This window comes from Parambassis ranga, chromosome 24, assembly GCF_900634625.1.
Source record: "Parambassis ranga chromosome 24, fParRan2.1, whole genome shotgun sequence".
Lineage (NCBI taxonomy): Eukaryota > Metazoa > Chordata > Actinopteri > Ambassidae > Parambassis > Parambassis ranga.
In genome coordinates, this window is record NC_041043.1 from 6,666,752 (window position 1) to 6,738,157 (window position 71,406).

The 71,406-nt window shown below is 42.2% G+C and overlaps 3 protein-coding genes across 4 annotated transcripts; 1 reads left to right on the forward strand and 2 right to left on the reverse strand.

Annotated features, from left to right (window-relative positions):
• Positions 1 to 437: 437 nt before the first annotated feature.
• On the forward strand, positions 438 to 29,794 carry ino80 (INO80 complex ATPase subunit). Of its 2 annotated transcripts, none has more exons than XM_028397367.1 (37): positions 438 to 597; positions 1,758 to 1,818; positions 2,024 to 2,215; positions 2,493 to 2,650; positions 2,763 to 2,830; positions 3,150 to 3,296; positions 3,406 to 3,526; positions 3,610 to 3,815; positions 3,899 to 3,952; positions 4,068 to 4,271; positions 4,367 to 4,571; positions 4,646 to 4,713; positions 4,808 to 5,029; positions 5,285 to 5,365; positions 5,773 to 5,868; positions 6,621 to 6,680; positions 6,797 to 6,939; positions 7,629 to 7,713; positions 7,832 to 7,949; positions 8,396 to 8,481; positions 9,336 to 9,503; positions 9,591 to 9,730; positions 10,102 to 10,169; positions 10,311 to 10,404; positions 10,560 to 10,782; positions 13,349 to 13,489; positions 13,721 to 13,946; positions 20,419 to 20,546; positions 24,103 to 24,197; positions 24,702 to 24,774; positions 25,113 to 25,271; positions 25,400 to 25,502; positions 25,590 to 25,678; positions 25,833 to 25,988; positions 26,507 to 26,678; positions 27,880 to 28,095; positions 28,263 to 29,794. In XM_028397367.1, the coding sequence occupies exons 3-37, from the start codon at positions 2,064 to 2,066 to the stop codon at positions 28,469 to 28,471; spliced, it is 4,734 nt and encodes a 1,577-aa protein (XP_028253168.1). In that variant the 5' UTR covers positions 438 to 597; positions 1,758 to 1,818; positions 2,024 to 2,063; the 3' UTR covers positions 28,472 to 29,794. The 2 variants fall into 2 exon arrangements, with proteins under 2 accessions (XP_028253168.1, XP_028253167.1); XM_028397366.1 differs by having other exon boundaries at positions 438 to 728; positions 28,263 to 28,471.
• A 1,302-nt stretch (positions 29,795 to 31,096) lies between these two features.
• chac1 (ChaC, cation transport regulator homolog 1 (E. coli)) lies at positions 31,097 to 32,772 on the reverse strand. Its single transcript, XM_028397265.1, has 3 exons — positions 32,148 to 32,772; positions 31,980 to 32,015; positions 31,097 to 31,866 (listed from the first exon to the last, which is right to left on the reverse strand). Exons 1-3 carry the CDS (start codon positions 32,316 to 32,318, stop codon positions 31,483 to 31,485), a joined length of 591 nt encoding a protein of 196 aa, XP_028253066.1. The 5' UTR covers positions 32,319 to 32,772; the 3' UTR covers positions 31,097 to 31,482.
• Positions 32,773 to 36,719: 3,947 nt separating this feature from the next.
• On the reverse strand, positions 36,720 to 44,989 carry dll4 (delta-like 4 (Drosophila)). The gene is made up of 11 exons (XM_028397854.1): positions 44,565 to 44,989; positions 44,154 to 44,414; positions 43,725 to 43,782; positions 42,823 to 43,089; positions 41,078 to 41,138; positions 39,927 to 40,057; positions 39,529 to 39,698; positions 39,205 to 39,424; positions 38,045 to 38,759; positions 37,690 to 37,798; positions 36,720 to 37,197 (listed from the first exon to the last, which is right to left on the reverse strand). Exons 1-11 carry the CDS (start codon positions 44,616 to 44,618, stop codon positions 37,192 to 37,194), a joined length of 2,052 nt encoding a protein of 683 aa, XP_028253655.1. The 5' UTR covers positions 44,619 to 44,989; the 3' UTR covers positions 36,720 to 37,191.
• Between the last annotated feature and the right edge of the window lie 26,417 nt (positions 44,990 to 71,406).

The following is a 71,406-nucleotide window of genomic DNA, read 5'->3' on the forward strand; positions in this document are numbered from 1 at the left end:
ATAATCATTATACTATCAGTCAAAAAAAAATATATATATATATATATATATATATATATATATAAAATTAGTTGAAATTGGCTGTCAATATGTTAAAAGTGAACTGCAGAACTAATTTTTGAGCGGATATCCAGCTGCCTCACCTTACCTAAAACGGAGTTCCCTTATGGTGACGTAAGACGTAGCTCGGTAATCTTCGCAGTGAACAGGCTCTATCAATCGACATCGGGAATGAATCGATGTGTTTGTATTATTTGAACAGATAGACCCCAAAACGCCACACACCGTAGTTGCGCAGCACACATTTAATTAGTGAAAGATACATGTGGATTTTTTTCATTCAGTTGAGTGATCTTGGATATCGTCGGACTACCGTCCGATTCTCTGCGATTGATTAAAACGCCTGCTCCTTGCTGTACCCTCGCCATGGCGTCGTGTCTCTCCTCTCTCAGTAACAGAAAGTGGCCGCCTCTCTGCTGTTGCTGCCGACTCAAAGCTCACAGACTCGCTCGGCGCCTCAAACCGCCATTTTGGAGTCAGAGAACCGAGAGTCGGCAGCAGCGACGAGAGAGGCTGAAAGGGGCATACGGGGCCGAGGTGAGAGACTCCATGGTGGTTGTTAATGGCGAAGGAGCAATGGGGAAGATGGCCGGGAGGGAGAAAGAATTAAAAGATGAGGATCATACGTTCACCAGGCAACAGAGCCTCTGCTCGTGTCCGCAAGAAGGGTACGAAAGGCGCGGGCGGTGGGCCTTGGTGTCGCTGCATCGTGACAGCAAGCAAACTAAAGAATTGTCATTAAACCGATATCATATCTTAATACATTGTTTAGGCAGGGAGGTGGTGGCCTTAAAGAGACAGAGCCGATTTGAATACTTCATATTAATGTGTGAGAGGACGTCTGTGTCAAAACGCCTTAGTATTTGATAAGCTAACTAGCTAACGGTTAGTGTAAATAGCTACATTAGACAAGTGGGAGTTTGGATGAAGTGGTCTTGTTTGGGAAGCTAGATTTTTAGGCAAAATATCATCCCTAATTGGTACATGTGGTAACATAAACCCGAAAACTGTCAGTGTGTCTATAGTAGCTCCTTGACCCAATACTACCTCTAATCAGAAGCGGCTAACGGTCGTTAGCTTGAGAGCTAGAGTTTACCTCTGAAGGTTAGCTAGCAACCCCTCGCTAACGCTAGCTTGGATTTACTAGCTAACAAATAGCATAACTACGAATTAGCCCAAAAACGATTCATATTATTTGGAATAATTTAAGTATAGACCATTCTTCGATTTTAAAACAAGATAATTTAAATGTCTTGTTTAAATTTTAGATTCTGGCATCCTGACCTCCGCAAGGTAGTGAACTCTCAGATAGTCAAGTGACTGTATGGGCAATTAACGTGGATAACTGACTGAACACATGTACGTTATGTAAACAAACCTGTACACAAAGAAATTAAATGAATGAATGTTGATGTCGCCATTGATTCATACTTTTGATAAACTGAACTCACTGATACGAGCGCAGTGTGTAGTTTCTTGGCTGAATGTTATTGTGTTTGATGTGAACAGCAATGAAATTAGGAAAATTACGTTGATTTAATCAGTACCAGAAATTAAGCAGATACAGACAATATGGAGGCATATAAAACTAGAAAATATACTGTATTTAATGCCTGTTTTGTCTCTTATATTCTCTATATGACCTTTTATTAATATCATTTACATATAAGTGTGTGACTTGGTTTCTTTTGTTGTAGGGTTTTCACCTTTGTTTGATTAATCTTGGTATCAAGAAAAATGCCATCTATTACTGCGGAGGTAGGTTCACTGTATAACCTGTATTTTGCAGTATTATAGACACATTTCTGAGACCAGCTGAAAATATGTTGGTTGGCAAATGATGACAAAAGTCAGCAAATGCCATTTAGTTTACTATGATTTAGGTAGAGCTGTACTAATCACATAGCACCCTATGCTGCTCTTACTGACCTTGAGGCATCTGCCTATCCTTTTTTTTCTCCAGTAAAAGTTTCTGCCCTACTGGGCAGAGGTGTCGGTGCCTCATGGCGTCAGGGCAGGGTGGCCGACTGGAGGTTGGGGCATCAGTGATCTCTGGCCTGGCCAAACCTCTCTACCTGCAGCGCTTAGAAAGAGCCCTGAAGTTGGATAGTTTTCTGTGCCAGGCTGATTCCATCTTCAGCAGAGATATAACCAGGTATGGATACTGAGAAGTTAAAGGTGGGCATGTTTTTCTGGACACAAACTGTAGCTAAACATGCACTAAAGTGAAAATGCTTGCATGATTTGATTTCCTCCTGTGCTCATCTGTTTGATTACATCCAGGAGTTTATGTCAATACTGTCTGATGCTTTATATATTATATACAAACATCTGCTTTTCACATTTTCAGCTTCTCTCATGTCCAAAGGGAAGCTTAAATGCATTTGTGGTGGAATGGCTAGACTTACTGCTACATATTTCTGTTGTTGCAGTGATGATAGTGATGACAGTGATGGTGCACTGGGGACAGGACTATCCCTGGACCCCTCCACTCACCATTCAGCTTTGACAGTGAAGACTGAGGAGTGTGAGCAAGGGGATGGGTTGGTGGACAGCAAGCCTCTTAACGGAGTGCTTCTGCAAAATAAAGGTAAGATACATAAAGATACTTTTATTTAACATATTGTATTGTATTGTATTCATACCTGTTTATTGTAATACTGACTTATAATGCTGTATTTCTCTGTGGTTAAATTTTTTAGACCAAAAGGTGGATAAAACAAACCTCTACAATTTTTCCAAACTGAAGAAGAACAGGAAATGGCTCAAGGTACTTATATTGAGAAATGTACATCTGTATTAACCATTCTGACTAGGGATGCACAATGTTACTGGAAAGACATTGGTACAGGCAGATATTGGCATTAAAATGAAATACTGGCTATGCCCAGTATAATAGAGATATTGCAATCTACGAAAAGGAGAACAATAATGGCATATCAGAAACATGCCAATTTTCTGTATGGTGCATCCCTGATCCTGACAGTTATAATTTAAGTTGCAACCCCTTTTATAAAGTGTTTCTACTTGTACCCCTTTATTACAACCATTTTCAATCACCCTCCATATTGCTCCTCTGTCCCTTCCAGAGTATCATTTTGACAGATGACACCACAGACTCAGACACAGACTCTGATGACTCTAACTTCAGTTTGTCCCGGGAGGAGCTACATGACATGCTGAGGCTACACCGTTTCACCAGGCAGCATCAGAGCAAATTTTACACTGACCGGGAGGTACAAATGAACACACAAATCCATGCAGTACTTACTATTAACCTACTAATAATTAGAATTCTAACCAGCTAACTTCTTGTTGTGTCACCATCATATACCTTCCCTGCAGCTCCACCAATATCAGTACTACAGCACTGGACTTCTGTCTACTCAAGACCCTTACTATGAGCAACAGCGTCACCTTCTAGGCCCAAAGAAAAAGAAAATCAAAGATGAGAAGAAATTCAAAGGTAAAAAAAGTCATAACAGCAACAAAGCAGCAGAGGAAAAAACCTGCATAACTAAATCTTGAATGTTTGCTGTCTTGTTTTAGCCAAACTGAAAAAAGTAAAGAAGAAGAAAAAGCGGGGAGAGGGAGAATTTCTGGATGAGGACCGGCCATATGTCAACAAGATCTTTGCTAAGTTTTCCCATGATGCTCCACTGCCTGTGGTGAAGAAAAAACATCTCACTGTTGAGCAGCTGAATGCCCGGCGACGCAAGGTCTGGCTCACCATTGCCAAGAAGGAGATCCCTAAGGTACAGATTACTATAGATGGAGGGCCAGTTTGTATTCATACCCTTTTAAGGTTTACCAGTTCTAATTGTAATAATTTTTGCAGTCTTTTAAGCAGAAGACCTCAGCTAAGAACTTAGTGATGACTAATGCTAAAAAGGTGAGTAAAGCATACAGATGTTATTTCTCTTGTTTTGTCTTATTTTTTTTTAAAATTACTGACTCAGTCTCGTTTCTTGATCATACATGAGTACCTTCTGTTTTGTTTCATCCAGCTGGCTCACCAGTGCATGCGAGAGGTTCGACGTGCTGCTATTCAGGCTCAGAAAAACTGTAAGGAGACATTACCCCGTGCCCGACGACTCACCAAGGAGATGATGCTGTACTGGAAGAAATATGACAAAGTGGAAAAGGAGCACAGGAAGAGGGCAGAGAAGGAAGCCCTTGAGCAGCGCAAACTTGACGAAGAGATGAGAGAGGTGGATAACAGAGGCTTTTCAAATGAAGGCTGACCTTTATAATGCAAAGTTTGTACATCCAAAGTTATGATCAATTTCCCTTTGTCTGCTCACAGGCCAAGCGTCAGCAGCGCAAGCTGAATTTCCTCATCACCCAGACGGAATTGTATGCTCATTTTATGAGTGGCAAAGCCAGTGTGGGGGGTTCAGGTGGAGATGCGGCTCAGGAGGAAATTCTGAAAAAGCTTGAAGACACTGCAGCCCAGAGACAGATAGACATTGGAGGAGGAGTGATGGTCAACATGGGACAGGAGGACTATGGTATGCAAGTCTTACTCCTACAGGAGAAATTTGAAACTCAGTATTGATCATTGACACTTCTGTTATGATTGCAGATAGTGAATACTACAAATCCCAGGCTTTGAGGAATGCCAAAGACGCCTACCAGATTCATCAAGAGAGAGTAAGCAGATGCAGGCACAACATTGTAGATGCACTTATTGCACACGCATTACCCCATCCAGGCTCTGGCTAATCTCCATGTCCCCCTCATGTAGACACGAATGTTTGATGAGGAGGCTAAAGACAGTCGCAGCGCATCTCAACATGCAGCTGGTAGCCTGTCCTTTGGCATTGGCTCCGGCTTTGGAGAAAGCTACAGCCTTTCAAACCCGTCCATTCATGCAGGTGAAGACATTCCTCAGCCCACCATCTTCAACGGAAAACTCAAGGGTTACCAGCTGAAAGGCATGAACTGGCTGGCCAACCTCTATGAACAGGTACTAATGTCTGAGGTGTCTGATTTCCAAGGAAGAACTTTTGTTTAGGTCATGTTCAATATGTGCTTTTTTGTGGTCAGCCACTATCATAACACATTGTTCTCATTTCTGGTCAGCATTTTGTGTGGTCAGCATTAAACAAAACAATTTCCCCATTTTACATTCATTAACACATGTACATGATTCCAAAATATGTTGTTGTTATTCATCCTGATAGAATGATTTATTTTTCCGTTTGTTTTCTTCATTCTGCAGGGAATCAATGGAATCCTGGCAGATGAAATGGGACTGGGAAAGACCGTACAGAGTATCGCCCTGTTGGCTCATCTAGCAGAGGTGAGACAAAGGACTGGGCCAAAAGGTTTCGTTCGCAACACAATTCAAAAGCATGCTGTGGAATAATCTTTACTATTGTTTTGACTTGTGAAAACAGTTAATAAGCAGCTTTTTGTGCACCTGCATCCTTTAAAGATCCCCTAGCATCTGGCATTTTGCAGGTGCCACATTTCATTATGAGTCATATGATTCATTTCATTGCTGTAATGGGTGATTTGCCAGCTCTTTATCTCATGTAGCTCCAAAGGGGAAACAAGTGGAATTCAGGGGAAAATGTGATCTTTTCAGTCAACTGGCACAGGAAGATGCATGCTGGGTTCCTCCTGGGTTTCCTGCCTGCTCACACACACACACAGACGACTTGTTGCCGCAGATGATGTTATTTTCTCTTTTCTGTTTATCTACAGAGGGACAACATCTGGGGTCCATTTCTGATCATCTCCCCAGCGTCCACACTTAACAACTGGCATCAGGAGTTCAGCCGCTTTGTGCCCAAATTTAAGGTGAGAATCCATAACTCAGTTGATTGAGTACACTAATGGAAACATCTGCAGACACATGCCTAAAAGAATCCCAGCACTTTCATCTCTGTTGCTGGGTGTTTCTCTCATCCTCTCTCTGTGTGAAATTCTTTGAGAGCAGACACTCTGAAATCAGAGATATGTCTATAGCTATCCAGTAGGGGGCAGTATTGTAGCTCTGCTACAAAGTTATTTAAACTTTTGTTTCTGTTCTCAGAAAGTCTCTGCATGCCTTAACTGCCCTTTGACAGGCCGGTGTGTAGGCTAAAAAATCATTATCAAACATATCAATATGCCAGCATGCTTAAGAACAAACACATACACACACACTTTATAAACATAGCTCTTTGTTGTTTTCAACATTCTGCTATGTCTGTTTTCTCAGATAGTTTGGAAATAAATCAATCCGAGTTTGTTTTGCTAATGAGGTGTGAAAAGACCCTATTACAAATTTGAAGATAAGCTTCCTGACCACTCAAAGCAAGACTGACCGAAAACAATAGAAAACCAGCTTGTGATGAGTGATGTAATGATGTGTAAATCTTTTCACATAGCATGCTATATCAGCAAGTCAAATGGTGATTCATACGTGACACTATGCTTAAATGTTTCCTCTGAGAACATCATTGTGGCTCTGTTGTTCAGGGAGTGTAGCTGTACGGGTTTTGTGAAGCTTGAAAATGAAACGGCTCACGCCGCTTATGAAACTTTATTATTACTGGTGTGTTCAACAGGTGTTGCCATACTGGGGAAACCCTCACGATCGCAAAGTAATTCGAAAATTTTGGAGTCAGGTAAAGACAAATTTGAAATTTCACATGAACGTAAACACTTGACTTAAAGATAATCATTTGTGAAGATGCACTTCTCCTGTTTCTCTCGCCCATCTCTCCTCTGAATTTGTGTATAGAAAACTCTTTACACACAAAATGCACCATTCCACGTGGTGATCACAAGTTACCAGCTGGTGGTCCAAGATGTCAAGTACTTTCAGAGAGTCAAGTGGCAGTACATGGTCCTGGACGAGGCTCAGGCACTGAAAAGCAGCAGCAGGTAAAGCATTGTAATCCCAGTAGAGTTTTGAGGTCATTTTCAGAACTCGGCCCTGTAACTTTGCTTTTTTTTACATCATTGTGTTGTCCTCCAGTCTTCAGAGGACTTTCAGCTGCTTTACAATATCTATGCTATTATTCTAATTGTAAGTTCTTGTTACAACAATAAAAAGTAAATGAACGGTATTTTTTCAAGAGTTTAAATCAAGGCAACTGGACTCAAGGATTGTTTTTTGAAGACATTTCAAAAGTTCTGCTGAATACTACGGGGAGTGACGAAACATCTTCACAACAAAACAATCCTTGAGTCCAGTTGCCTCAATTTAAACTCTTGGAAATGACTATGACCTGTATAAAGGAGAGCATCAACAGATATAAATGAACTGTAGTACTGACATGACAAAGAGTCCTGCAGGACACACTTTTTATCATTTTGTTATGCTTTTCAGAAACGTTAGGTGAACATAGTTTGTAATATATCAGCCTGAATATGCAGAGCAGCTGCATGATAATGTGTAATTTCTTGACTTCTATTGGACATTAGCCAAAATCTACAAACCCATTACACTGATTTGTGTTTTTAGGTTTCATTCTAAAAACATAATTACTGTGAACAGATAAAGAGAGAAAGCGAGAAAGAAAGATAAATTCGTAGACTAGATAACGAACATAAGTACTGTCTGTTTTCAGTGTTCGGTGGAAAATCCTGTTGCAGTTTCAGTGTCGAAACAGACTGTTGCTAACTGGGACGCCTATCCAGAACACAATGGCTGAGGTGAGCTGTGTGTGTGTGTGTGTGCATGGGCACGTCATTGTGTATGTGTTGGCAAGTGTGTTTTTATGTGTGTGTGATTCTGAGCTGATGACAACTGCATGTTATTACTGTCCCTCAGCTGTGGGCCCTGCTACACTTCATTATGCCTACATTGTTTGATTCCCATGAAGAGTTTAACGAGTGGTTCTCCAAGGACATAGAGAGCCATGCTGAAAACAAGTCAGCCATCGATGAGAGTGAGTACAAACAATAATGTCCAGGCCCAGACATTTGTTTTTGTTTGTTTTAATTTTGATTTCAAGAATTTGTGGATACAGTAATGTTTTCAGGAATCAGGCACTGGTTTTCCAAAGTGTTTCTGTTTTTAATGCATTGCTGCCCGAGGGCCTGAGGATCACATTCAGTGATAGTTTTCAACTTTGCTCCGAGATTTTTCTGCATTCTCTGAGTCTTTTACATATGTACTGTAGATGCTGAGATTATCTGGAATTTTACATTGACACATTTTAACATATATGCAACGTAGTGCATAAATATGTGACCCAATAATTTATTTATTTTTTATTACGTTTTACAAATCCTAATTTTTCTGACAGTGGGGTTTATATTTATAATCTGGGTCCCTGTTCATTGTTGCTGGTAAAATGTTATACATGATTTTTTTTATTTTTGTTTTTTTCAGACCAACTTTCTAGATTGCACATGATCCTAAAGCCATTCATGCTGCGCAGGATCAAGAAGGATGTGGAAAATGAGCTCTCAGACAAGGTATGAACTTCATTACTTATAGTTTCCCAAAGGAAAAAAAGAGGAACAGTATTTCAAAGGTTGGCATAAGAAGTTTGTTTGGATTTTGTTTGAAACTCCAGCATTTTTTTTGTAAATGAATCCCATGTTTTGCTAATGACAAGACACACATTGCTTTTGTGTCTTGATTGACACTACACCCCTCCTTCATCTATCTTCTTCTACACCTCATTGACACAAAGTGTTGTAATAAGACTGTGAGGGAGGCTTGTGCTGGCTGATCCTCCTGACAGATGTTGGGCTCTGGGTCTCCTGCTGTCACAGGCGGCGCACACATATTCACTCATCCACTGTGGGAGTCTCCATACGCAGTCAGAGAAATGGCAGAGTTCACCACTCCCCTACATCTGTCTTTTTCACTTTCCTCTGCACCCACATGCACCCCTGCCATCCCGCTTCCTTTACATCTCCACTCTTGTTGGTTTCTCTTGCTAACTGGTAAAGTTCACTCACAGTTCATGATTGGGTTTTTAGGGATTGTTGCTGTTCAGTTTCACTGCTTTCATCAGAGTGTGACACATGATAAAACATGTTGGTGTGTGAAGAATGTTGGTCAAGCTGGGCATGAAATCAGTACCCATAAATTTAGTGTTGGTTAAGCCCCATGTGGAAACACTGTGGGTGTTCTAATGAGGCCACAGCATAACAAAAAATATCTAAAACACATCTTTTTGTTCAGAGACTTTACTTTCGCAAACTTTTCTATGGATCTGTACTTTTCTCAGTTTTCCATCAACCAGTGGAATAATAATAGTAAAACTAATAATTGTAAAACGTTTTCAGTAAAATATACCTGCTCTTCTCTCTCTGTGCAGATTGAAATTCTGACCTACTGCCAGCTGACGTCCCGCCAGAGGTTGCTTTACAAGGCTCTGAGGAACAAGATCTCTATCGAGGATCTGCTGCAGTCCTCAATGGGCACAGCCCAGCAGGCACATAGCACCACCTCCTCCCTCATGAACCTGGTCATGCAGTTTAGGAAGGTAGCAGCAGTGGCCCTTCTTTAACTACCATTCACCAAAACAAAACCAACAGTTTTATTAATTGTAAACATGTTTGTTTGTGTGTAGGTCTGTAACCACCCTGACCTGTTTGAACGTCAGGAGACTCGCTCTCCTTTCCACATGTCCCTCAAGCCTTACATCATGTCCAAGTTCCTTTACCTTCATGGCCTCCTCCATACCTCTGCACAAAACCAGGCCAAAAACAAGTAGGTTCCTCAGCACATAAATGTTCACAGATATACTTACTATATACACTACTAGATTATCACTAATACATGCTGAATTTCTATGATAAACGTTTCTACAAAGTTTCTACTGATATCGTTTTGAATAGGATTATGTTTATGTTTGAAATTACTGTGGAAATAATGTTAAATGTGTCAGCATTTTGTCTCAGCAAATCTTTGTTCTTGTGGACATTTGCAGATTTTTTCCTCCACAAAGGGCTATTATAGCCATAAATGTAGGAATTTTGGGCGTAGGAGTGAGATCAAATAATCATTCCAAATTCAGTCTCTCTTGCTGTGCCTAACAGTTTGTGGTATAACCTGGTCTTTCTTTCCTTGTATTCCTCTAGATTGCTGAGAGTGTTGTTGTCTCCTTTCTCTCCAAATCACATCCAACAGTCTCTTTTTCACAGAAAAGGTGAGCTCAGATTTTGCTTTGATCCCACAATGCACAAAGCTCACAAAGACATTTAAACCTCAGTTTCACTCTTCATTCCTTCCTGTCTTGGCTGTTTATTTCTGCCTTTTTTTGTTTAGTATTCTGTTTTTACCATTTCAGGCGATGACAAAGGAAGCTGTTTCTCCTTCTTGCGCTTTATTGACGTGTCACCAGCTGAGTTGTCCAATCTTATGCTGCAAGGCATCTTAGTGAGGTGGGCATGAAGTTTTTATCTTAAGATAATATGAGATGATTTGTGGATCAAGAGACTACACCCAATGCACTTTGAGTCCCTTGGCATTTCTGTTGATGGCAAAATTCTTTACCACATATTTCTGCAAAAATATAATTGCATGTTTCTTTTTTCAGGTGGTTAGCCCTTTTTCTGTCCATGAAAGCTGCATACAGGCTCCACTGTCAACGCCTGTTTGACCATGAAGAAGAGGGTCAGGAGTTAGCCAGAGAAGGGAAGGGCCACAGAGAAACAGAGACGTTACAGCCTAGGATCAAGTGTTTGTCTCGCAAGGACCTGATTCTGTGGCTGAACAAACCCACCGCCTTCCCCAACAGGCCCACCAGTCCTGTCCTGCAGGTGAGAAAGACACTCACACACACACACACACAAAATATGTGTGCAAGTAAATCATGAGTAGCCATCTGCAGTACACATTAATGTGTGACAGAAATGTGAAACATCAGTAGGGAGGCATGTGCTGCTGACAATGCTGAAATTTTCCCCAGAGCATCGGTCAGTGTTTGACCACACATCATGCTCTCTGCCCCAGGCTTCCTCTCCCTCCTCTGGGATACAGTGTGGAACCTAATCTCTCTGTAGCCCGGTGACCCAATAATGTAGACTTCCCCCTCTGTATGTGTCTCAAGGGCCTGTGCAGACCAGCAGCTATCTCTGCTCTACTATCAGACATGTGAAGGGAAAGATCTAGGGATTTTTCTAACACCTTTTTATGGCACAAAATCTGAAAGGAGATAAAAGGACAAATGAGCTCCAACAGCCTTTTGAGTAACACATGGAAAAAGTCTTGTTTATTCATGGTGAGTTCTGAAAGCGGTTGTAATTCTTACTGTTCCTTCAAGACGGGCAGTGTCGATTGTTTTAAAGACCCTGGTGGTCTGTTGTAAAATGTAGAAGCAAGTGGTACTTTGTTATTGTTCCGTCAAATACATTGAAGGCTCGGTAAATGTTGGATTTTGCAGCTGTCACAAGGTTTGATGAGACAGAAAATATTTCTTGAGATTTTTGTATTATTTGGCATTATGTAAATGTAATAGTGAGAAAGGGAGACATTTGACATTGTGCAGGTGCCAATTTAAATATAGAAAGTATTTCAGCCATTCTGCTTAGCTAAATGCATTAATACACATCTGATCAAATAGTTCCCCCAGCAAAGATGTAACTATTGATAGAAATGTATTATATCATATTTCCACCTCCACCAGTTCTAACCTGCTGGGTGGAAACCACTCAGGAATAAACTGCTGTTGGGGTAATTCCATCTTCTTGTTCCTCTCCTGACCTCATCACACTGACTTAGGCAGCTGCCTCCCATCTTAGGTTCCCCCCCTTGAGCAGCTTATGGAACAAGTTGAAAAATACAAGAGGCAAATATAAGCAGGAAACTGAAACATGCAGACACCTGGATGCTTAATACTGTACAGTATGTGTACAATAATAGGACCAAACTGACCCCTGACTCCCACTTGAGCTCATAGAAATCACTTATTCCCACAACTTCTTTCAGCTCCACATTCTTCTTCTGAAGCACTGCTGGCGCACAGTGCCACTTCTCTCTGCTTGGCTAATCTCTCTCTCTCCCTCTCTCTGGCTGTGTATTCAATAGTGTGGTCAGTATTGCACTTTTCCTGCTGCTCCTGCAGAGAACAAGGCAACTCTGAATACCATTATGCCCTTAATTATATCCTTAAAACAGTTGGGTACTGCAACAAATTGACTCTGTCTCTGCATCGGTCTCTATCTGTGTGTCCCAGTAGGAAGCAGCTGTATGTACTGTATATGTTTAAAGTTGCTATATAGTGTATGTCATACCAAATGTACTGCAGGTACTGCTTTTATGTTGTTGTATGCAACATTTCCACACCACATTTTTCATCTTTACATCATACCTCATTATAATCTATCCAGCTCCCACACAGGCCGCTCAAACAATTAAGGATCACAAATCATATTGATATTTTTGATCTGGAGAGAATTCTGTCTTCTCTCCAGTAAAATTGTAGTAAATGGGACTTGCACTGTTTAAAGTGCCAAAAAACACAACTGAAAAATGCAATAGCCATGTCTCTTTCCAGAAACCATGACCTACTTACTTAAGAAAATCCACAGACCTTGTCATAAATGATTTTTATGTTGGAACGATTCTCAGCTAAACTACTCCCAGCTACCAAAAGTCATTAATAATCTAGAATATTAAATTAATATATTTAATGAAAGGCCAAAATGAATATGAAAATTGAAATGAAAATTTGAAGGTGTACTCTACCTTTAAGGTGCATTGGTACCAACTGTTCAGTGAACATTTATAAAGAGATTACTAATGACATAAAAAAATACATTATAATAGCTCTATATTTGACTTACAAAATGGATTCGGTGCATTTTTGTTGTCAAGTAATGAGTTTTGCCTGAAAAAAGAAATCACACTTGTCAACCAGCCTTTAGATGGCACTGTTTAACCACAATGTCTCACACACCTCCCACAGTAACACACATCACCACTGCCTTATATGCCCATTATCACTAAAGCCACAGCCTTTGGCCAAATGAATGTATTTGCCCAAATATAAGATTACACGATCAAGCAAACCAATTTATCCTATGCAGTTTAAATCATATAAGCTGCAGTAATCATACATTTTATATAACAGTTTAGCTGAAATGTTACATAACAATTTGGGAATATACAGCCAAAGTGGTTTGTATAAAAAACATGAGCACTGAACTGGGTAACCTTTGTTTGCTCTAATTAGTTTCTTTCAGTTTTGCTTTGCTTGCTTTTTACAGATGTATTTTTACACAGTTCAATGCAAGAATGAATACATTCATAAATGTAACTTCAATTAGGTTAACCTTTATTTGTCCCACAATGAGGAAATTGCGTTGTTTTTTTTTGTTTTTTTAGGATTTGGTGTTCACAGCCTCCTGTCCTGGCATGGTGGGTCATACAGATGTGAGAATCTACAGCAGAAACTCTGCTACCTCTACTCTCCGATCCTGCCGGCCCACACTGCCACCTAAGTTCCTTCTCGCTGCCACACCCAGGGTATGTGCATGACAACGACACAGTGCTCTGCATGTAAGATAGGCACAGGTGGAAGTGAAATGTGGAAACACTGCTTTAGTGGGCTTTTAACAATGAGAAACTCTTATCTGTGTAATAAAACAGATAGGCTGTTAGGCTTCCTCTGCCCCACTAACAAAAAACCCTGCATGTGTCAGCATACTGTATTTGTGACTTGTTCTCATCCATCACACATTATCTTTTGTTTCCTAGGTGACAGCCGTTCCCATGGAGCGTTATTGTGCTGATCGCAGTGCTGAATATGAGTGGCGGGTGACACGCAGCGGTGGAGGCATAATCTTCAAACAGTGCTTTCTGCACGGCTCCCCTGAACTTGCCTCAGATTGGCGTACGAGAGCTAACACCTTCCATCCACAATGCCCTGGGGGTGTGATGGCCCTTTACCCTCGCCATGGATGGTCCTACATTCGGATACCCGGTAAGGGCTGCGTGTGTTTGAGTGCTATTTTTCTTTTTAGCGGGCAGTTATTGCATGCAGTAAGTGCTCAGCTTTACTGTAGCTCAAAATACCAACATTAAGCTCAGAGCAGCAGTCTGCATAGCCTTGAAACAAGAGAGAAATTCTTGCTAAAGATTGGTGGACAACAGTATAACTCATAGCCTGTTTTATGATCATTTGTTTTTGACTGTTATCATCTGATGGATATCCAGTTTTGTAATGAATGGCGACACAGGGGCCTGTGGGAACGTCCTGTCAAGTTACTAACCCCTTATAATCTAACACAACTGCAAGATAAAGGGGTTGTGCAGAGGTTCACTCAGATCCACACATAACAGCAGTTTAGCCATAAGGTGTGGATGCAGGATTATGTGTAATTGTCAGCTTACCAGTAGCTGTTTCTCACATGACTGATGGATGTGCAGGGTGAGAGAGGCCATTACCTTTTTCCAGACAACATGTCCGTTCTCACTGGCCTGCTCAACCCCTGTGCTTATGATAAACCGTCTGTGTCATGTATCTTTTTGTTTTATTGAAGGTTCCCAACACTGAGAATGCACAAATGTGTTCTTGTCTGATAAGCCTCCAAGGCACTAATTTGGTGACTTTTAGTATTCTAAACAACACTTTCACATGATTATTGTAGTGCACTTACAGTTCTTTAAATCTTTTTCTTTATAAGGCTTGATTTTTTTTAACCCATCATGTACTTGTGAGAGTGTTTGTATGTAAAAGTGAGAAACAAAACAAGTATTTGCAAGTCTGTGTGAGAACAGTCTGAAAGCTCTTGTGAAGTTAAACGGAGGCAGACAAAGCGAGGAAGTTTAGCTACTGGTCATTGTTCAAGTGCTTAGTTAGGTAACACTAATAGATGGTCCGTCTGTGTGCGAGTGTGTATATGTGTGTTGTTTGTGTTCCATCAGCCCCATTCAGGGAACTCTGTGGTGTTCACATGGAGCCTGAGGTGTCTCTCACCTCTTCGTTTTCATACTCTCCCACGGTCCGCTCACACACAGGCAGAGAACAAGCTTTACCTTCGTCTCTCTCGCTAACAGATAGGGCGGCACGCTGTACTGAAATCAGTATCTGGCCAAGGGCTCTCAGTCCGTCTGGTCTCCTACTTCTTTCTCAGCCTCAATAGGAAGGAAGTGACCCAACACTCCGGCACCCGTCCTCGGCTGAACGCATTGTTGCCACATCAAGGCTCAGATATGTACAGTAGCTCAGCTGAAGTTTCCCACCCTCCCTCTTCTCTGCACTCCCAGCCCCACACCTTTAGAACAAATGGCAGAGCTGAATAACTGTTTGTTTTGAGCGCCATGGCGTGAGTATGCTGCCCACTGATATCGATGGAGGAATCTAATCAGAGGACTCCTATTAGGAATCAGGCCATAGAGGAGGAAAAAACAATATAGCCTGTAACGGTTTGGACCACAGATTTTTTTACGTGATTGTGATGGCAGAACCTCCCAGAGGGAAAGATATTTTCATTCACAAAAGAATAAATTATCAACCCTGGTTTTATAAGGTTAATATTGACACAATGATCATTGTAGATGCATCAAGGGTGTTATCAGCTAGGAATTTAACCCATGCAGCCACTCAGTCTCAGCCACCAGGAACAGTGGCTGAGAGAACAGTAGATGATTGGACTGTAATTACAGATTTGTTTTTTTTTGTTAACCAAATTTCTGTGGTTATGTCACTCAGCTCTCCAAACAGTATCTATTTTATATTTAAGTGGTTTAAAAAAAAGATTACTTTTACTACATTCCAGTGTGACCCAGAAATAACTGCCTGTGTGGCCCCTGTCTCATTTTACTGTAATTAGAAGGAACCGCTTTACAAAATGATGGGCTTCTCACTATAGCACCAACACTCAACTCTTTTTCTAGCTTTATTGTGAACTGGACTGTGACTATGTTTGCTGTAGACAGTAAACAGCTCGGTGTGTGTTTGTGTGTGTGTCTTTTAGAGTCACTCACATTAGGCTGTGGGAAATGCAGTGCTGCCTTCCTGTCCCTTCAAAGAAGCTCTGCTCTCCAGTAAAATGGCAGGAAGCCTCCGTGGCCCTCTGATAGACAGGCACGAAACAACACAGACGGCAGCACTGACTCTACCCCCTCTCAATCTGCATTAAACTGGCATCAGTACCAGTCTGTGGAATTCACTTTTTTTGCCAAAAAGAAAAAAAAACAAAACAAAACAGTCAGCCAAAGTGTGTAAATGGACGGAGATTTCCGAGTTCAATCATGTATGGCTGTACATAGGACCAGGAAAAAATGATATCAAGAAAATTGATATTCCAAAATAGACTGAAGGGGGAGACATTAACCATATTATTCCTCTATGATGAGATTTTGAACATGGAAGCCAAAGTAATATCAATTTTACTCAATCCATATCCAGCTAGCTTGCATCTGTGGTGTGTCTGAAGTCAGTGCAGGCCAAGGGTAACTAGCAGTAATCTATCTTAATGACAGAGTTCACAGTAGGCCACTGTGGTGCGGTGAGGTTCCCCGGTGAAACTCAGAGTCCTCATCAGACTGTCTGTCTCTTCCCCTGCTTAACAACTCCTAGAGAACCAAAGGGAATGCTCTTGGCAGTTGGAAGGAGGGATAGCAATGTATGCAAACATGTCCCTTATATACTGTATGTACACTTAAGTGCTGTACATAACTCAGACACACAGATACATTTTTGTATGGGAATGTTCTTTCATTTGGCTTCCCTCCAGAGCAAAGCTAGATGCAGATATGTCATTTTTTGTATAATCTGTAAGACTTTACTGACCTAAAATCTCCTGTTTTCTTTGTCAAAATGCTCCTGCTAGCATCTGGCTCTCAGCAAACCTGGTGCTGTTGATGTGAGGAAAATTAAGTTTAAGTCTGATTTTTGTCAATACTTGCAAAAGCAGCAAAGTAGTGTCAGGCTAATATTTCCATTCTCAGCAGTGCTGAACAAGTGTTGCCCATTGACTTATTGATTGCACAGTGTAATGTATCATTATACAGTGAGGGGCTGAGGCTTGGTTCGATCGTTGATTCGACCTGTTCTGTGGCCCCCCATCTGTCTCTCTTTCTCACATAACCATCCATCCATCTTCTTTTACTAACTCTAGCGCTGATGGATCTCTTGTTGTTCAACTCCTGTTTTGTGACATCGCATTTGGCTTTGCTTTTCTGCCTGTTGAGGGCAGACCCACACTTGGCTTTGGCAGCAGTAGCAGCAGTAGAAGGGGACAGGACAGGACAGAAAATTGTAGTGGCGTATTAATGAAATTAGCGGCGTAGTTGGTTTGGGAGTATCAGGCGCCAGGCACCAGGGCTGGGCCAGGGTTAATTAGCTGGCAGCAGGCCTCTAATTGGGTCAGGACCATGTCAGGCCCCTGGCTCTGGCCCTACAGGGATTGGATTACAACGCCAGGGGACAGACAGTAGGGAGAGGACGAGGGGGTGTGTATGAAGGGGGAGAGTTGGTAGTAGTGGAGGAGGGAAGGATGTAGAGGGTGTTGGAGGGGTGCAGTGGATGCAGTAGAAAGGGGGAGAGTGGAGGGACATGGGAGTGTAGCTTAATCTGCCAGCAGGCGGTAAGACAGGAGGAGGTGGGGACGGCTGGCTGGGTGAATACCACTGTTTGACTGGATTGGATGGAAGCGGGTGGGTGGTGCCATGAAACGGGTGCAGTGGGGGTGGGGGGCAGGTGGTGAAGCTTGATATGTGTATCCATAGCAACGACAGAGTGGTGTGACACCACATGGGATTTGCTTGTGTTTTGGGGTGTGGTCTTAATGCAGTCCTTATCCTTGTCCACAATTTCAAAGTTGGCTTTATTTAACACAAATTTTAATTTATAAGATATTTTGAGAAATTTATTTTGAATATCTTCTTGTGTTGATTTTGGATTGTGGGGTTTAAAGCTCATATTGCTGTCAGCTACAAGTCTATGTCATTACCATGTGATATAATGTTTACAGGTTCATAAAGGCCAATACATCAGCTCTGTTAGAATACAGACGTATTTATTTTAATTCCTCATCATTTATGACCAGTGGTCATACATTTCACTCCAGCCACATGTAGCTTTTAATGTAAGCCATAAGTGTTATATTGGAATGCAACAGACCACCAAAGCTCTCCCAAATCGCAATTATTCATTTTTTGGCTTCCCTTTATTGGGTATGGCAGCAGAATTTAGAAACTGGGATTTTCTGTATGCGGCACTAAATGTTTTGAACTCAGCCACCTCTATCTTTGTAAGCCACAGTGCTGGGCTTTAGTTTGGATGGATGCTGCTAGGTTGGGATTTTTTTTTTGTTTAAATCTGTTTACTTCCTTTTCTTTGATTATTTTGCATTTAGTGAGCAAATGATGTGTATATTTAATACACAAAGATTAGACTGTAGATAAATTACAAGTGTATTCAAACATCTCTTCTTAAGGAGAGACCAGATTCACTATTCATAATCCAGGCATAAACAAAAGGATTACCTTAACTGACACGTCTCTACAGTAGTAGTATAAAAATGCTTAATATGGGATTTTCAGATTGACGGTTTATGCCCTTCAAGAATTAGTTTAAATACATGCAACATTTAGTCCTGTTTGGCTACAGAAATTCTCAGTTAAGCCTTTAGCCCATCTTTAAACATGACATTGGTGTCTGGAGGCTTAAAAATAATCTGCTAAACAGAAACAGATCAGTGGCAGGGGTTGAGCAGCATTCCCTTATATGAGCATTTGCATCTCTCGCCAAGTGGCGGTTTCTGTCTGGATGGTTGGCAGTGTGGTCTACAGTGCTTTTTGGTGCCCTTGACTGCGCAGCGCCCCTGGTTAGACTGGCACCTGTGGTGAGGAGGCCCTGTCTGATCTAAACCACAACATCAACGCCGCCACCACTAGGCTAATACCGCCTGACTGTAGCCGGAGCCACCACAAGGACCCCCCTTACCCTCCGTCTGTCCCTCTCTGTCTGAAGCTTTTTCTTTTCTGCATGCCGAATGTCTCACTCTTGCCTCTTTTTTCTTTTTAGTCCATTTACTTTATTGACATCAGGGTCTATATCTAAGGTATTGCAGTGTACTGCATACACACCAGAATAAGCCACAGCAACACTTGCTTCACAATAACTCATACACCAGCTTTCCAGAGGAACACTAATTAAGTAAATTAGACATATATAGCACTTGAACTCAGAGGTAATCCTGTCAACACCTTCCCATGAGCTTTAGGTGTGCGACCAATACTGAATGCATATGACAGGCTGACACCACTTAACTGTGACCTGTAGACGAGCTCCCCAGAGCATTTCGCCTGTTCATCTGTTCTATTAGTTCCTCTTTAACACCTCTACAGGGCCTGACCTTTTTTGGGGGAGACTTACTAAAGGGTCACATCAGGTCAGGGTTCATCCCAAGTACACATTAACATAGAATGGTAGGACCCATGTGGTTTTGTGGGTCCTGTTGGATCATCCAATGCATTTGAGTGCGTGTGTTTATTCCATGTGAGCATTTTTTTCATCTGTGGCAGGATGTGATGTATCAGCACAGCCTCAGTTTAAATTTTCAAGCCATGTGTTTTGAATTAATGGAACGTGATTTTAATGCGGTTGGTTACGTTTCATTGACAAAGCAAGGAAATAAGACTGGGAAATATTTATAAGCCCAGGTTTTCTCTGCACAAAAGGGCTTGGGAACAAGTGTCCAAGTCGAGTGCAAGACGACCAAGCCTGACTCCCATTGGGACTCTCTTGTAACCCTTAGTCGACCCTGTCACCTGACCCTAGACCTAGCAATAGGTTCTCCACATTCGGGGCCATGACCTCTTGGTCAAACACCATAGTGTCCCTGTCACTGGGTCGATAGCAGCCGCAGCCTTTTCCTCATTCTACCATTGTGCCAGATGACGTTAATCCCTCATCAGCTGGACATGGAGGGAACCACTTCACTACAACAGACCCAGAGTCTGTGGTCTGCCAGAGAACACCTGATGTGGCGGCGGCAGTAACGTGACCAAGACCAACTGGCAGGCCTATTTGTTCTTCTTTTGTGCCATTGTGTGAAATGGAGTGTAAATCACTTTTTCTCACAATTTCTCTTTCTCTGTCAATGCCGCTTGTTCATTCTCTCTCTCACTTTCTGGTCTCATCAGCGGTTCAGTCAATAAGAGCACATGCTGTCTTTAAACAATCAGCAGATCAGGAACAGTTTTAGAAGGGTCGGCTGATCCCTCTGCTGAAAGGGTCTTTATTCAGGGGAATACAAATCTGTGTCACTTTGGGAATTGATGAGGGGCTGTTTTTTGTTTGGATTAATACTTTTATACTATAATAGTGTACTACTAACGGAATAAATATTTGCAAAAACGTTCTGGCCATTTCAGTGGTGTTAAGTGTAAACCTCAGCGTCAAGATGTTTGGGGTTTTAATTCTTTGTCTTCTTCTTTTTCAGATAAGGAAAGCCTGATCACAGAAAGTGGCAAGCTCCACACCTTGGATATCCTACTGAGTCGGCTAAAGGCCCAGGGACACAGAGTCCTTATCTACTCCCAAATGACACGCATGATAGACCTGCTTGAGGTATACATATCTGTACATAAGACAGATTGTTAATCATTATTTAATGACATGACTTCTCCTTCTTCTCATATTTTCTCCATTCAATGCCTATGACTATCCATAACGCTTACCTCACACTAATAATGATTGAAAACATGACTGTATCTGTACCATGATACATGGTTCAGTCAGATCTGTTTATATATTTGCATTTATTTGTAATAAGTTGTTAAGTTCAAATAAGTTGTTTAACTGGTCTGCTTCCACTAACGAGGTATTGAGCTCCAGTACCTCTAATCAGCCTGCCTGTTCCTCGTTAGTGCTCTCATTAGACGGCTAATTAACAGGTCAGGACTAATTAGAGGGGTCTCATCTGCAGGGAGGCAGCCAGATGGGAGGGATGACTGAAAGAAGTGAGGAAAAATGTGGGGTGGGAGAAGAGGGGGGGGGGAGATGGGAGTGGCAAAATTGAAGACAAAGGTTGTTGAAGGGAAAATGATGGGAAGAAAAAAATGAACAAAAATATGATAAAGCCCACAAAAACAAAAGAAAAAGGGTGTAAAATATATATTACAGGCAGCAATCATGTCCAATCACAGCCTTGGTGCAGTACTCTAGTGTTGCCTCCACATTTGTTGCTAACATCACTATGGAGCCAAAAGTCTCCGGCATGATGTCATTGGGAATTCCTTCCTCAATCACACAGCCAGTGCTGTTTCCACAGCCAAATCTTTTGATGGCAGATGGACCCGGCCCAGGTGGTTAAGAACCTTCTTCCTGTGTGTCTGGAAAACAGTGGGAATGCCTTGTGTTTAGTGCCACAGTACAACAGCAGTGATGAGAAGATGGATTAGATAATGTAGGCTCACCGTGACCGTCCCACCTTAAGTCCTCTCTTCTAGCTTTGACTTTGTGGTCTAATCAGGCAACATTACTGTGCCTTATGTTACACAGAAGTGTTTATAGGTGACCTCATAATGTAATGGAGGGAGTGAGACGGCATCCCCTCTTCTAATGGGCTAAAGACCACCGCGGATGAAATCATGCATTCACCCAATCTGGCTTCAGTTTTCCTCCACTATATTATCTTTCTCATTGGATGGCCAAAAAAAAAATCAACAGATGGAGTTGATTTCCTGAAAATGAGACGGTGACTAAGGGAAACAGTGAAGGAGAGGCTGATGCTAATCTCTGTCATTAGCATCATTGTTTTCGTCGCCGGTCGGCTGCCGGTTCTTCTGGTGACATCACAGTACTGGCTGATGGATCGTCAAGGTTGGGGTGGCCTAAAGAAAAATAACACCATTTGCTTTCTCTGGCAGCAGCCCATAGTGTAGCAGGACCGCCAAGTCACTGCCCTCCTACTTGAGTTGTGTCTTTGTGGCTGTTGAAACGGCTGTGGCTTACATTACAGTGTTGAGGCAAATGCCCACACTGACAAAACAAAGCACAGATTTTTGTGACACTTTTTGTGATAAGTTTATGGTCCTTTTTTAATTTTATATAATATATATAATATTTGTGCCACATTGTGATCATAAAAATCAATATAATGAAAGAAATTTGAATCTTTAGAAAGAGTTTAGTTTATTGTGGCAGATGGTCTGATGGTTTTTCGAAGCTTTGATCATAATCTACAATCAAGGACATTGTTACTTTTATACTTTGATACAATACTTTGTATTATAAAAAACTATTTATTAATGTAATGATAATATATTCATTGTTTTAAATGTTACCAAATTATAATATTGTAGCACTAACAGTAGCACAGTTAAAATATCAACAAAGCAGCAGCTTAGTACATTTAAATGGGCAATGAAAAACTTTAATTTGCTTTAATTAGTTTCTGTCTTGACTTTGAGGAGTTATAATTTGTGATGCTGAGAACAACTTGGCTGCCACTCCTGTTTCTGATAGTCTTCAAATAAAAATACAATTTGAGGAGAGACAGAAATATTAGGGAGGAAATTGCATCATGCTTTGAAACACGTTTTGTTTTCACATGTTTGTCGACCCATATATCATGTTTGTGATATCTGTCCAGCGAGGTGAAACTTTTTTATTTTTTTTTGCTAAATATCATTTGTAATGGGGTGATGACAGTTAAAGTGAAAAAATAAGCAGTTTGACCTCAACATATACATTGATTTATAACATTTGCATTGGAACACTTTAGACAATGAGTGAAAAGCTGCAGGAATACAGCAGTCACCTATAGTTAGCACAAACCTAAACAGAATATAAGAGAAAATTGCCAGCTGTTGAGCTTTATATTTCAGCACACCACAAGACTACGGTTACACTAATGATGTGTGGTATGGACTATGACATCTCAGGTGCTCCTTTTCTGGAACGTTGATTCTAATTATTTAGACATAGATTAGAAGTATGACTTTCCTTAGAGCAACAATATCTGCAACATTGCACTGGCAGGATATCAAACCTCAATTCAACAAGGTTAGCAGCATTTTGGCAAGCACTAGGCTAATGGTCCCTAATGTAGTGTTCACTCAGAGCAGATGGGGCTGTTGGGAACAGAGCCAGACACTCAAAGAGAGAGATGAGGGCAGACCCTGGTGGGACTGAGGTCCCGGGTGTCTTGACAGTGGTTTGTGAGGGGTCACGGAAAACATAGAGTCAAATCATTGATATCATTGGTAATGATTGTGTGAGGTGAGTTGTGATGTGTGCCACTAATTTTGCCCGTCTTATTGGTGACATGTTTCATTGAGGAGGTCGTGGGTTCACGGCAGTACTTAAAGAGAGATCAGCATGTCACCTCATCACCACTCTTGCTCTGACCCCTGCACTTTACAGCCCCTCCCTATCAACCCTAACACCCACACACGGAACAGCTTACCAGACTTTGGGGGGATAGGATGTCAATTTCTGCATTTCTCCCTGTCTCTCTGGACTGCGATTGTGGTTTCAATTCCAACAAAGGCACATAAGAAATGTGGGATTTTGATATTTTGGACACAAAATTGCCGTCATAGAGAAATTTTTCAAGCATTTCTTGACCCTTGGACCGTAACAAATAAACCTACAGGGCTTATCGGCTCCACAGAGAAAGGCTTAAAGAGAACTGCATGCTTGAGATCTTATTAAATTCAGTGTATAGTTCCTGGTTGATATTCCCTGAACAAACACAGAAAAATAGTTTGAGATTTGAATTTCAACAAGTTGGGATGATAAAAATCTGTTTGAAACATTTGCTGGTTTCAAAATCAGTGGCTAAGGTAATCAAAGAAGGTTCAGTAGTGCAAATCCACATGTTTAAATGAATATTTTTCAGTCATTTCATATAAGACTTGACTCATTTTATTTACTGGATATATTCGAGAAGTACTACCAATTGCAAATATTGTAGTTATCAGCATATACTAAGTGACATTTACTAATTTTTTATATGACATCTTTACAGTAGCAGACTTGAGATTTGCTATCACTTGGTTTTTTTTATAGAACATCTAATGGAGTTTCTGGAACTACTTTAACAAACACTATGATAAATAAGTAGCTACATCTATTATTTATGATTATTGTCTCATTGTTTTCTCTCTCTTCTTTTCAGGAGTACATGGTTTATCGTAAACACACCTACATGCGCCTCGATGGGTCCTCCAAGATCTCAGAACGCAGAGACATGGTGGCTGACTTCCAGAGCCGGTGAGTGCAGGCAGAATAGGATTTAGAGTTTGAGTGTGTGTGTGTGTGTGTGTGTGTGTGTGTGTGTGTGTATATATGAAATCAAGAATCCGTTTGCCAATAACTGTAAATCTGCCTTTTGTATACTGCAGCAATCAGTGGACAGTTTAATCTTACAATGTCCAATTTTGTGTGTATTTCATACTGAGTCTATGTGCTCTGGTTTGCATTAGTGCATAGCTCTCAGGCGCCAGTGTTACTTGAGTTCTTGTCATAGTGAGAGAGTTTATTGAAGCAGCTTTATTGTGCAGGCATTGGTACATATTTAATTTCCTATGCACTTCTCCTCTTAAAGTTTGGCCGTCATACCAGGCTCAAGTTTCCAATGAACGTTTTTCTTTTTAACGTACAATTTAACTGAATTTTCTGCCATGATATATGGGTAATCAGAATGTAAACGATATATCTTTCCATTTTGCATCTCCCTCTCTCTTTTTCCCCTTCCTTCATTTTTGTCCTCCATAGAACGGATATCTTCGTATTTCTGCTGAGCACAAGAGCTGGAGGACTTGGCATTAACCTGACTGCTGCTGACACTGTGAGTCACTGACACACACCACAAAAACATTTTGGTTGATATAGTATCACATTCTAAACATGTCCCAAATATATTTCAAAGATCGTATACTTTTCCTTCACTAACAAGGCAGATAATCTGGGATAACCAGTGTTTCAGCATTAATAATACATTGAGATTAGCACTAAATACAATGAATGGGGGTGGTGAGTTCTCTGCGTTTATCAGCATCTCACAGCATAATCTCTCTTTGTGTCCATCATGCACTGCAATTGTCTGTTTAATGTCAGAATTATTATTTCAGGTTTAGAAGTTGATTAATAACAGGATGTTAAAATCCAGTTGTTTTTTGTCTCCAGGTTATCTTTTATGACAGTGACTGGAACCCCACAGTAGACCAACAGGCTATGGACAGGGCTCACAGGCTGGGTCAGACCAAGCAGGTCACTGTCTATCGCCTCATCTGTCAGGGTACCATCGAGGAAAGAATCCTGCAGCGGGCCAAAGAGAAGAGCGAGGTCTGACACTCAAACACTCTTCATACACTACATACAATATGTTAAGTGTTTTTATATAAGGTTATTTTAATTATATCTCTATATAACATGCTTATTAAAATGACTATATAATAATTTTTCCTAAAAAGATCCAAAGAGTTGTGATCTCTGGAGGCAACTTCAAACCGGACACCCTCAAACCGAAGGAGGTGGTGAGCCTGCTGTTGGACGATGATGAGCTGGAAAAGAAATGTGAGCAATGTCAACATACTAACCCTATGGGGAAAGATGAAAAGTGTTTTTTTCTCCTTTTTAAAAAAAAAATGTTTCTTCTTGTAGTGCGTCAAAGACAGGAGGAGAAGAGGCAGCAGGAGGAGAGCAGCAAAGTGAAGGAACGGAAGAGGAAGAGGGAGAAGTATGCTGAGAAGGTAAAGTACAAGTTGAGCAGTTAAAACCCCAGCAGTCCTTTGGTAGTTCCCTGGCACATCAATGCGTCCTCGAAACTAGTATTATTCATTACAAATTATAACTGTTAAACCTGCAATTTCACTCTGCCTCCCTTTTCCTTTGTCTAACCTGCAGAAGAAAAATGAGGAGTCAGACACCAAGAAGAAGAAGGAAGTCAACCTGGTCATCTCCCATGCTCCCTCAGCCGACAACTCTAACCTGTCTGCAGATGGAGACGACTCTTTCATCAGTGTTGAGATGGACTCGGCTATGCCCAGTCCTTTCAGCGAGGTGAGGCAATCCAGGGGAGATAGAGTGCACTTGTGTTTGTTAGAAAGAGAAATGCCTGAAATGTCAAAGTCAGATCATCAAGGGAAGGGAAATGGATCAGATTTATGTTGCAGGTGATGGTTTGTGGCTTATCCATTATGTTTCTTTGGGCTGCATCCACAAACTCATTCTTTTACTTTACATCTTGTGCATTTTAATTCTCTTACCTCCTCCTTTTTTCATCTTTTGTTTTCCTCTTCTCATCTGATTCGTTCCCGTTCATGTGCTTCTTCTTCTCTTCTATCACTGCCTTTCTGTCTTCTTTCACTTTATCACCTTCCAATCTAATTCATTAAATTCTTTCTTTACCTTTGGCATTCCATGCTTCTTTCTGTGCTTTTCATTCCTTACTTTTGTATTTTGTCCCTCGCACTGTTCCTCTCCTGTTGCCCTCTACTTTACCGGCCTGGTTCCTGACCCCCTGTGGTGCTGACCCCCAGCCTGTGTGTATGTCTGTGTGTGCTCCTGTGCATGGGCAGATCTCCTTAAGCAGCGAGCTGCAGCCTGGCTCCTTACCTCCGGATGCGGATGCAGATGAGAGCAGCAGCGACATGCTGGTCATTGTGGACGATCCAGTGTCTTCTGCACCACAGTCTCGTGCCACCAATTCTCCTGCCTCTGTGTCAGGATCAGTCTCTGACAACATGAATGGTGAGAGAATGATATGATTTTGATTTTTTAATGACAGCACCAGTATGCTCCTGACAGACACTAAAATCCAATACAAGTCTAAGGTTATTACCGGTGGCAGGCCTCTATTTATTTGAACAGTTCCAAACTTGCCAAAAGCAACTTAACCTGTGCTATCATTTGACAGTATTATCATGTTTAAATGTTGCTAGGAAAGCACATCAGTTTGACCTACATGAGGAGCAACACAGAGGAGTCTGGCTTGCTGCAATCTCTTTGCTATCGTGACTTGTTTTAATGGGCTGGAGTCCATTGAGACAAATTGCCTGTTACCTAAGTTTTATATGGTTGTTTTTTTTAGATTTATGAAGGTTTTATTTTGCGTCAGTATGTTCTGTACTCTGGAATCCAGATAGATGGTAAATATATGGTGTTTTGCTTCTATATCTGTACTTTGGATTTGCGGCAATAAGGTAATCCCCACCCTAAATACATGCTGCTTCACTGAAACCCATTTGGGATTTTTGCTGCCTTGTGAAGAGGCTTCTGCCAATAAGATTATTGATGGTCCCTAATCACCAGGCCCAGTAAGCTGGGGGAAAGTCTTCGTAGATGGAGAGGATGTTATAATGAAAGGTTTGGAAGACATGATGGGAGGTTGTGAGTGAAGGAGCAATGGTTAAACTTGGACAGATGAATGAAAAGGGAGAACCAGCGACATTAAGGCTTTTGGGGGGGTGGTGGTTTGGGGGTGAGAGTCAGGGGTTTTATTAAGGGTTTTCATGTGTGGCCGGGCGTTATTGATGGGATAGGCTCATACCCCTCCAGAAAAAGCCCCTACAACACACCACAGCATTTGGGGCAAAACATGCAAAGTAAATGTAGACCAGTGAAGACGTCAGAGAGCGGAGCAGATACTGGAGGATTACTGCTGAGAGGCTGGCTCATATCCTCTTAACAGCATGGAAAATGAGAGCAATAGTGCTGTTTTTTCCTCGAGTCTGTGCCGATGGAAATGACGAGCAACGATTGATGTGTGATAATAATTCTTAAATGCAGTAAAATTACCACAGTGTCTTCGAGAGACTTGGTCAAGCCAAAAGAAACATGTGCTTTATGGTGCTGTGACAATATGAATATGTCCATGACAGAGTTATAGTGTGCTAAAGTAATGATCAAAGCGTTTGGCAAAGTTTTTCTTATTTTTGTTTTATTCTTTCAGGTGTTTCAGCCTCAGACACAATCTGTCCCGGCAGAGGCAGGTCTGGGAGAAGTCGTGGACGGCCCAAAGGATCTGGAGGCGGGGCTAAGTCTGGAGGGAAAGGACGCGGCCGCAAGTCAACGGCAGGTAGTGCAGCAGCCATGGCAGGAGCGATGGCTGGAGCTGCAGCTGCTTCTGCTGCAGCTTATGCTGCTTATGGCTACAGTGTTTCTAAAGGTTAGTAAATACTATATGCTGTGTGCACAAATGCACACCTGCTGCCTGCAAAATCCTTCATTTTCAGTACATTATACAAAGGATTTGGATTGGATGTTTACAGATGTAACTTTGCAGTGAGGCAATGAGGTGCATTGTAACCATTTCCTCCCCATCCTTCCTTTCAGGCACCCTCTCAGCATCCAGCCCCCTGCAGCCTTCCTTGGGCCGGTCCGGTACCAGCCCCGCTTTCAACCCCAGCAGAAGTTCCTCTCCCCAGGCCAAAGGAGGCACCTCTACCCCAAGCCCCCACAAACAGCTGGTCCACAGCCACCACCACAGCAGCCATGCTGCAGTCAGGAAAGGCAAGGGCCCCGGTGGTCCTGGGGCTCGATGACACATACGCGCACATGCACACTTGAATCTGCCCTCACATACACACACACACAAACTGACCCACTGTTCACTGTGATCCCCACCGACACCCTATGCCTAAACTAACAAATAGCGCAAATGGGGAGTACAGTATTTAACTAACTGAGGCTCACTACCCAGTGGACCATGCCCTGCCTGCTGGCTCAGAACCATGCACACACTCTCATCTACCATAATTTGAAGGTACAGTCTCTACCAGCCTCTGCATTAGTCATTTAAGTTTCATTGCAATGTGTCCAGGTCAGTGGACAGAGTCTGCCTTGAGTATTTTTGTTTGCATTATAAACAGGAGTATTTCCAAGTGCTTTGTTGAGAAGACAAACTCTACTTTTTCTTATCAGCGACAGAAAGCTCTTCTGACGAGCAGTCACAGCACAGTTGGAGCAACACGCGTAGCTTAAAGGGCTTTTTAATGTGTTTGCCAGGTTAGTGAGGCGCAAGAAATTTTCTGTCAAATGCACTGAGCCACGTCTTCCTTTTTTTTTTTATTCTTCTAGATGTACAATAGGTTATTTAATTGTTCTGTAGATATGCTCAGTGTGACACTGATTGATGATGTGCATTTCACAGAGCTTAATGTGAAGCCACACCTTTACCTACCCACACTTTACCAAACAATATGTCCAGAGGTTTTTGTACTAAACTCTTATTTTTGTAATGAAGAGAGATACAACTACCCAAATCAACATGGCAGATGTTAACATTTGGAAAGGATTTTGTCCAAAAATGATTCCACTGCAGATTAAAATGAATAATATTTTTGTCCTTTGGGAAATATTGTAAAAAATCTAAAATGAGGGGTGCTGGTTGATACAGCTATGCTGCTAACAGTGTTAATTGACTTTTAATTATTTGGTTGTCTGCTGTTTAAGTTATTTGATTTATGTTTAAAAATGGGCAATTCCTGACGATTGCAACAATATTCAGCTGTAAAACTGTAAATTGTGAATTCTGAAGCCATTTTTTTATTTTTCAGAAATAGCTTTCTGTGATGAGAAGTCTGTGGTTCTCTTTGATGTCATTGATGTTTTAGGAAAAACAAAAAACAGAAAAGGTTTGCATCGATGTCCTGAGTTGAGCACTACATCTGTTAGGTTTGTTTTTTGTGTTTATAGTGTTATTAAAATATGTTGTTCTATATTGATGTACATAATGATGAGAGCGACGTTTCTTCTGGCTTTCCCCCCTCGTTTGCCTGTCTATTTTTATAGGTCATGTGTACATACTGTATGAAAAAAAAATGCTTTGGCCATTTTACTAACAGGGGGATTCAAATGAAAATAAAGAGTGCTAAATTCAGGCAGTTTTGTATTTATTACCTCAACTCTTGATGCATGAAATAAATGGAAAAAAGGACCAACATGTGGGAACTCTTAAGGGAGAATTAGGAGGCCAAAAGTTTCACAAAACAGTTTTAGTTAAACCTCGTATTCCTATGGATGCTCGTATATTACAGGCCCACTGCCAGGAGGAAGCAGCTGAGGAGCACCCTGTTGGTTTCCATGGAAATAAATCATCTGCATGCAGCACAAGGGTGAGAAACAATTCATCAGACTGTTTATTCAGGGGTGTGCACTTTTGCCAAGTGGCTATAGGCACAAATTCCCAGCCCTGCAAAGTATACAATGTGAGAAGTACAGTTATGTTGAACTCCTGGCAACCTATTTATTGTGTCGTTATTCTATCAAAGATACCTGAGAAATCAGGGGTTAGGATGCTGTTTTTCCCTCCATATATTTTTATTGCAAAATTACTGCACATACTCAACATTCATAACTAAAATTAATTTCTACAGCCCCCACCCAGAGATCATACAGTCATGTTTTTTTGTGCTTCTCACAAAAATCAACTGTAGTTGTTCCAGAAGCTGAAGAATTTACAGGCCTGGCTGTGGACAGTTTTTATTGGAACTACTTTCTGTTGAATAAACAGGCCTCCTGAGACAAAGTGAAGTTCTCCAAATGTAGTTATGTAGTGCTATGAGTAGCAAAAACCTAATTCTGTTGGGCAGATATTCAAAAGCCCCAGCACCATAAAACAAACTGTAACTGACCTCTAAAAAGGCAAACGGTACGTCAGATGTCATGACCTCATGAAACATGTAGAAACAGCTAAAGGAATTCTAAACACAAAACAGACATTTTGCTGTGAATCGCACCCGAGTTCACCTGTATTTCTCAGGTTTGTTGTCGAGCCACTAAACTTGCTCATAGAGTAAAATCTAATCTTTCCGCTGCTCTCTGTTACTCTGACCACAGAGTAGATGTTCTTGTTCCCAGTGAGGCATTATATAATGTTGAAAAAGTAGATAAGACTTGAATCACATTCCAGGTACAAGCTGCTCTGGCCCATGTTTGGGAATATCTAATGAAACTTTGTATGTGCGTACTGCAGGAACCTGCTGCAACAACAAAAAAAAAAAAAAACAAACGAGGGTAGTGCATTCTGCAACCTAACTATATCTGCATCTGGCCATATGTAGTATGCTAAAATGTTCCAATTCTGTTTGCAAAACAATTGCCCCTTATAAGGGAATATTTGGGCTATGACAATTTTGACATATACATAAAAAACCCCAACAACAACAGTTCTTTTAGCGTTTTTAATTAGTTGACAGGTCTCCATCTTGGAAACACATCACACCCTCCATCTGGTGAACTGCATTTATATTGAATCACAAGTTATTACCATACCATTTAAATGTTGGACGGAATAAACTGTGCAGAAAGAAAAGCTGCTTTTACAGCACAAATCTTGTTTACAGTATACATTATGCTTGTCCAATTTGCCACAGATGTACAAATGGGCTTAGAGGTAATAAAATCATGCTTCAGAAAACACCCAACAACATGCTTCTTTCATCACTTTATATTTAAATGCACTGGATGGTAGTGTTTAACATAAACTGTTGACTGATGTGAGAGACAAAAAGCCTCGAGTGTAGTGTATTCATCTCTAAGCTAAGGGTACGAGCTACTGGGCAGCTAACATATAGGACACCACGGCCAGTGCGGCGCCCTCAATGGAAAACAGGTGATGGTCTTCTACATGTGGGCAGCTGGTCCTCATGAACTCTGCCAGCCGGAGCAGGTACTCCAGGTTGTGGCCTGTCTTCCCTCTGCACACAGCGATCTGAGCACCAATTTCCTCTGGGCTGGCTGGCCCCAGGTAGAGGGTGTTGTCAGACGTGGCGATGTAGACTAGTGCCTGAACTGGAGGCTGGCTCTTGTTCTCGGGGACGAACTCCACCATCTTTGTGATGTAGCCACCGCACGCCGTCTCACGCACATTGAGGTACCTCAGGGCCTCCTCCACCTGTGAGCCCGTCACCTCAAACGCAACACCCCAGGTGCTCTCCTGTAAGAAGATTAAACATGAAGTGTCATTTTATGGGGATTACACTGACTTTTCATCACGCATAGAAATTCCACTGCAGTCACTAAGCCAATAGGAAACAGATTTCCACTCACGTCATCATCTTCAATCAGCGTCACCACTCTTCCGGGCTGCAGAAAGAGGAAGAGAAATAGGTCACGTCACGGGCAACGCCTGATGGTGTATGTCTAAAGCACCTATAGTGACCATCACACAGCAGCTTGTCTGACGACATAAGTAAACATACACATCATCCAGCTTACCAACTCATCGTTCCCACGATGGAAGTTGTCTCCGTGCCAGAAACGTCTCTTGTAGCCGTTAATGTAACCGACCTCGCTACTCCTGTACTTGAAGTCAGGCCTCCACACCAGTGACCCGTACCCGAAGATCCACAGGCTGGTCTTCCCGGCGATGATGTCTTGCGGCTTCATTTTTGATCGGTGGTGTTGATGACGTTCAGATGAATTCAATGTATTTTCGGATAGTCGATACTAGCTAAGGTGACTAGCTAGCTAGCGTTAGCTTCCTCCGGTCCAGAAGCAGAGGTACCGGTTGGCTCGCAGGTATACCGCGGACGGTATTGGAGCCCAACTGCTTGGCAGTTGTGAAGATGGAATAACGCTGTTGATTTTGTTTTGCCTGATGCATTGCCATTGCATTAGAGGTGCCGCATTATGCCTTAAAAATCCATAGCAACCGCTTTGGCTTGTATATCAATTAAGAAAAAGAATAAACCCGTGTCGGCCAGCTAGTACGCTGGCCGGTGACAGTGTTAATTAAAAGAAAAAAAATGAAGATCGAGGTTTCAGAGATGCTGTCGTTTAAAACACGACGCCGGTTGTCTGTTCTTCTCTGCTAAAACGCAGAGCGTCTCTAATGCGCTTCCTCGACAACATGGCGACGCGTCAGTCGTGAATTTATACACTCCTGAGAGGTGGGCGGGACCATGCCTGTATTTTTGACCAATGAAATTCAATGACATTTTCCCTCTACAGCATCTTAACCAAACAGATTTCGGTGCGCCCAATAGGGCGGGGCTTTAAACAAACCCGCCTAAGTTATTGGCTAGAATTGCACTTCATACGCACACCCATCTATTAACGGGATTGGCCAATAAACTGTCATTCAAGCTGACTGAAATTATGATTGGTCGCTTTCGTTGTCAATCTGTTAGGCCTGATCTGGCTGATGCAACTCCTCACAGCATTTCAGGGCCGAAACAACATACCAAGACATTGCATCAGATGTTATTTAGGGGAGACCCACAGTTGTGTTTGTGATTTTATATAACACATGTCACAAAGAAAACAAAGCAAACATTTTAATATATGACAAACGTCAATATTAGTAGTGATACTAGTATTAGTATCTCATAAGATAACATATGATGACACAGGGCTAGCTAAACACAACTTGGCATGTGAGGCCGGTCAATCTACCTTACATGGATATTTACAATGTGACACAGCATGTGAGAAGTGAAATCTATAGTCCCACAGCTCAAAGATCCAGCACCAAGACACAGAGGTGAGCAACTAGGATCCCTGACCTCCCTGTACAGCAGTCTCTTGGAACACGAAGGAAGAAATGAAGGTATTTCTGTCCTCAGCAAATTAATCAAGCAAGGATGGTCGCCATGTCATATCAACATGTGAATGCAGTGGCTCTGTAAACACACAGATTCTCAACAAACATAATTCTTTGGTGGCTAAGTCAAAGAAGGGATGGGTGATGTGCTAATCCTCCATTGTCGTGTTTAGACTGATCAAATGTGCCAGTATGCCCACCACTCCTGGTGTAATAACAGAGGCTTATCTGTGCTCAATAAATAGATTATCTATAAATAGCTGGCATTATCTGTCTTGATAAGAGGCAAGACAACTGTATCAGCTCTTTATAAGTCTAAAGCAACAACCCTTTGTCACACAAGCGTCCATCCCATCATGCCATGGCCCACCTCTCAGACCCACTGCTTCCAAAGATACTACTGACAATGCATCAGGCAAAACAAAATTTGTCATTGTCTCCTAACGTTAAGCCTTGTGTCAGATGTATTTATGTTGTGGTTCAATAGGCTCTAATAATAACATGCATTTCCTGTTACTGGTCCTTGAAGAGCAAGGCAGTTCTGCATAAATCACTTCAGAGAAGAGCTGGTTTTGCTTTCAAGTATGGTGCAAACATTCCCTTGAAGGTCAGAAACCTGAGTCCCAGTTACTTGAGTGAGTCAGGTCTAAAAGTAGAACATTGCACAGAACGTGCAAGGAAATATCTACAGACCGAGTTTATTTTTATTATAAAAAACTCGATCTGTGCTGCGGGTATTCAAACTAACAGACAATTCGACATGTAATGATCACTAACTTCCTGTGTGTGAGTTTCTTACTGACACCTAGTGTTAATTAATGAGACGACTACATGTGCAGGACTGGACGAGCCATACTGACTGGCTAACAGCATGTTTGCTCCCTACAAAGCACTACAGCCCCTGTTTGTTACGATGCATTTAATTAAAGTGGGAGTTTCAGTTATGAAAGGAAGCTATGGTTAATCAGCAGTGTCAGATGTTTGATTGTATCTGAGCAACACAGATGTCACATTCCTCACCAGGAAATGCTGGAATTTAATATCTGCTTTGCTTATGACATGGATTCATGATTTTTCCTTTTTCCGGCTCTGAGGATAAATACTGCTGATTAGCGTGTTTGTCTGCACTCTCACTTGTTTGGAGGTTGCTTCCTGCAGGTTGCGAGTGCACAACGAAGAAAACGATGCGTGAGAAAAACAGTTGGCCTGTGCCGCCATGTTCTTTCTTTTTTTTTTTTTAATCAGAGAGGAAACAGGAACTGATGTCACTAGGTCACAAACAGGATGCTGTGATTATAACACAATGAAAATGCCTCGCTATGTTATGGACACCCAAAGGCCAAAGAGCAGAGCCCTTCTAGCTTGTGTGAATCAAGTGCGTCTGCTTAGGTGTGAGTAGCATGATGGTGGGAAGAAACTCTTTAAGTGCTGGGTAAGGTAACAGACCCAAGCATGAGGGGACTGGATGATTAATCATTGTGCTAACATGTATGTTTTTCCTGAGCCAGGCCGGAAGCTCACTTTTCCAAACTTTTTTTTTTTTTTTTAAAGCACACACAGACAAAAGATGCCTCGGTCAACATGCTGACAGGATGTGTGTGAGGGGAAAAGCCATCCAGATTCTCTGCTGAGTGTTGATTGCTGCTGATTACAGGGTGTTGACTGTTGCAGGATTTCTGTTAATTGGAGGCAGGAGAGGCTTTGATAATGTGGATGACACATTGCCTAGACAACAAAAAAAGCACTAAATTTCAATCACACTGCTGTCTCTTATATACAACCAGTTTTCCAACACACAAAAGGGCAAAGGGCATCAACTTGCACTCACAAGTCAACTTTTTCCATAATAGAGATCTTTTTATTTATGTGTATTCTGAGGAGATCTGCTGACTCCCATCTGGTTTCACACTCCTCTCGCCATGCCAGGTCCTCTCTCCAGCTTTTGTCTGCAGGAGTGGGTGGTAAAGAACCGAGCATTGAAATATAGCTTTAACCCTGAAGGGGGAAGGCAGGCAGGCAGGCGGTTGGGAAGCCTGCGAGAGCCTGAGTGTATTTTTTTATGGGTGGAGGTCTGTGCACTCTGTGGGTCATGCACACGGGGCGAGAGGCCTGGCATATGCTGCTGTTTTTATGGCACTACAGACTCACTCTGTGCGCTGATTGTCTGTGTGTGTGCGCACGCATGAGTGTGTGTGAGCATTATAAGGGGTGGTGTGTATGTTGTGGTGGGAGGGGGGGCGTTCCTCTTTGCCCTACGCCTGGCTTTGTTTCACCATTTCCAGCTTGAGGGGGTGGTATCCGTGGAAACGGATTTGAATTTCAAGCCAATTTAGGGTCGGAGAGAGAAGGGGGGGGGGGGGGTTGAGCAGGGTTTGGAACTGACAGTGTTTCCAGGAATTACTCGAGGTAGTGATGCTACAGTTAAGGGAGCTGAATCATTAGTTTTGCTGTGTATTCATTTCCTTCGTGAATTTATAAATAAATAAAAAAATAAATACAAGACACATTTGATCATCATTTGTAGTCATTATTTTAAAAACACCTCAAAAATAATTTTCTTCTGTATTTAGTGACAAACAGTTTTCAAGGAAGTTTTATTCTTCAGAAGTTTGGTCCTTATAAATATGCATTATATACAAAATAATATTATAAAACATATAAAGAGCCGTGTGTCATATTTAAATTAAACTCTGGAAATAATCATTTAAAAAAATTACATTATTGGTTCTGTACTTTTGAAATTTATTATAGGCAGGCAGTGGTGTGACAGTCTTTTCTCCTTGTTTTGAGTCTGTTTTCCTCAGTTGCATAAAAAACAACACTTTTCTATGCGCACTTATTTGACCTTTTCTTGGATCTTGCTGGCACTGCAATGACTATTGCGCTCCTGTGGTTTTCTCTTCAAATCCCTGCTGATTAAAAAGTGTTTTTTTTTTTAACCACTGTTGTTTTTTCCCCCTCCTGTAGTGCAAATGATCCAAGAACTGACAAGGGCACAAATTTACCATTCAAACCCCCTCTTTTTTTTAAGGCTTCTAGTGAATTTTGGGCTGCATACAATCTTCACCCTTGCATTGACAAGTCCAACCAGCTATTTTCATGTGATTGACAGTCGAAGATTAATTTCAGACATTCATAACTCCCAGTGGTGGTGAGGTTGGATTGTAACAGTGGGTGAGTTCACTCATCTCGACCCTGAGTCTTGCATAGCAGGCGAAACTGGCAGGAGTGAGTGTGTGTGAGTCGGGTGAGGGGATTTGGACGGTCGAATCTTAGGCACCTTTTTTTTTTTTTAACTGATTGGTTGGCTGTCACAGTCACCATGATTATCACACAAGGCCGGGTCAGATACAAGGGGCAATGATCCACCTTCGCCTCGTTTTTTTGTTACTGTCCAGGATGGCTGAGATTATAAATAAGTATTTCACCGATGCTCTGTGAGTCTTCACACCAGTCTGTTTAACCGTTGTCACAACTGAGAGGTCCTTCACTGTACATGTTTTGCATACAAACACTCAGTCGGCATAAAGTTTCTCAGTTTTTTTTTTGAGGAGCAGAGTTTTCTGCCCTTCCCAGTTCTCAAGTGTTTTAGAGCAGCAGTGAACATCTAAAACAATCTCCAAGTCTCTTCTCAGCATGTGTAAACAATCCAGAATATTACATTCTGCCTCGATTGTGTCTTTATCCTCGTTCCCTTGCCTTCTGACCCCTCACAGTTTATACCTGTTTGAAAAAACAGGAAAAAATGCGTTAAAATATAAAACTGGTTACTTGAACAATGTAAATAAACAACAACATAATAAATGTTTAAAAAAATGTTTCCAAGTGCTCCATGAACTCAAATGCTTCCATTATATTTAGCTTGGAAATAAACGTCTTAAAAATTCCACTACATGCCACAGCAGTAAAACATAGCACCTCTGAGACCAAGTAGAGCCAAACATGTGTGAGGGATCATTATAACTTCGGACTCATATGGCCAAGATAAAGAACGGCCGGCATAATTTACAGAAACCAATAATGCATATGATTGGGCTTTCTTCCTGCCTAGCTTCAAACACCAGACTACAATCTGTCTACGAATAGCACCATCCCCTGTCAAAAATTGTTGGTGCACTAGTGAGGGATGGAGCACTCGGGGACGACATAATGCATTTCAAATGAAGGCTCAGAGGAAGTCCTGATGAAGACGTGAGATTTTTTTTTCTGGCTTACCTCTGTTGCTATGACGCACTCCCTCCTCTCCTCCGCTATAACAAATACCGACTGGTACATGGAGTCTCTTGAGGAACATATCGTAGATATCCTACACTCTGGCTTTTCACTGCAAACACAAATCACACTTTGTGTTAAAACATAAAGTAGAAGCACATGGCAGAGATATGCAGGGGGGTGGGGGTGGGTTTACACATGCATCAAAGAGGACGGGGCAGGTTGGAGAATGTATATAAACTGTGAGTGAGAGCTTTCTTTAGCAGGTTTCATATACACTTCTGTTTGATTATTATGAATGGCAAAGAAAAGTGTGTAACAGTGAAGGCATGTTGACATACAGGGTGACTCTTCTTACCTGTACATTCTACTCAAGGGAAGTTTATCTTCTAAACACTTGTCGTAAATAAGACTTTTATCCTCTTGCGACTTTTCATCTTTGAACTCCTTTGATTTTGAGTTGTAAGAGTCCAAGTGATAGTTTTTAAGGATAAAATTTGATTTCTCTGAATCACAGTCTACCTCCAGGCTGATTTTCTGGTTGGTGTTTTTCAGCTGGGACGCTGGGATCAGGTTGTCCTTCTGAAAGTTGGACAAGTTGTTCATAGTCTCTGTTTCTTGTCTCTGCCTTTGGGCCTGCCTGTGGATGTGCCTCAAAGCCAGGCCGACCATACATAACAGTACAAGCAGCGCCACCAGACCCACAGCCAGAGAAACGGCCGCCCACTGGAAGCCTTCCTCTCCAGAAGGTGGGAAGGTATCGCACCGAGGCCCAGTGAAGCCAGGAAGGCAGATGCAGGTCGCTGGAGGTTTGCCTGGGCCGCCGCCTCCAGTGCATAGACCCCCGTTGAGGCAGGGCCGAAGAGAACACTCATCCAGGATTCTGTCGCAGTTGCGTCCGCCGTAGCCTGCCGGACAGGTGCAGGTGTAGTCGTTGATTCTGTCTTGGCAGGTGCCTCCGTTAAGGCAGGGGTTCCCCGCACATTCATTGATGTTGATTTCGCAGCGCTGGCCGGTAAATCCTGCGCGGCAGCTGCACACACGCATGCCGCCGTGGATCAGACACAGACCACCTACGAAGAGGAGTGCAGTCAGCATCAGCAAATTCACATCATGAAATAAACATCATTTTAAAATCAGAAAGAACATGATCTCCAAAAGCCCTCCCACGAGGCCCCCCTGAGTTCACACATCTCCATCAAATCCACAGTGTGACCACAGCACAGAGCATTGTTCTCCTCAGGCAGAACAATCCCAGAGATCTCTGTGTTTACAAGAAGACAGAAATTGAACTGCGTTGGATATTTGTCCCCTTTCATCAACAACCGCAGCAAGCTGTGGTGACATTTACAAGCTGCTGCTCTGAGCTGCCGAGTGTTTATATGGAGGACAATAGACACCAAGTTCCCACCAATTCCTGTTGTTCCACAGGGCTTCCAGTTGCAGGAATGTGAAGGGGGGAGAAAGAGCGAGGGGAAGTTCAGAAAGGGGGGAGCAAAGAGGAGAGGAAGACTGTACCATTAGCGCAGGGAAGCGACGTGCACTTGTCCACTCTCTTCTCACAGTTGAGTCCGGTGTAGCCGCGGGGACACTCACACACATAGCTGCGGCCATTGTCCTTCTCCCAGCATTTGCCACTGTGAAAGCAGGGGGAGTCGGCGCATGTCAGCAGGCTGTGCTCACAGTGGGAGCCCTCAAAATCTTTGGGGCACGTGCACAGATAGCCGCTCTCCAGGTTCTGGGAAAAAAAAAACACACACACACACACAGAAAACAGAGATGAGTCAGCAAATCAAAAAAGGAAGCATGTGATCATCAAGTGCCATCCTGTATCCAACTCACTGTGCATAACCCTCCATTCCTGCAGGGGTTGCTGTCACACTCCTGCATTTCCAGCTCGCAGTTGACCCCTGTGAAACCTGGCAGGCAAGTGCATGTGTAGCTTCCCTGGCCTGTGTTCATACAGGTGGCGCCGTTCACACAGGGATGGTGATGGGTGCAGAAGTTTAGGTCTGAGGAAGAGAAGAGAAGAGTTTGTTTACAGGCTGCCTGCAGGAAGAACAAAAAAAATAAAAAAGCCATCTACCCCCAGATGTTTATACACTAAGAACAGAACACTTCAGAGGAAACCTAATTTACTAATGCTTTCAACTTAATTTAAATGAAAACAGTACGCAAGTAATGTGAGAGCATCTTTTTAAAAAGGGAACAGCAGCAGTGGTCCAAGTTGTCTGGTGTACCTTGGTCACATAATAGGCCTCCCCAGCCCTCCTGGCAGTTGCACTGCCACGGCAGCTGGCAGGTACCGTGCTTACAGGCCGGGTACTTCTTACACTCATCACAGAATATTCCCTGCCAGCCTTCTCTGCATCTGAAAGACAACAAATTACAATCTTGTATTAGTCACTCATATTGTAATAACACAAGTTATCATTCAGTTCTATCAATCATCCCCCTTTGATCAGAGCAGACAGCTATGCTTTACAGCCCGTTATGGATTAACAGGCTTTACTTTAGGAAATCACTGATGTTAGATCACTCAAACATTAATGATGTTTTTTTACACCATTATATGTTATTTATCATAACTTAATCAATGAATGTTCTTTTTGTACTGATCTTGTGTGGAATGTTATAAGCACTGCCTACATTACAAACACTGTGAAGTAGTAAAGGTGTTCCAGGGTTTAAATCATCTCAGGTTGACTACACAAAATACTGGCAACCAAAACATAGATGTTATTAATAATAATAATAATAATAATGATGATGACTGAGACTTTTTCACTTTATCATCATGATAAAAATACTTTCTCATGCTTCTGAGAGAAAAAGTAACATCATATTTTTTTACAGTGGCCCAAATCTGATGTAAAATACTTTTATGTGTGACCAGAATAGAAAGAACTTAAGATGCACTTAAGTTCTTTCTATTCTGGTCACACATAAAAGTATTTTTTTTTTTAATAAGTGATCAGACATATGGGACCAGCTGTACTGTGCTGGGTATGTAAAGGTTTTAATCTCAAATCGGGTCAGTTTTAGTGGTGGGAATGATGGATTTGTGTCTAAAAAGAGGGCAAAATGTAATTCAGAAGGACTTTCTCACAGTGTGTGTGTGTGTGTGTGTGTGTGTGTGTGTGTGTGTGTGTGTGTGTGTGTGAGTGATAGATTGAGGCAGGGTAGTGACAAGAAGGGAACATGGGAAGCAGAAGGTTCAGCAGTGCAGGACTGAGGGCACAGACTGATGTTCTGCTGAAACTTCTCAGATATTTCAGTGAAACACGACCGAGACTCTCCACGTGGAAAGTAACACTGCTCCCATATGTGTTCCTTCTTACACAACAGCCAACACATATTTCAACACTTCATAATTATTAATAATACTCACACACACTCGCCAGGTTTGGAGCAGTTTCCATTCCTCTCACTGCAGCCCTCCAGACAGATAGCTACAGGAAGAAGAAGAAAGAACACACATTAAACCTGCTGCTCTTTTTGTTCGTGTCCCACTTCAACAAACTGTTAAAAATAAACCACAAGTAAACACTCCATAACAACAACCAAGGCTGCAGAGGTCTTGTTTTCTGGAAATAGCCAGCATGTTGGGAGTGCCTGAGGCTCAGGCTGCCTCGGCTTTCCTCAGAAACCTTCATTTGATCTAAACCTGTCTGCCACACCCCCAGCTGGCCCGGCCTGACACTGTGTTTGTCCTGCTTTAAGTGTACCGGTCTTGCATGACACTGATTCGCAGGGACCACATATCAGGCGACTGACAGTAAGCGGCCGGTTTAGTCCAGAACAGATGCTCGCTCTCAATAGCAGACAGCTGTCACTATTGTTGTTTGTGGTCTGCCAGAACCATATTTGCAGCTGCTACTACCGCGCGCCCAACAATGGAGGGGACTAAACATCGGTGGCGCGTGGCGGATAATAATGCCGCGATTAACCTTGGCGCGTGCAGCCGCTCGGTCTCCTCCTATCAATGCCCGCGCGCGCACTCACTCACCCACCCACCCCGCGCGCTTGGCGGATTAGGTTACCGGGCACGCGCGGTACGGAACAAGAGTATGGTTTTATGAAACACCAGGTAAACGCTCACCTGTGTATGACGAGCTAAAGAAGCTAATCATGTCACCTTGCGTTAATTAGCCATGTGTTAATTAGCATTCATTTAAGTTCTCACCGCCTCCTTAAATGCATACTGGGCTCAGGCTTGTTTAAATTTACGTCTGTGTGAGAGAAGGGAGAAATTATGGCGTCTGAAAGATGATCAATCTATCTTCCTCATGTATATTTTCTGTAGTCACTGGCGATGGATGTGTCTGTAATTGTAACACGTGAGCCCATCTGGTTAGAATTTGGCGGCACAGTCAAAATAGCACATGCCAATTTCTCTTTCACCACCAAGCGACATGGATGACAGATCCGCTGTCACCCATGTGGTCACATATCCAGCACATGGTAACTATTACTCTCACGGTGCCTCCTTCCAATCTACTCTTTGATTAATTTGTTTTCGGTGAAAGGGGCCCTTGGTTTTGTGGAGCCAAATGGCACCGGCCCTCCTCGTATATAGGCCATTCAGAGCTTTCCAAATCATGGGAGTGTTGGTCTGTGACTGGGGCCAAGTGGGTTTGCACAAGTATAATGTGCCTGTTGTCATGCTAAGCCGTCTGTCCCCAAACCCATATTCAATTAGTGTTCGCAAACCCACACACAAATTACACACCAGAATCATATGATTACAAGTTATAGGAGGCAAGTTGAAACTCTACATCAAAATCGCCTGTCAGACATGACAGATGTCATTAGGTCATGTCTTCGCAACATCCTGCAGCCTTAATGATGATGACCTCAGAGTTACACGTGTTGCACGCTGATATCTGTCCTCTCTCTCTCTGTTCAGGATCAAGCCAGGATAATGGAGGTCAAAGTGGAGTCAGGCTTATCAGTGCCTCCGAGGACTAACAACTTGTTTAAGGTAAGGACTTATCATAATTAGCCTAATCAGATTTCACTATCTACTAGTCATTTGTAAATATCTGCATGACCTCACATTCCAAAACATCACAGCCCACAAGCTCAGAGCAAAAACACAAGTTAGAGCCAACATCAAAAAGTGAGCCAGCTTACGTTCTTCGCAGTATTTCCCCTTCCATCCAGGCAGACAGGATAGCTGCCCGTCTCTGGTGCAGGTGTAGTGGCCAAATCTGTCGTCCCTGGGCGTGCATTTTTTAGAACAGCTTTCTCCGTAGTAGCTTTCGTTGCAAATGAACCGGTAAGAATATCTCAGCTCTGTTTCTGGCTTTCCGGCCTGTGTATCCTGAGACCAGTCTGTTCCTACACCCAGCTGCCTCTGAATGGCGAAGAAGCTAATCAGAAAGTCTTGGTTGTTGGTGTCTGAAAGGAGAAAAATAAAAGAGGAGGAGGAAGTTAGAATTAATGAAGGCTGTCTAATGTGAAAACCTGCTCAAATGCTCTTGGTTGATTAGGATTTTTTATGTCAGGCCCTGCATCATAAATGGCTTGCGGGTTCAAAAGTCATCCACTTTCGCTTTAATAATCTGCCCAGCACCAAGCTGCATCCCTTATCAAATCCCATACAGCTTAGATGAAAGATAAACTCAGGTTGAAATTTCCTCTTTCTTTCCGTCAGCAAAAACATTCCCAGGCCCAGTCCCCTCTTCCAAAGGGCGGAACAGAGTAAGGTGTAAAATACAGGAAGATGTAGTCAGGGGTTTTTGGCAGGCACTGCGTATTCTCACCAAAGCCCACAGCTCTTTCCCACGCCAAAAATAAACTAGAGGAAGTTCAATTGTATTGGGTATAAGAATGAAAAAGGTGTTCAGAAGTTCATAACAAAGCAATGAATAGGCGTGAAAATTGTCTGAAAGTATGAACAATTAACATGAGGTGGAGAGCATTGATTAAAGTGCATTTAAATGCTGATTTTGAGAAAAAAAACAGCCTGTGGAGTCTCATATGTTAAATGTACAGACAGAGCTCCCTCCTGTGGTAACAAATGTTGCACTTACCTACAGGTAGATTTCCATAAGGTGAATGCCAGGCTTCAATTATTAATGAAAATGACCCCTGAGGAGAAAACACATGCAGTTCATAAATATCACTTTATATTTAAAACCGTTCTGAATTAGAAGCACATCTTAATGTTTATTTGTTGCTTTTTAAGAGCTGCTAAATATTTGATTGGATGGATTTTAGTTACACTTTAGTGTGCATGAAAGAAAAATGTGTAAAGACTGCATGGCCGTTTGGATTTTGAATGAACGACGTCGCAGCAGCCCAATCTGTTTGTCCGCAGAGTATTACCTAATGATATGGATTAGATGAGCTGACCAATAACCGGTGCGCTCCCAAAATGCATAGCAGCTCCCTGCAAACAACATAATAGCGGTCGCTGTGATAAAAACAAATAAAGTGGATGTGCTGTTCCACGCCCTTACCGGCCATCCAAAGTTGAAGGGTATTTGAATCGGCCTGGGTAAAGTGCCACTGTCCTTGGCGCTGAAAGAGTTTGTCCCCAGCACCGGTGTCATTGTACTTCCAAAGATGCAGTCACCTGGCGAGACCACAGCCTGATAGTTCTTCAAGCAAATTTTAAAATAAGTCCTGCAGTTGGGTTTGCATGCGTTTCCGTTTGCAAGCAAACCTTTATGATTTTTAAATTCGTGCAGATCAAGCTCAAAAACTCCGGATCCAAACACCTAAAAGACAGAGAAATATTATTTAAGAAAACGCCGTGCGCTTACACAAAGCTTATTTTGTAGCGGGGGGACATAAAACAACCGGCTCTCTCCATCTGTTTTGGCCGAGGTCTCAGGGACCACCGGGGAGATGTAAATCCTCCTTCATACCTGTGATATTAACGTGGTGCTGAATGCGATGGTAAAGGTGAACCAGGCTGCCATCCTTCTCTTTCTCCAAGGCAGCCGCGTCACCAGCCAATAAAGCAGCTAAACCTTCTTATTCCGAAGTATTTACACAGAGGTAAACAAATGGGAATAAATCTCTAAAACACGTATAAATCCTCCACTCCGCGGGAGTTCTCTGTAGCTCCTTGTTGCTGTGCGTCAAAAGCGTCCAAGAGGAAGAAGCGTTTCCAATCTCCAAGTTATCCAAAGGTGAAGGAAGACCAATATCCACACGTCTTTCTGTCAGCAGGCGTCCTCTCCTCGCATGGTACTGTACTCCACAATGGTCACTCCGCTGCGTGTGCGCGGCTCAGAGCTTGTTTTGGTGCTGAACTCGGTGCGTCAGTGCGCCACGGATGTTCATCACTCGTCTTATTACTAGTGAATGAACCGTAGTGTGTCTCCTCCCAGATATATAGACTTGTACTGCGCTCCTCATTACATAAACTGTCAGTCACCCAGCTGACACCGCCCACTTTACATATTCAACCCCCCCCTTTCCTTCCACCCCAACAACAATTATCCAGATTTTAATACCCACTGGCACTGTGGTGACTGACCACCATGGATACTGGGCGATTATTAACAAGCCCCAACATCTGTTGACTTATTTTTAGCACACAATGCGCTGGATGAACATTTACACATCACACACAGTGAGAAATGAAAATGCAGGAGAGGAGAAACTTCGAGAGGAAAAAAAGCAGAAATTCAATTACTGTCTTTCTTCATGCACCATTTTTGCCCTTGGTTCCACTCAATTGCACGCCTAATTAGCCCTTACTATGACGTTGGAGCCGCGCACACTATCACCCTCCACTGTGGGGTCATATGTGCGTCTCCCTCGGGATGCATCACAAACAATGAAAGCAGAAATGCGATTAAAGGAAAAAAAAAAATATTTTCAGTTGTTTTAAGCTGTTGATGCTGAATTTCACTTTCTTTATGCTTAGATTTAATGCGCTTAACCAAAACCAAATGCTCCCCAAAACGCGCCAGCGCAGATACCTTAATGCTGCAACAACCAGAATTAACCCACAAATGTAATTTAACTTTAATTCCGCTCATCAGCAGTAAACATAAACACGGGCTGCCCGGAACACATTTACTTTTACGCACGGGCTCACAGGCCTACAGCGGGTGGAAGCGTGCGTTTTATTCTCTCGTGTTATTTTGGGAGTGTTTCATCTTGTCGGTGGCGTGTGCCCCTTCATGCCCACCCATGCATTTTACGGTTAATGGCAGCGTGCCTCCTATTGTTGCGGCGCGTGTCCCTCTCTCGCCCTCATGCGGGTGTAATGTGCGGGACGGGAGACACAACTATTCAGCTGTATGCAAATGAGCTCTCTCTCTCTCTCTCTCTCTACGTGTGTGTGTGTGTGTTTCACAAACACTCACGCGCGCTATCACCTGCGTCCATAAAACTGGTTTATCTGCTCGTGGCCTTTAACATTTAATTGGAATGACGTGCAGAGGTTTCCAGGATTGAAATAAAAAATTTCATTTAGTTAATCAGTGGATACGGTCTTCCTCCTTAAATACCCACGTGACACCGATCATTTTTCAAAATAATAATAATAAAACATTATAACAAGAAAAATAAAAATATAGACCCAAATTAATTAATTAACTAATTTATTTGACATATAAATGTATTTTCAAAAGAGAATGCAAATCTAGACCTTCTATATGCTGTGGTTTGGAAACTGTATTGGCCAGTAGACACATTTTCTCAATGTCTTCCCCTCTGGTTGTTTTTGATCATCTGATTGGTTGTATTTGTTATTCGATCACTCGTGTCTCTCTCATTTACCATCTGGTAGGAGACTGGCAGCCCGACGCACCATTTTCTATCGTCTGTTCACGGAGGGGACAAGCCAATTTCCTCCAACCTGTCTGTTTGTCTAAATTCTGTCTAGCTTCAGTGGTGCATTTCTGAAAAAGGAACTGCAGCAATGGTGTAATAAGTGGGAACATCACAAAACCAATGCAGCAGGCTTCTGTTAAATAATCAGGTCACTGAAGGCATTGCTATATAACTGTCAGTAGTGTTGAACACATGAAGTGTGATGTCTATTTTCTTCACTTAAAATGAACAATGTAATGATATGAACACCTGCTGTTTATAAATGAACTCCAACTTAAACATGTCAATCTACCCATTTGTGCTTAAACTGCTGTTTTGAGACTTTGTGGTCTCAAACAAAAAATCCGAGTTTAAAGAAGACATGCTGCTTTTCCTCCTCCTGTTATGAAGCTGGTGTAAAAATGGATTCTTCCTTGAACTCTGTGTGATCTCAACATGTCTGCACTTCATCTGTTGTTCTCGTATGGGAGCTGTGTGCTGCTGAGAGTGAAAATGGAGAGCTTCTATATTTATTCAGTGTTTATATGAGGCATACATGGTGGATTGGTTGAATGCTTGTCATATTGACACACCTGTTGTGTCTCCAATGGGCCCACAGGGACACAATGGCATTGGCTTGTCGAGTTGTGTGCTGTGCAGCTCCTCTCTCTGTCTATATGCCCTGATGCTGTTAATGTTGACATAGCAGTGCTGATGATTCTTTGTTATTTAATGAGGTGACATTTTGGATCGAACACAATATCTTTTCACTGTTTGCGTGCTTTGTTGGAACTGTGTGGATGATTTAAGTTGCAGTTCCAGGTTTGCCTTTATTACTGCATCAAATATCCTGCCAATAATGACTTCTAATGGTGAATATTACCCGTCTTATCTCTTTTTATAGCCATATGTCACCAGTCCAGCTCGCATCAAACAGCCATAAAAAGTAAAGGCAATTGCACTTTATAGTAGGTTTAACAGGTGGGCACAGCTGATAAAACAAACTGTCATCACTACGAAGAAAAGTGAATGATATTTGGGCCGTATGTTGTTTTCCACAAAGCTCGGCAGCTATACCTTATCACAGTGCTGCTGTCAGATGGACCTAGCTTTTATTGTAGGGGTAGTGCTCCACACACACACACACACACAGAAACACACACATGCATATTGATTTAGGCCTGTTTACTCCTATATATTTTGTCAAATAGAGAAAGTTTGTTTAAACAGTAGTGCTGAAAGTGTAAAGCACATTTTATAAAATTCAAACACGTCGCATGATAACTGCAGTCACAAACATTTCCAGCAGAGGAGCTGAGGCTGAGTTAAGCTGCTGTCAACAAATGCTTTCTGTGGTTTTATTTTTAACATGCCTCGCTGAAAAAGCATTGTATTCTTACACTCTTATGCAATGCCAGGCAGCAACTGGAGCCTGCAACAAACCAACTGCTTTGGTGTGGCTCATACCGGAGCTATTTGGACCCGTTCTCTAAACCACAAGCTGGGACCCTGCATGTATTAAGATGTTGCATCAAAGCTTTTTGCTTTCCAGCAACGCAGCAGGGTCTGACTGACCAGACTCTGGTTCATGCTCGATGCCTTCATCCGACAGCTTTGATGTGTGCATGTGTTTGCGACTACGAGCTTGTATGTGGGTGTCGTGGAAGTTGAAGAAAGCGCTCACTGTAAGCTCCTGTCTCCTCTGCTTCCCCTGGCGTCCCTCGTGCTCTTCAGTGAGAAAAGCCGTGGGTTTGCTGCTGCACTTCAGATTGTTGTATGTGCTGGTCGGATCGGATGCCTTTCCAGTTGTTTGTGGATTCGAGGGACACTGTGGAGAAAGCCGCAGTTCCTGTTCTCACCATTCTGGCCAGTTATTATGAATAAACTGTGATCTGACAAGGAAGTGTAAACAGGTTGATTGGTCAGAGAGCGGACAGGAGAATATCTATTGTTGTCAGTGGAATGTGAAGAATGCCATATTAAAAATGAAGCAAGAATGCCGCCATGACGTCAGCCTCTCCTTCTGTCACATGTCTGCTTTTTCATCGGAAGGAGTAAAACCTTCTGTATGTGTGAACACAAACTCATTTTTTTACATGTACAACACTGTTTTCCAAAAAAGCCATATGTGGTCATTTAGGTACTGAACAATTGTTAAGCGACTTTTAAAAAAAAAAAACAATTTTATATTGCCAATAGTAGTTATTATAGGGAAATATCATGGCTCAAAACAGAAACTTTCACCCTAACCCTTACTAGGACTCTTGCCTACCATGGTAACAAGACCTAATTTCATAGGCATATACCTATATTGGGGGCAGCACTCGCATCAAGAAGGTTCCTGGTCCAGGTTCACGTTCTCCCTGTGCCTGCGTGGGTTTTCTCTGGGTGCTCCGGCTTCCTCCCACATTCTGAAGACATGCTTGTTGGGTTAATTGGTGACTCTAAATTGCCCTTAGGTGTAAGTGTGTCCTGTGATGGACTGGTGACCTTTCCAGGGTGTTCCCCGTGTCTCACAGGTAGATAGCTGGGGTAGGCTCTGTTCACACAGTGTGGGGTTAATGTGCCTCATGATGATGAAAGGAAGGTGAAACATGGCATGTTTTGTTCTACCTCTAAGTCAGAAATAGTGGTAACACTAAATCCACTGCTGTGGATGCTATGGTATGTTCCATAAGATGCAATGCTGACATGGTCTTTGAAAGCATCATTATGCTGGCTTCATTTAATGGCAAAAGCAGAAGGCAGAACAGCATGAATGTGAGCTAATGTTTCATGAACATAGTGTCTAAGTTTGTGAGTTTAGAAAGAATCTGGTAAACATTATGCAGATTTGTCAGTACAGTGTTGGGCAAGATGAAGATGAAATATGACGTAATCTTTCTGCTGAAGCTCTAAGTCTTTCTCTCAGTATTAAGGACACAACAGATTTTATTTTTACAATGGAAAATTAAACCACATTATATTTTTTAATACTCCTCTTTAAAATACAGAATGTTACTGTTTTAGATGTAGACATAAAATGCTGGGTTTTACAGTTGTAGGCTGCAGACAGTGAGGAGCAGATTGAAGAGAACATGTGCAGTCACTTAAAGTCTTGACAGTTTTACATGTCTTCACTGCAAATCGGACTTGTTACAGAAAAGACCCACGAGTGCGTCAGGTGAAATACATTTAGACTTCACATTATGGCTTCATGACAGCAGGCGGAGTTGGTGTTATACAGCCTTCTACACACATGTACACGCTCGGTCATATTCTGATCTTGTAAAGCCGGCTGATGGTGCAGCTGTTATATTGATCATCAGGAGGCCCCGGCTATATTTGCTGTCCTCAGTGCAGCTCATATGTTTGAAGTCCAGCTGCGCTTTATCGTAAATGTAATATAAATTTTGATTTAAGTGAAAGGAGGCCAATATGTTGTAGCAGATTGACAGTGACGTCGGCAGTAAGACCAGAGGAGGAACTCAGATTTACGACCTGCCCTTCAGAGGCACAGCTTCAGTTCCCAGCTGTACACTGGGTCCCTCTGAGCCACACCTGGAAGAGCTCCTTTTAAGGAAATCACTGGTGACCTACCTAAAAAAAGAAAAAGAAATAAGATTTGAGCCTCTCTGGATTTCTCATTTTCTTCAGGTGAAGGAAATGACCTGCAGAGGTCAAGCAGTTAAAATCTGTTGCGCTATTTTTTTTGATGAAAGTATATGCAAAGATTAAAAGCCTTTGTTTTGGATATGCCTAAACATTTTCTACTGCTTAAATATACAACAAGGAACAAGTGGATCATTTTGTTACTGGCATGTGGAGTTCATAGAAGCATAATGCCCCTTACAGCACAGCTCTGTTTTGGAACTTTCTTTTCCTTTCTCTGACTTTTTGGTGTTTACTACAAACAGCACTATACCTGCACTGACCTGGCCTTTTGACAAGAACACTGGCAACATGAAGCAACTGGGCTGTGTTTAGCTGTGTTGCAAACTACAGGGAAAATGTCGACATCGACCTCAAAGCTCACCTTTTCTGAGAACATGTTGATCAGAGAGAGAGAGGGGGTTGGTGCAAATGGGGGTACAAAGGTTTAGATCATTTGAAGGACAATGTGGGAAAGGTGAGCCGAAGGATATAAATATAGAAAAACAGTGTTTTTTTTTTTTTTTTTTTTTTTTTTTTTGTGAAATATATTTATGTGGAAATGTTCTGTAACATAAGGCCCGGGTGGACAGACACACACACAGGCTGTGGCATGATATTAGAGTATGTAGATTGTATAGGTTTGCTGCTTTCACCACACGTTAACTGTTGTAGCCATGGAAACACAGGCTATATATAGGCTAAATATAGTGACAGCCGCTCCTGAAGTTGATAAAAGCAGAGGACATCATTCACCACAAAGAGAGCCTTCATTATTCATTCAGATGAGTGGAAGGACTCCACTCAAAATTTATCTGGATGTAGTCCAATATCAAGATCAGAATTTAGTTCAGAATTCTGCAGTGAAATAACACTGATGCAGGTTAAAAACAGTAACTAGATGTTTATTATAAAAAAATTGTGTGTGATTTGACACACTTGTTTATTGGTATCTTTCTAACTCATATGTCAGTCATTTAAAACACAAATCAAACCATGAGATGAGCAGTGAGCGGAGAATCCACTACATAAATCCCCTCCTTGGGCACGAACGTCCCAGCGGATTGGTGCCACAAATGCGAGTGTTTGGTAGTGAGAGTGAAGTGGGTGTACACACGGTCCTCCAAAGCCTTAACCACAATGAGATTAGTGTCAGTCGGCAGCATTAATCCCAATAGTCTCCCAGCAGCAGCATCAAGCTGGCCCACCGTTAGCCGGTAGAAAACACAGAGGGGAGACTGAAGGGAGTGGGCTGGCTGGGTAGAGACTTAACCAAATAATGGATTAATCAGATGCAGCCACAGGAGGAGACGTCTTTCTGCATAATATGTAAAGCAAAACAAATGTCAGCGATACAATGGTGTCAGATGGAGCAGAGTGGGTGATATCATAAAGAAAGATGGGCTGGTTAAATGTTTGGTTTAATTTGAAGATGCGACCCTAAAGTAGGATTAACAGATCCCACTGACACAGATTTTAGAATTGGTTGCTCTCTAATGTGTTTTTATAAATATATCGGATGCCCTCTGTGTGCTTCTGTGTGTCTGATGACAAGTTTTGCGATGATTAATTTTGACAAAGTAATGTATAAATGGAGAGTTTTTAGTTGTGTTTCTTTGCCTTTATCAAACACACAGTTCCTGAAGAGGGCTGTAAGATGCATCTAAAACCGCTCATGGAAAGTGTCGGCTTCCGCTGTGACCTGTATTGTGTTCCTACACCTATATATGTTTTCAGAGATTAAACCTGAGCTGCTCTTTTGGCAAACTCTTTGGCCCTCTCTGTGCTGCAAAAACTCAGTTCTACCCACTGATTCCCCACCAGAGACATCTCCTGGCTCCCGTCCCCTCCCTTCCCCTCCGACGTTGGTACGATCCAAAAAGCCAGCGGTTTGTTTGCTTGGGAAAGGAGAATATCCTCTGAGGTCAAGTCAAACAGGATGTGCTAGAGTGTGGTCCTTCGCTCCTATTGGCTCTTTGTAATAACGCTCTCTGTAGGGCTAACACACACACACACACACCAAACACATATGAACATGTGCACACACACACACACAGAGAAATGGCACTCCTGACAAACAGAACCTTAGTTTTGGAAATGACAGGCTGACAGTTGTATTTACCTTAAAAGAAGGGTTTGTGATTAAAGCAGCATGCTTGTTTGAAAAAGATGTTGCGTTGGGAAAATGTCAAACACTTAAACTAATAAACAGAAACTGCAGCACACGAAGACACCACTCAGTGAGGGAGTGGGACAGCATAATCAGAGGAACTGCTGCATCAGCAGAGAGTCATGGCTTACTTAAGTCCTTTTTTTTTAAACAGAATTAATCAACAACCTTAGAGATGTTTGTAAGACCAGCGTATCCAAGCAAACATAAGACCGAAGTACTCTATGAAGCAGAAAGTATTTCTTTATTTTAGGCGGAGCGCCAACAGAGCAAGAGAAAGAAAGGACAAACAAATTGCATTTGGTGTTTATTTTCGGCAGCAGTCTAGTCGGTAGCAGTTGCTGAAGTAGCAGAGAATTATCAGATGCATTTTGCTTTTTAATAAGGTGAGACACTGCAGACAAAATATTATTCCATGTGTTTGATTATCTTCATGAAGTTGTTGGATGCAAGTCAGCACACATTCAACGAGTTAATGTTACAGCTGCAGACCTACGTTTTGTCAGACCAAAAAATAATGATTGTAATCAATTTAATAATAAATATAAAGTAATGAATTAAAAATATGTAATTAACCTACCATGGTCACTTTTTCTTAACCTGCACTGATAATGAATAATTATGCAATTTAAGCTGCTGAAATACTCAAAATAAGAACAAATACAAAGAGTTTAATTGTATTGCTTGTGTTTATGTTCACACAAAAATGGGTCAAACTTGATTTTTTTGTTTTAGCATCGGTCTCACGTTCCTACGGTTGAAATTGATCAGTGATGAAACAGTCCTGTTGTTATTGTGTTGTCAGATGTAGATTAGAACTGTAAAATGCAGTTTTGAGTGCTAATCACTTGTGCATGTCTCTGTTATCTACCCGGTTCCTGCCTGGTTGGACAGTCAGCCTGGAGCCTTGCATAGGCAGTGCCTAAAGGCAAAATAATGGTCACATGATGCATGCCTCTGGACAGTCTGCAACTTGTGACACATAGTTTGCTGGGCGAATGGTCAAATGTGTTTATAGTAATCTGATTACATAAGGAGGCATACATAAAAGCCATTGCACCCAGTTTTATATGTTTTGATTATGTAATTACAGTATTTAAGACCTTAAATCTCTGCATGTATGTGCTCATATGAACTTTTACTTCACTGTTGGCAGCTGAGTACCTAGATGACCTATATTTTGGATAAAGCTTTGTACAACAGGTACACAAAACAGATGAGCAGGACAGATGAGCAGCTACATAAGTTGCAGTAGTTTTGAGCCAATGAAGTTATAAATATACATAGTGAAGAGATACCAGGTATGCACACTATGTAACGTCTGCAGTACGTTGTGAACAGACATGTATTTAATATGTGTTTAGACACATTGCATATTAGCATAGCAGTGATGCCACAACATAACAGTGATGACACAACAACATATTAAGCATATTATGTAGGACAGTTTTGAGTTTCTTTATGTCATAAGTTAGTTTAGGTAAATTTGAGACAACACTATTATTATTAATCCACACTGTGTCTTTTTCCCCTCTGTTTGCTGACCCACATTTACTGGGTCCCGCCTGAGTTCAACACATGACGTCACTCAAAGGTTACTTGTGTCATTTAAAGGTTGTGGGCATTTCACAATTATAGAGAGGGGAAGTATGCTTATAACTGACATCACATGTAGATGGGTGGGAAGACAAAGGTTAGTAACACAAAGTCAGTTCTCCCCAAGTGGACAGCATGAAAATGTGTCCTTTTTAGGAGACAAAAAGAAAAGGATGTTGAAAATGAGGTATTGGTCTATTAGAACATCCTAATAGGAGACCAGTGGCTTGAAAATTCAATCAATTAGGAAGGAGAGGTCAGAGGAAATGACCCCAGGGTCAGTGAACTCCACCTCTTAGCCACAGAAAAGCTCTGTCACAGTGCATCCACTGGACCTGACAACTGGGGATGAACCATTTTGCAGGTTTATAGAACTTGTCTGATCCACCTTGCTACCCCAAACCAAAGAAGAAAATATCTAAAAACCAGCAAGACAAATTGCTGTCTGGGTGTCTGCTCTGCTGTGGGGGGACTCAGTAGTTCCACTTAGCACTGATTAGCTCAGGGCCCTTCCTGGCACGGTTTAGAAGGCAGGGCAGATAGATCTGAGGAGCAATCATGCTGGGCAGATAACAAAAAGCCCAGTGACTACAGCGAAGGCTTCCTTGATTGAGGTTGAGTAGCCAAAAGTGGAGTTAAGGAGCAGAGGATGAGACGAAGGAAGCATGTAAGGAAAACTCCTGAGCAGGAGGATGAGACTAATGATATTTCTGTTTATCTGCGGAGATGGTTGTGGGGTATTTTTGGATGGCTGCTGTTTTTTCCTCCGTAAATTCCAGGTTCCGGCTGTTTTTCCTTCTCCTTGTTCCCAGCCTGTGAATGCAGGGCCGCTTCCTCTCCCTCCTTCCTATTCTGAGCCTCTGATTGCATGGAGGTGGGGGTGGTTAACAGGATAGTGTGTGTGTGTGTGTGTGTGTGTGTATATATATATATATATATATATATATATATATATATATACACATATATGTGTGTGTGTGTGTGTTGTGAATGTAGAGGAAGGAATGTTGCAGTATGTATTTTTTCTGTCAGTCAGTTTAAACTAATGAAAGCGTGTGTGTCTGAGTGTCTTGGGTGTTGGGTGTGGAGGATGTAACCATTAAAGAGATCAGCATGTCAACTGTTCCCCAAGTGCTGCTTTCTCCGATCCAGCTGGCGATGGGAGGTGTGCGTGCATGTGTGTGTGTGTATGCACTCCATGCCCTACACGCTCCTCTCAGCAAGGAACAGACAGATGGATCTTTGCTTTTGGCCAATGTTGTCTGAGTCTGGCTTCTGATCTAACTGTACAGTCGCGCTGCGGGCCAAATTACTCTGCATCTTTCATTAACCCACTTTTAACAAAATCGACGGAGCACTGCAAACACACCAGAAGAAAAGGTTTACATTTATGCAACATAATCAAAACAAGTGTCTGCAGCGATGTCAAGCAATGAACGTCAGAATAAAGTGTGTTCTGTTGCTTTTCTATGACATAAACTTACAAATGCATTAATGCATTAATGTTTGTAAAGTACTTTATTGGACATCTTGGAACAGGAGGGTGGTATTCTTCATTTTTTTCTGGTTTATAAACTCTGCATTTCTGCAGCAACAGGAGTTCAGATATCTGAACTTTTTTTTACATTTTAAATTTCATCCTGCTGTTGCAGAGTGACCTTGGCTCTTGATTGCTAGATGTTAGTGTAAACATTCGAAAAGTCAGAAACACATTTGGAATCCAAAACTCGTGAGCTTGGTTAGGATTCATCTGGCCCTTCAGTATCGGCTCTGTCTCTGCCCTTTTACAGCATATAAACAGATGGATACTTCGTCTTTGTGCAGCCCAAACATAGCAATACACGATTCACAATTATCATAACATCAGACAAAGTACAGCTGAATTTGTGTTGGAGTTTCAGGGGGACTAAACCAGAAGTGTGACTTGAAAACGGAGAAGTACAGAAATTAATAGATTCATTCATGTCAATACCAAAATCTGAGCGGGGATGAGTTTCACAGAGAAGTATAACCATTTAAAATAACTTTATTTTGCTTTTCAAAGGCTAGATGAGAACATTTGATGCATTTCCTGCCATATATGAAACAGATGGCTTCCTTAGCTTTAAGACAGAAAGCAAGTGTGCTTCAGAAGCTCAAATTAACCCTTTATGTTCTTTCTACTTCAGATGGAGACACTTGCAGGTTAAAGGAGAAAGACAAAAGTGTGTGTATGTGAGTGTATGTGTGTCCTCTGGTCCTTTGAGCAAACAGCTCAGTGTTGACATAAAAACAAAGGCACGCTGTAACCGTCTCTGTTTATTGCACAACAGGCCACCTAAACTACCGCCATATTGGATTTTTCCTCTGTCGTTTTTAACTTCAAGCCAAAGCAGTGTTGTTTAATGTAGGGTGTAAACACACTGACACACACACACAAACACACAAGGTGTGGAAAGTACTACGTCAGACTTGCTTAATTTATCTTTTATTTTCTCCAGACTGAACTTGAGTGTTTTACTCAGCCTAATTTATAGATTGATGGATGCCTCCGTATAGGATGATTTCCCCTTAGACCAGTGAAAAACAAAATGGCACAGCGGTGATTCCATTGTCCTGCTTTTACTTATCATTTGGCCTTTATATTCAGGAGAGTGCACGGTGAATTTGTAAAACAATTGTCTGTATCGTTGCCATCTATCTCACACAGTAAATCTTGCGTTTTTTTCCCCTCTTTATCTGCTTCCTCTCAGGGAATTTGGGGGATATTTGGACAGACAGCTGAGATGTTTGAACTCTTTCATTCCAGTTATATCTAGACGGGAGATAAACGCATTTTCTGGGGATTATGAAAAATGTTTCTTCCCTGGACAGACAAGAGCTTTCTGCTTCAAAACAGACTCTTATCCTCTTTTGCTATCGAGCAGTTGCCTGGAATTTCCAGCTGAAAGCAAAGAGATAGGGGTGGTGTTATCTGTGTTTAGACTATAAATGTTTATAGGGGGATATATTTTAGAGTGTAGCAAAAAAAAAAAAAGGTGCACAAATGCCAGGCTAGAGATGTCTAAATAGGCAGCTCATCACTGCTTAGGTTTGTTTTACTGGGATAGAAGGAATTTGTCTTTTCCTGGACTCATACATCAATATGGCAGATGTTTCCTAAAGGATGGATCACAAGGCCTTTCAAACGGATTCACAAACTACCTTAATTGCTGTTTGTTTTGTCTCCCTCCACCCGCTCTACTCTCAGTCTTGCGTCAAACATCTGAGGAGCATTTTCAAGAACAAAAAGGAACTCATATTGCCGCTGTGAATTTGGCTCTCGGACACACAGGGAACTGGGTATTGTTTGTGAGCTTTTATCCGTGCACATTTGATCTCTGCTCCCGTCCGCAGTCTTAAAACGTGCTCAAGCTCTGTCATTTAACCAGAATTATGAATCCCTTTCCCATTCATGATCCTCAGGGTGTTTTTCCATGCCCGAGATGGGTATTGGGTGCTGATAGGATATCAAGCACACCTAAGTGCTTCCCTTTCCTCCCTCTCTTTATTTTCTTTCCTTTTCTCATCGGCCTCTGCCTCTCTATCAGGCCCCCCACATGCTCCGTGTCACGTCCTGTAGCGAACAACAGCCCTACCTTCCCTGGAAGGCAAGATGAACCCTGCCAGAGATCAATCGACTACATGTGAACAAAACTGATTGAAAGCTTGGAAAAAGATTTATTATGGTCATGTTTTTAGAAGACAGCAAGAATCATCATGTTGTCTCACTCTCACAGTCTGTCCTGCTCCTATTTAAACAAATATAGATGCACTTATATTCAACTTCTTTTCAGTCATCAAATTAATGAAAGGATCGGCTAGCTCATTTCAACTCATCCTGTGTGTTTGTTGACCAGCAGCCATCTTTTAACCATCATCATCATCATCATCATCAGGATCAGGTAGAACTTTGTTTGTTGATGTTGTCATAGTAACAACATCAGTTGCCAAGAGTCTTCTAGCCACTGTAGAAAGGATTAAGACCCCCTCAGTTCTGTGTTTTATTTAAAAAACAAATTGTCTTATAAGAGGAAACACAGGAGTGTCGTCACTTTTGCACATTATCCTGAGAAGCCGTGTTTGCCATGACACATGAGCTGAGGGAATTGCCAGGGACATCAAAGCAGGACAAATTCCATCCCTACCTTGGTTAGGGAAGAGGAGGAATGACTTCATGTTAAAATGACTCAACAGTTATCTTAAGTAATTCTCTAGGTGTAGCAGAATGTCAGTGAATGCAGCACGATGATGAAATAATGACCCAAATGATGCAGTGATGCATGAGACTAACCGGCTGTCAAAGGGGAGAGATTAGCTCATTGCATAGTGAAAAGAATACTGAGTAATTTGATTATATGTAAGTCAGGAGTGTAGTTTATAGTTGCTGCCAGCCCCTCGCCCTCTCCATGGCAGCCATGATTCATGTGATTGAGAAGAGTGTGGAAGGTGGAGGGAGGGGAGGGGGAGGGGGGAGGGGAGGAAGAGAGCCAGGAAGTAGGGGGGAAAAGCTGGTCTATCAACGAGGCCTGATAATGGAGACCCACAGGAAACTGCTGAGGAGGATTTTCCACGATGTCGAACAGGAGTGCTGGCACAAGGGCCGACTAACACACACACACGCATTAGTTTACCCCATCCCCCTCTAATCCCACACAAACACGGCCACCCACACCCACACATGGGTGTCGTGTAATACAGCAGTGTCCCCACAACAAAAAAAAAGCTTCCTCGCATCACCTCTCTCAATCAGTGTTTTTAAGTTGATCGGCAGATCTGTTCTTCTTATCTCCCAGTCTGGCTGCACCTGCTCCAGTGGGGCACTATGCCAGCTCCCATCCCAGCCTTGTTATTGGCTGGCAGCTCTCAGGACCACAGGGTATGTTGGCCAATAAACAAGATGAAAAGCAAGTGTACACAGAGATAGACGTGGCCCTCATCTTCTTCCTAATCTGAAACTTAAAGCACGGGACGCATGAGCTGAGCTGCACTGCGGCGTCTCATCAAAACACACCAGACCACAAATAAGCACGGCGAGGGAAAGGTGTCTAAAGGGAACCTGGCTCCCCTCCAGATCAGCCCTTAATGTGTGTATCTGTCTTAATGTGTGTGTGTGTGTGTGTGTGTGTGTGTTGAACATGTTTGTCCCATACTCGGACAGGGAGGGGTCCTTGTTTTCCTTCTGCTCTTCCCTTTGGTTACACTGTTGTTTCCCAGACCCCCACCTCCCTCTTCGCGGTATACAACACATCCCATTAGGAAAGCTGCTGCTGAGACCTCCTTCACACTCACAAACACATGCACACACACACACAGACCCAGGAGGAAAATCAGCACTGAGAAGTCCTTGCTTCTCTTCCTATGGTGCAGTCGTTAGGGAAATGGAGAGGTGGTTCCATCAGCGGACTCCTGCTGCTAACGACATCTTTAACATCTTTAGGCTCACTGACACTGCTCAGCTGCTGCGACTGTGTTTCTGAACAGCAGCCATGGTTGGAGCATCAGCCATACATTTTTGCCCTCATTAACATAAACAGCTGCTTTTTGAATATCTGCCAGATGGAGATTTAACTGTTCCAATTCCCTAGTCATTAACTTATTGATATTTAATGTCTGTTTTGATGGATGGGACATGTTCCTTTCTCATCTGTTAATATGCTTTTATTTTAGCCTTTAGGGGGATTTGGTTGATCATCTGTGTTTTGTTTTTTCTTTCCCTGGCCTGATGTGGTGTGCGACCCGTCCCCTGTTTGAGAAGCAGCCATTCTCAGGACGTCCTGTCGAGTAGCCCCCCTCTCCTCCTGCCCCCACCTCGTCTTGCGAAAAAGAAAAACACACACACACACAGACACAAACAGACACAAACATGTACACACATACTTCATCTGAGCGATCCCCCCACCCCCACCACCACCACCACCTCTCACAGCTCCTGCTCCTTATCTTAAGCATCCAGACAGCTGTGTGTTTGTCTGTGTGTGTGTGTGTGTGTGTGTGTGTAAAGAAGGGGAGACAGATGAAGTGTGTGTGAAAGCACCCTTGTGTGTAAGGCAGAGAAATAGGTGTGAAGTACAGTCACAGAGGTTGCCTTTCAAGTTTCCTTTCGCTGTGTGGCGGTGGTCAGTATAGTCGCAGATGGGAAGGAACAGGATTAACAGCTGCGCAGGCTGTCACCCATAGATGGAGGAAGGACTGCTCCAGTCAAGCTGCATCAAATCCAAAGATCATCAAAGGAGGAGGAGTCCAGAATCAGAATCAGGAATACTTTATTGATCCAGGGGGAAATTGCTTACATTCCAGGTGCTCCATGCATGATCAGAAATAATAACAGGTTGGAAATATAAAATAAGGAAACGTAAAATAGAAAGTGAATAAAATAAAAGGAGAATGCTAAACAACAATAATACAGTTATACCACATGAAAGCAAAATATAATAGCGACAAAGTGACTTTTCTCTAATTCTGTTTGGACAGAAAACCTGCAGTATAGTGTAGTTAGTTGACACCTTTTTCCAGCACTGCTCAGTCACAGTCCTTTTAACCATCACACATCAATCATTCAGCTTTGACTGAATGTGTGTATATATATATACAGAGAGAGAAAGAGTATGTATATAAAGCCATAACATATATACTGACCATGCAGGTCATGTCCTGCATCCTGAGGTTTTATGAGTAAAGGTTTCCAGCAGCGAGGTCATACACCTCGCCAGGAAAAACACAAAACAAATAGGCAGACTTCTGCTGGTGGCTGAGAAGGACTATGTGACATGTTTGCTGTTAAAACTCCAGACAGCCGCTCATGCATAGGAAGCGGCCTGTTTCACATCTGGTTTGACATTTTTACTAGGGGTACAAGAGCTGATGTAGTAAACAAAAATAAATGACAAAATGAGATGGCAACTAATTTATTGGTTTTTCCAGAGGTGCTGATAGATAAGCAAAGGAGTGAACCATCTCACTTCCTCCTTGCTACTAGGCCTGACATTTGAGAGGAGGAAGCAGCAACATTCATTCATTCATCCAGCCATGGGCGAGAGTCGGGGTCCACTCTGGACGGGTGGCCAGTCCATCGCAGGGCTAACATACTGTAGATAGATGCTCACACTCACACTCACACCTACAGGCATTTGAGAGTTACCAATTAACCTAACTTTGACCTAAGTTGCAATTTTGCAAGCAAATCTGTAAAAAAAAACACATACAAGTCTAAGAATAGCTCACATCTACAAACATGTTAGCAGTGCTGTGAGGCTGCATTTAGCAGACACCCACAGTAAAAATGCCTCGATGTTGAGCCTCACCAGGTATAAATGTTGCCAAATGCTAATATATAATAGGCATGCTAAAAGCCGTCTTAGCTTTTAGGTGCAGGCAGTGGGCCTTTCATATCAGAGTTTATTGCACCTCTGTCTTGTTGCTACATCTAGAAAATGGGTGATTTCATACAGCAAGACCAGGCAGAACACTGATTTCTGCATTGTAAAAAAAAAAAAACATGAAGAAGTGGATCAATCTGTGCCGAGAGAAATGGTGTGTAGATGGTTTCTGTCAGGTTGCTGTCATGCACAGAATGAAGAAAGTCCGGGACTCCCTGCAGTATGTTCCTATCTCTGTGTGTTTGTAGTGCATTAAAACACTGGCTCCGTCTGTTTACAGGCTGAGCGATAGGTTCAAAATGGATTTATGGGCCTTGACACAGATCGGGTGGCTGAAAAGGGAGTTTCACTGTTGAAATGAGGCACCGAGGCCGCTGCTGGGTTGAAATAAAATAGAAATGTGAAGCTCCAGAGTAATATATTGTGAGGTCGGCTCACATTCTGCTTCTACAATGTTTGTCACACTATCCACTGTTTATGCCTGTTGGTAACATTCCCTGCACGCATCTCCAGTTGTTTCTCCATGTCTGTTTCTGTGTTTGGTGGATTGTTTGGGTTTACAAGCCTTTGATTTTGGGTCTTGGTGCATCCGATGGTCTCTTATAGCTGCGAGGCTCCCTGCCCGGCTGTGGGCTGTTTGTGTTTCTCTCGCGTGTTGCTTTCTGGGGATGTTGTAAGTTTGTGTTGGGTTTCGGGGTCGCTCATCTTTGTTATCTGTCACTTCGTGTCTTGCGGTGATTTGGGATTGTTTGTCTGTTTTTTGCTGTGATTATTATGGGATGCAGCTTGCTGCTGAGCCACTTCCTGTTTATTGCCCTCATCCTGGCCCCGGGATCATCACTGACATCACAAGGTTGTTTACAATGTGGGAACCAAGGTAAGCTAAATTTACCAGGAGTGCAAAGCCATCTCTTAACCTTTGACCTTATGAAAGACAGCTACTGTTTATATATACACACATATTAAAGCATTATGGGTAAGAAGAAACGTGTCTATTCAGCAGATTGTGCAGTATGTTTTTACAAGTGTGCACCACATTTCCATGCATCATATATAATACATCTATCATTGCTCGGAAACAGTCAAAAAACATGTTTTCTACATATGAATCTTGTTTGTGCCGCTGTTACTCTTATAATTAATTATTTTTGTTTACATCAAAGACTGCAGTGCATTTGTGCATCCCCCACATCCGTTTATTATATAATTATTCTGTGCAAGTATTCTCCAAACATGTAGTGGGAGGTCCACCAGCTCATGTGTGCCAGAGCATGGCGTGTGTGTGTGTGTGTGTGTGTAAAGCCAATATTAGAAAAATACAGATGATACTTGTTCAGTCTATTTTTGTGTGTGTTTTGATTGATTAACCAAATTAAAGGTGTTAAACAGTGCAATATATTTAAAAAGCAAAAATGTGCTGACTACACTTTCAATTGAAGTTTTTCAGCTTTGAATTTATTCTAACGGAGTTTGTTCTGTTTATGCATCAACACCTGTTGAACTCAATTCAATGTGTATACAAATGTGTCTGCAAGTTAGACCCCACTGAGTCTATGATTGTTATGATCTAATAAGACACAAACTGACAGGAGTATATTAAAAAAATCAGTTCTTACACTAGTTTTGACTAGTGTTGTGTGGAGTAGCCATCTTGTATTTTTGTGGTTGCCATTGTAACGTTCCTCTGACGTTCCAAGGCAGAAATCTGACTTAAGGGGATTGTTGTTTATATTTACTTACGAACTTATAATGCTGTAAAAAAATAAGCACGTTTTCCCAAGGTTCCTAGCAAATGCTTTAAAAATAAAACACATTTTTTTACATTTTTATATTTAATGCAAAACAAATATTCCACATCACTGATTGGATTAAAAGAATAAAAACAAAGTACAGAGGTGACAGTTTGTGATCAGGGGATAAAAGACACATAAGCTAAGAGAAAATAAAAATTGGCACTGCAGCTTCAATTCTGAGTCACAACAGAGGGTGGAGACCGTTCAGCTGCATCTGTGCCAACCAGGCCGAGCGCACCGCTGCCAAATTCTGTTAAAACAAAACAGAGGAGGGGGAGGGGGGGGGGGGGGGGGACACAGGCAGGCCCCCCACTTTCCTCCCCTCCTTCCTTAAATGTTCTGCTTTCATTCCACACCCCATTTCCTCCAAGATCGTGGCCAGCTTCCTCTTTCATCTCTTGCCTCGTCCTGATCTCATCCACCTCTGCGTGTAACGCTCAGGGAGAAACAACAAAACCCAGACCTAACTGGTTAATTGTTTTGTCTGAGAAGGAGTGGATTTGTCAGTTCAATTCTCTTGGGCAAAATATGCTCTGTCACATAAACAGAACTGCCCTTTAAGTGCCAGTCGTCCTTGAATTTAATGAGTCAGTGTTCAACAAGTCCAAATACCAAGTCACCCTCTGACATTCCTTGATTGTGCCACCCTTACTACCCATATTATTGTTCTAATCAGCATGTTTCGATGTGTGCCTCTGAAGCGTGGCACTCACCATGGAAGAATAATTGTAGAGATGTGGATTCTGATTCTGTATGCAGTAAATTACACAGATTTACTTTACCTTACAGTCTCTCTCCACCTTCCTGTTGTACTCAGCACGACATGTAAAACAACACCTCATTCGACGTAAGTCATTCTAAATTTCTGACAATCATAATTTTAATCTTTAGTCTATAATGCATGTTTGGATGCCAAATCATCCCTGAGAGAGCCCTGAACGCACCGGGCCATGTTTTCTCTGAATGCTTTATGATCCTTCTACAAGCCCAGCACTGATTTTACTGGCCTTTTATGCAAACACTCCAGGTTCACAAGGGCTTATAAAACGGTTATTATGTGGAGGCAAGCAGCATATGCTGCACTTGGGATATATTGTTACTGGCAAAGCTATTAAAGCAGCACAACCACATAGTTTTGTGGCTCCTGTAAATGAATTATTGTCACAGGACACAAATGTGCTGCTGCAGAACACACGCTATATGTTACATTTAATTTTAACTAAATCTTTGGGAGACGAGGGATCAATACTTTCCAAAGACACAGACCTTTAGTGACTTTTGAAACATATGACCTCAGAGAACACCTTCAGGCATGTTCCAAGATGTATAAATCCCCACAGAGCTGCACTGGAAGATGTAATGAAAAGAGGAAATTCTTTTACTGAGAGGAATGTTACATTACTTTGTGCATCTCAGACTTAAAATGAGCTTTAAAAAGAATACATATATTTTCAACTACGGTAGTCAGCTGCTGATGTTGCCTTCCCATCACCTACACTGAAGGTACATTTGGAACAGACCTGGAGCAGAAAGTAAGACTTTTTACAGATGAGGTCCTATAATCTAGTGCAAACCTTGAACACAACACAATATTTTGTGATGCATATCCTTCTAAGATTTATTGTTTCCACGGTAGTGTGTGAAGACTGAACGGCTTCCATTCACAATTTAAGGATGCATTGTTCTCTTACAGGGTCATTGTCACTCACACAGAACACACAAAAACACACAGGGCTCCTATGTGTGTTTCTGAAAGGCTTTCTGTCATAGAAATCTAAATTGGAAGTACCTTGCACCCTTTTTCATTCAGAGCACAGTGGGTTGACATGGCACAAGATTTCTGGAAAGATCTGAAACTTTTTCTCACTATAACACCATGTGTGGTGTGGTCATGTTCATTAAACAGTGTAGATCATACCAAATCTTCTCAGAGAGCCATTTTTTAAGTTGTTTTTTATAGTGCATGTACATACAATGTGATTGCTTGTGTGCAATCAGTCCACGCAGTCACAAATTTGTTGGCTTCCTGTAAAGGTTGGCTTTGATTAGACTGCTCACCCATATTGATTAAAACGGGGAATGTGGAAAGCTTGCACAGTAACCATTGGTTAGGCTACAAATACAAAGGTTTGCCATTTGGCTGATCATTTTATCAGTTTCCTTTGTTTTTCTGGTGCTTTTTGGGTTTAAAAGAGAAAGTTTTGTCGAAATCTGTTTTTCCACGCTCATTCCCATAACTGAGAATAACACCTTGTTTCCATTCCACTGGCTTCTTCCAACATCTACCATGAGCAGTAAGCTATTTTATGGCTTTGCAGCTCTATCAGGCCATTAGCGTGCCAACCTCACATCTTCTTTTACAACAGCTGATAAGTCTGATTAGTTTTTATACAAAGAGCGGGAAGAGGCAACAATGTAATAATGAGTAGGGGAGTGAAGTGAAAGCAGGCTGGGAGCGAAGGGGACGCCTCTGTGACAATGCAAGAAGTTGAATTTGTAGTTTACTACAGTTCACCTGCACTGACTCTACTGCCAGCTTGATGATGTGACAGGCTGTAGGGGGACGCGTGATTTTGAAGCCACACTTCCTCTCTTCCATCTAACTAATCAGCTTCAGTCACCATGGTTACAAATGCTCCTGGTAGCACAGGTTTCCTCTCCCCTCTTACCTTCCCTGACATCCCTCTCTCACCTCCCCACCGTCGGCCCTATACCTCTAAGCCTGGGAGCGGAATTCTGGGAACATTTTTCCATGTGAAACAGCGAGGGTCAGTGCAGGGGTGTGACGCCACGGCATTGTTCCCGCTGCGAGGAGAGGAACCGTGCGCCGTGAGGCCAATTCCTGTCCGCTCCAAAAAAACAGCCACTTTCTCACACTGCTTTCCTTCCTCCGCCAGACAGCTCAAAACAATCCCAGAGTGTTTGTGGGTACGAGGTTCGGCAACGCAGGCCGCAGAACAAGGGATCAGGAGAGAGCTATGAAAAAAAAAAAGAAATTAAAAGAGGAGGAGGAAGAGGTCCTTTTTCAGTTGGTTTATCCAGACTGTTTATGGGCCATTGAAAACAAACAAAGGGGGAAAAAAAAGATCCCACTGTGCCCAACTGACACTCGCTCAAACAAACGGCAGGCTGACATTATATCACTCTAAGTGGGCTCGAGCAGCCGGCTGTTAGCCCGCCTGCCTGCGTCTCAGCATAATCTGTTTTGTTGTAAAAACAATGAAACATTCTTGTCATAAAAAGTGATTGCTGCTCCCCCAGCCATGATTTTTTTTTCTTTGACCAACCCACTCTTAAGAACTCTTCTGTGTGTACTCAAAAAAGTTCAATCTTGGGCTTTAATGTGCATGCATGGCTGTTTGCAGGGGAATAGTTAAATGAAGATTTCTAGAGCAGCATCTTCAGATTTTTTGGTGACGGCCCCCCTTTTGCTTGTGGAAAACCTCATTTTGGCCCATTCCACCATAAATAGTTCCTGAAGAACCAAATGAGGGGTCTATAATCATAATTTTGGCGACATCACCATGAACCAAAGCAAAATGACAGAGCCCTACATCTGTAAACAGAAAGCTGTTATTAAAGCTGTGCAGATGACACACTAACAAAGGGATGCACTTCTGTTATCATATACAATTAGTTAATTTCCTATGATTTTGTAAATTGCAGCATTGGTCTTTTTTTTCCACAAAGCTGCAGCAGGAGGACGTCTGGTCCAGTTTAGATTGGAATGAGCAGCCGCTTGTCTTTGGTTGCACCCCTCCTCAGGTCAGAAGTTTAATAAGTTCCAAATGTCTCTTTGTGTGCATATTTAATAGGCGAAACACAGCCTTGCATACGTGCACCTATTGGCACTGAATCAGAGTATCTCTCCCACAAAACCCCCACCCCCACCTTCGTCCCTAACCCCAACCGTCCCCTCTCACGACCCCCAGAGAGCTGTGATGGTCCCATTGTTTCATTCCACCATGCAATCTGCACGTATGGACACCTCACAAGCCGCATTCCTTACCGTCTTATCATTCACCGTATAGTGCTGATGCAGACTGACCTGGCAGACATCCCAAACTGTGTATTCCATGTATGCTTTTCCTGTAGACACGAGGAAACATGATAGGAAGGATGAGCCATGCAAATCCCTCTCATACATAAAAAAGGAGACATTCCTATTTTGGTGTTCTAGTTCCTTTTAGTACTTTCTTCAAGGTTTATTTGACTTTTTCATTGTGCTCTTGTTTACATTTCTCCACTATTTTTTTCCTACCTGTTTCGACCAAAATGGAAATTGAGAGCAGGGAAGAGGAGAGAAAATAGCAGCCGCTGCTCTCTAGAGTTTCCTGCCTGTTGTCAGGCTTGTCTGCGTGCGTGCCCTGTCCTCCGTCCTCCTTGGCCTGCTTGTCCTCCCTACCCCACCCCGCCTGTCTGAGGATGCATGCATGTGTGTGTGTGCGTGGGCTGGATGTCTGGGAAAGCCTCTGACACAGCTGAGGGAGGAGATGAGCAACAGGCCTAATATAGTATGCAAGTGTGTTTGTGTGAGTGTGATGTGTATCATTAAGGAAGCACCTGTCCCGTGTGACCGTCAGTTCTGTTGCATTTATCTGACCCCTCTCACATCAGGTGGCTTCCTGGTTTGCGTCAGATGCTGCTCCCCAAGGTCTGCTGCGATTGGTCAACATAAGCTCCTCCCGTTCTTTTGCTGGTGCTCATTGATCTTTAGAGGGCTGTTGCCTCCTTCACACTTCCAACACTAAACTCAGCTCAGAGGCTAGTTTTTATTGAAACTTCCATACTACAACCACTGGATTAATAGTACATGCCTGCATTATATTGTCTATGGAATAACTTTTAAGTAAAGGCAAATCTTCAAGTTTTAGATTTCTGAACATGCAGTATGGAAACCAGACAAACTCAGGAACTGATTTAATTTGCCATGGTACAATGCATCTGTTCCTCCTGCTCAAACAGAACTTCACTTGGCCTTGCCCCTGGCAGGCCAATAAAGAGACACAATGACAGAGGACTATTGTTGAGGCAATTTTGTAAACCAAAATGGCTCAGTCACTCGATTTATTACGTTTGAGTGGTTGCAGGTCCAGTTTGCACTGAGAGGAAAAATACAGATAAATAATATGATCAGCATAAAATATATCATGACTATCAACACACCCATTCCACTAATGAATACTTTTATATCTTTTACTACTTTATGGTCTGTGTTTGGTGTCCAACTTTTTTATTTATTCATTTATTTCAAATCATTTGCTGGGCTTTTGGACAAGCGTTTACTAGACATCATGTTGTTTTTACTTGTGGTTGGGGTTAAATTACAGGTTTAGGTAGGTTTAAGCAAAGTTCAGGGCTTGGGTTAAAACGCATTCATTCTACCATCCCACACTCAACAACAAGTTGTCTCATTTTACACATGGTGTTGACAGGCTGGTCAGTATCATTCCTAACATACAATCCGTCACATTGTATGAGATATTATTATAATATTTTGGTATTATCCACATCTTAAATGCATTGTTTAGTCTGTTTTAACCATGACCCGGCTTATTATGACCCAGTCTTTACATTACAACCTTGTCAGACAGATCAGACCCAGTGTCCTGTTCTCATCCATGTTATTGAGCCTTGCTGGCTCATTCCTAGAATATGCCTTTCTGTGTGATGGTACATTTTGATTGACAATTTGTAATGCAGCTTGGAGGCCCTGTCCTCCTTATCTTATAATATTTCTTGTTGTAATGTCATGTTGATTATCATTTGCAGTCTTTCTCAGTCATTTCTTATCCTCTTCCTCTCGCTCTTTCTCTCATTGTTGTATCAGCCTTGGACACATTGATCCATGAAAGCCACCGCAGTTCTTTAAATTAGGCCTTCATGCAGCAATTCTCTCCTGTTTTTTAACCTCCAGCCAGCAAGGTTTTGAACTCTGTTTGTTTACCAGCAGGAGTCTTTTCCTTGATCCCTTCAAAGGCGGCCTACTGTATTCTCTGATCCCAGCCCAGGACGAGACCAGCTGGGTTGCTGCACACATCGCTGGGGAATTAGATGATGGTGGGAGCACAAAAACAGCAAACAGAGTCAGCAGACCTCCTGCTATACCGCTTTTCCTTGTCTATCCAAACCCCTACCCATCTGAGACAATCAGGTGCTTGTGTGATGGTATTCATACAGTCTGCTGAATAATGTGAAACATTGCTCCAGATAAAGCTGTTTTCCTTAAGTGCAAATAAACCCATTTCCTTGAAGAGCAGTCAGATATAATATAAAGGGTTTAAAAGAAATACCTCATTTTAAAGTTGCTTTTGTTTGAACACGCTTGCATCATTGGTTGTTTGCCTCCTTGTAGCTGTCAGCTGTCAAGGTCAGACTAGGAGAAAGCAGCAGATGTGAGAAAGACAGCAATAATAATAATTTGATTGAAAAAGCACCTCTTCTTCACCGTCCTTGCACGGACAAGGACAAATCCACCCCATTCACCCACCAGAAAAGAATAAAAAAATCCCCATGTGACATTATATTTGAACAATTACTGTTCACATTGCTAAATTATACCTATTGTCATTCCTTAAGAATATCCTGACTGCCCCTCTGACTTGATAAATGGACCCATAGGACAGATAACCTAAGTGCATTTATGAGTGGCAGTAATCGAATGTGGCTTAAAGGAAGGGATTCAATTACTTTTGTGTGTGACACAGCTTGCCCCCCCCCCTTCTTCCTCTCACTCTAATGGTACGGTGCCTGTAAAGAAAGCCAGTCTGTCATTACACTTACGGAAGGCAGAGGGATCTATATTTTGGAACCACAGTGTGCTTTTCAATTGTCTAAAGTGCCCTCAATCTTGTCTTTTCTTAGTGAAAGGAAATTTCTTGTGAATATTGATCTCACCATATTGACACATTCTACACACGTGTTTATGTTCTGACCACACTGACCAGAACTCAATGATTATGCCTGTACGTACACATATTCTTTAGACACAGCAGTAACATAAATTCAATATTTATTTAAGCTTCTATTTGTCCACTTATATGGAAATTGCCTGAAATGGCAACTTACATACAGTTTCAACTTTATGGTTATGCATAAATCATTGCTGCCATGACCGGTCACTACTGGTATCACCCACCCAGCCCAGATAGAAAGCAAATGTGGCCCACCTCTGGCATTGATACGGTACTCGTGGCCTTAATCTGGCCCTGATTAAATGGATGTGAACCTCTAGTGGTTGTAAAACATGTAAAAGAGCAAATATGGTTGACAATTTCCAAATGTGGGTGTCTTTTGGCTAAGATGTGGCACAGTAAGCACTGGGTAATCTGTCTGTGAGTCTAGTGGCCCAGACCTGGGCCAGTTGCAGTTTATTTGTTTCTCAGGTGGCGATGTAGCTATGGTCTGGCCTGCTTGTGGCTCAGATGTGGCAAAATGATGTGGACCAATATAAGTGGGCCATAAAAAAGCGCTGAAGGGAGCCAGATTTGGGCCACACCAATTTTCCTATCTGGGAGCTAACCTCCACCACCACTCCACCTTTTTGTCCTTGTTTGGATTAACTAGTATCAAGCGCTACCAAGATGGCACCACTCCCACTTTCTTGCAGTCATTTTTGTAGATGTATAGACATGTTTCCAACAAAAATGTTACAGTTCCACCTCGGTGTTCTTATTTAGCTGCTGTTTCATTTTGCACTATGATAATGTTGGTCCCAGACAGCTCAGTGCTGTAGATAAGACAGCATGACATGTTTCGAGCAGAGCAGACTGAGCAGAGCCTTATCACATCTTGATAGATGCTGATGTTGTCACTATGCAGTCTGCTCTGTAACAAAGACCCACTAAATCTCCCATCACAGTCACAGAGGGCTTTGTCAACATGTTGCTTTCTGTTTCCAGTCAACAACACGGGTACCACACACAACAAAGCAGGTCGCTTCCTTCTTGTAAACTGGTCTATTTTCCAGCACTTTGTATAACATTCAGGCTTCTGTCCACAACAAGCAGGTGTTTCAATGCACCCCCCGCTTCCCCCCAGCTCCTCCTCTTTTGACCTCCTGTGACACACAACTGAAACAAGTAACTGTTAAAGGTGGTTGGTTTCCTTATGGTACCCCATCCCCCCCACCAAAGCCGAGGAAAAAATAATGAGCCTAATTGACTTGGGGGTAATTTTTGTGCAATTTCCTTTTTAATGGGCAATGGTTTGATGCCATTTGTTTGGTAAATGGCATGTGCCCTTAATGGTCTCTCCCTCCCTTTCTCTCAAGTCCCAAGTGATCTTCAGATCCTAAGAGGCTTTAAGTTAAAAAAAAGTCTCCTTCAAAGCTGTATACCCAAGTGGGATGACA

Coding starts and splice junctions, on each gene's coding strand:
- ino80 (XM_028397367.1), top strand. CDS start 2,064: ATGGCGTCAGGGCAGGGTGGCCGACTGGAGGTTGGGGCATCAGTGATC. Junction 5,366..5,772: donor TGTTGGCTCATCTAGCAGAG/GTGAGACAAAGG, acceptor GTTTATCTACAG/AGGGACAACATCTGGGGTCC. Junction 25,272..25,399: donor GGGCCAAAGAGAAGAGCGAG/GTCTGACACTCA, acceptor TTTCCTAAAAAG/ATCCAAAGAGTTGTGATCTC.
- chac1 (XM_028397265.1), bottom strand. CDS start 32,318: ATGAAGCCGCAAGACATCATCGCCGGGAAGACCAGCCTGTGGATCTTC. Junction 32,016..32,147: donor ATCGTGGGAACGATGAGTTG/GTAAGCTGGATG, acceptor CTCTTTCTGCAG/CCCGGAAGAGTGGTGACGCT. Junction 31,867..31,979: donor CGCTGATTGAAGATGATGAC/GTGAGTGGAAAT, acceptor ATCTTCTTACAG/GAGAGCACCTGGGGTGTTGC.
- dll4 (XM_028397854.1), bottom strand. CDS start 44,618: ATGGCAGCCTGGTTCACCTTTACCATCGCATTCAGCACCACGTTAATA. Junction 40,058..41,077: donor TCCAAACCTGGCGAGTGTGT/GTGAGTATTATT, acceptor GTTGTCTTTCAG/ATGCAGAGAAGGCTGGCAGG. Junction 39,425..39,528: donor GGAATGGAGGGTTATGCACA/GTGAGTTGGATA, acceptor TTTTTTTCCCAG/AACCTGGAGAGCGGCTATCT.